Genomic DNA, 61,086 nt, shown 5'->3' with positions numbered 1-61,086 from the left:
CTTTTTAAACACGTTCTTCCCTCCCCAGTGTTAGTGATGTGATATGATATAAACAATGGATACATGTGTTTCTCATAACATTGCCACCAAATTAATGAAAACGATTGTTAATAATATTTCATTGAGACAAAGTAGTTTTTGTTTTCTCAATTTCATTTTTTTATTGTTTTAAAATGTGTTTTTGTATCTATGAGAGTCTTGGATCATTTATGTCTTTGAAGACTTGGTTTCATTAAAATGTTTTTTATTTACTTTGGTAAATAATATCGTAATTTATATTAAAAATGAAAATTTTAAGAATTTCACTATGAAAATCATAAAAGATGATTTTTTTTAGAAGAAAAAAAAAATCATCTTTTAGAAATTCTTTTATGAATTTGATTCTACAAAAGTCTATTATTGAGCATGATTTTTATAGGAGTACTAAGTTCTTTTTGTTGATATTTTTGTACATGCCTAATATCAAATTAGACAACTTTTGTATACTCATTGGAGATTAAAAGTTGATAAGTTCTCCTAAAAATTTATCTCCTAAATATATATATTTGTTAACATTAATAATTTTTTCTACAATAAATTTATAAATTATGACACATATTGTGAATCATAGCATAGTTGTTATTTTAGGCCCAATACTTTCTTTTTCAAATAGATCTTGATTGGGCTTAAGACACCAAATGGGCTATGGTCCTATCAACATTTGGGTTATAGTAAACATTTGGGCTTTGGGACAAGCCTCTTACATTTGAATACTTCTTCTTTTTTCATCCTAAACTCTTAAGGTATACCACAACCTTTAGGTCATCTTTCTAGTTTTAACCTTTTCTTTATATTTGTCTTTGAAATTAAAGGTCATGATCACAAGATACATGGTTGAACAAATAAGAGATATCCAAAAAGGTACCACCTTTAGATAGGATCTAAGATCTGTAGGTCACAAACAATTAGAGGTTTCAAGCTCCAACCTAAGGCCTAAAGGGATCCAAATGGTCCTTTAATAGGCTATCCTATACACACACATGCACTAATCCTATCTTTGCATTCATCTAAACATGGCATATCACATACATATCATCACATCCTATTGTGCATATAAACATAGCATATTATCATGGCATCCTATGTTACTCATCCATCCCATCACATCATCATGGTAAACACATTCATGTCCTAACATACATCTAGTCATTATTCATAACATCATAGGTCACAAGATCACAAACAAATCATCATATCATTATAGCAACAACATCACATGGCATCACATATGTTCATCATCAACCAAGTGCGCTTGCTCTTGCATAATGCATGTTCTTAGCTTCACTTACCTCACTACATCATCACCACAACACCTATGCATCATATGCATGACCATATTCAAATGCATGTTCATATTGTTCATCACACATGTAAACCCTAATCTCTAAAATTGGACTAAACAAACATTAAAACATGTTATGCAACTGACCTTAGACCTAAACATGAATAAACTGACTTAAATAGAACCTAAAACATTCATTTAAACTAGCAAAACAAAAACAACAAAAAAAACAAAAAAACAAAAAACAAAAAAATCAAAGAACAAGTAAATTCTGAGTGTTTGAGCTAAATATGCATGCGCAATAGCATGCGTATGCATGTTTGTGGAGATGCATATGCATGCTTGTGCATGCATACGCATTCTTACCCAAAAACACAACATGTAACACTCAAGAACTACATCCTATCTAACCTATCATCCTTCCAATCTACAAAGCAATAAATCTAATCTACAAAACAAGTTATTAAAACTATAAAAGTAGAAGAACATATAGAAAGCAAGACGAAATGAAGAACAATAGTTCACAATATAGAGCTCTTTAGACCTTGATTTTGACCATTTCCCTCAGTCATTCTACAAAACAAAATACCCAGGGGTTTAGCAAGTTTAACTAAAAGGCTTAGATCCGAATAGATCTTAGCCAAGAAAATTTAACTCTAGAATGCTTTTTGAAGTTAAAAGCTTCTTTTTGAACCCCTTTTTTAGAGTAGATTCAGTGTGTTTTGGGAAAAGCACTATGTGGCCTTTTAATAGTGTTCAAAGAGGGTTGCACGGCTCTTCCCATTCGATGTGAGATGAGCTTTGCCACATTTTTCATCAAAAAATTTATTTAAATAACTTTCTGGAACCATAATGCGTATGCTTGCTCGAGCTTCAACCATTCATGCATAGGTAATGAGTCTATGTACGCATGCATAGGGTTCATATAAGATTTTCCTCTTCCAAAACATCCTTCAAGTTAAAGAATTTCTTTAACTAGGCCTTACACCAGTCATAGACCCTTCTAGTGACATCGTTATTGAGAAACAAAAACTCAAGTCGTAAGGGGTACAAAATGAGGTGCCTACAACTAGGATAGCCTATTAGAGGACATTTTTTTTTTTTTTTTTTATAGAATTAGGATATGGAACATAATGAGTAGAGGTCAACCCATGGGCATGGCAGGGTTGTATATTTAACATCTTCTCATGCTCGTACCTTAAATCTAGACATAGATTCTAGATATAGAAGGCCATCTGCTAGGGTCCCAAGTTTGGTTCCTGGACCTAAACCTGGTGTTTACTCCCACTAAAACCTTTGCCTCTAGAGAGATAAAAGTCTATTTAGAGAGAAAGCATAGCTCAGAATGATAAAGTGAAAAATATTCTTCTATGCCAAAAAATCAAAGATAGCTACTTAGGTAAAATCTAAAGTTTTGTCAATGATTTTCCATTTTTCTTTGCTCCGATATTGCCTAGAATAACAAAGATGGATTGACTTTTTTAATTGGAAAGGTTTATAAGTATGAGGCTTTAATTTAGGAAATTAAAAAAACATGAGACCTAATATGAAACATGATATAAACTCTAGGCATTTTTATATTATTTCTCCTTATTAATTGAAACAGTTTGATAAGTATGGGGGGTTTAATTGAGAAAATTAAAAACATAAGATCTGATATGAAACATGATATAAATTCTAGGTATTTTTATGAAATCTTTCCTTATCAACATGGTTTTCTTTGAGTAAAACTTTTACAAAATTTTGAAAATATCTAAAATATTACTCCAACTAAAACTCAGTTATTGATAAATTCATGAAACTTAAAATGTGTAATTATATATTTTAAATTGTTTTAATAATCTATTGTATTACTGGATTTTGTGTATGTAGGCAAATGGGGTGCGTGAGATAGATCTGAGGCTAGCCGTGTGATGACACGTGGGAACATGTTCATACGTATGATGACACAAGGGGTATGTCACGTGCGGAGATGAATCGCAAAACCTTTGGATGACGTGTGAGTTAACATGTGATGTAATTTTGAGGTGATTCCTTCAGCACTGTGTGTATCAACTGTAAATCCTCAAAACTTTTTTTCTTTTTTTTTGAGAAACTGAAAACAGTATTTGATTGGCTTGAATCTTTGAAGGATTAATATTTGCATGAACGACAATGAAGAGATAGTTGGAGGGCACATTGTTGAGGAAAGAAAGGGACTCATAAAACCCTTATTTTAATACTATGTTAGAATTTATGTTAGGATTGCACCCGAGAGAAAATATAAAAAGGTAGAGAGCAAAAATAGAATTAACTTAGTTTGACGTAACGGCCTACGTTTACAATAAAAAGCCTTGAATGGTTGTACACTACAAAAAAATTGTCCTGTCCCAGCGTTTTTTTCCCGGCACTTTTAAAAACCGTTGTAATAGATAAGCCTGTTAGGGATAAACGTAAAGAAAGAAATATAGGTCTAACGGTAGACTAACTCTAAGGAAGAGTTATAAATTTATAATGTGCAGTACTGATATTGTAGTACAAATGATATAAGTTTAAATGTAAATTACCTATATAATAGGCTCGGTTCTTGGGCTTAATATCTCTATCATTTCCCTGTATTGTTGTTCCCGTTCCAAGAGGTTTAGGTTGAGATAACTCTTGGAAGATTTCATATGAACTGGTACTGGTATAATTTCACTTTAGATTGAATCCATCAAACTTCATCTATGTCACATGAACGTTTTCACAATTAAACCCATCAAGCGAATGAAGATCTCAGAGCTTACATTGCTTCCATGGAGAGAAACTGCCACATGAGGACAAAAACTAATTGTCACTTATTGAATATAATAAAAAGATCATTGAACATTGAAAATGGGTAGAATTTGGACATCAGGCTGAAATGAAATTGTTCAATTGAAACAGCATTTCCCAAATCAGCGATAGATTGAGTCTATTTGGCATCAGCTTTAATTTTTAATTTTTAGTATTAACGTTTATGTACAGCTTTTTAATTATGGGTGACTTTATATAACAACTTCATACATTTACTTTGGTAATTGACTTAGCATGTTAGGATGACTATGCCTCGAAGAAGGCCAAAGAACAAGGTTAAAATTTATTTATTTTTACTAAAAAAAAATAATATAATTTGGATGATTAGGTCCCCCTCTAATAACATGCATATATATGTACTTCAGTGGAATGTTCAATTAAGTAAAATTTACATATAGGGTATAGAAACGTACCTGCCAAACTTTAACATCGTTTCATCAGGGCTATCTTGAAAATAATTACAATAATTAATTTTTACCTGCCTTAAGAAGAATACAATTATAAAGCTCACAAGTATGAAACTCGTTTAGCACATGTAGTGACATATATACAAAGCAATGGAATAAGCCATGAGCATCAACCAAGAGATACCTGTTAGCAAAGAAAATATATTATCACCATCAATGCAATATGTTGAAAAAGAATAAAACACATAGAATGCTTTGATTCGAATCTCTTACCATCAGGATAACGAGTATCTTCAGAATAAAGGAAGCGATGTGTCCAATTTGACAGTGCACGTAAAGGCCACAAAGAATACAGCTGACTCCACCACCAGTTGAGGCCGTTTGTCACGTTTTCAAAGCGAAAGCCATCATGATCATTTGTGTCTTCAAGATCGTTGTTAGAAGTAGTGTCTTGCAATAGCAGTACTTCATGGCGGCAAACAGGACAAGTGTTGTGGATGCTTAGCCAAGGGACAATGCAATCATTATGATAGAAATGCTTGCATGGCATTTCTCTCATCTCCCCACCAAGCTCAAACTCTTCCTTGCATATGGGGCAACTTGGGTCATTATCCAAAAGCCTTCTTGTGACTTTCACCATTGGCAAGGCTTCGATAGCCAAAGAGCGTGCAGGAGGCGGTCCGGGCCAATCATTCAGCAGTGCCATGCCTTCGATGAACTCATTTAGTGTGTTCCCAAATGTGAAATCACTTGTATTATTATCTTGGAGAGACATATCTGGTGGTGGAGAAACGGGTCTTGTTGGACGAGTTGGTGCAACAAATTGGAGGGTGATCCAAGATTGTTGAACTGGATCATTTTCAGTTTCTGACACCCATTCAAGTCTCCTGCCAAAATCGGTATTAGGACGCCTTATAGACGATGACGACGACAATGCAGGGTCCAGCAGACGAGCCAAGGTGTCGAGGGACCGGATAGCGGGGGAGGGTTCGACGGCTGTGAGTCCTGCAGTGACAAGCCTATGCCTGGATATGTCTAGCTCAAGACGTAACTCACTGAAACAATAGGGACATAAGGTTTCATACGGATTTGTGGAGGAATTAATCCTTACAGTACGTCGGCAAATTTGACACCAGAAGTAATGGAAGGTTCTCATTCTTCGGATTCCATTAACCGTGACACGAGAACGACCAGTCAAAGACATTGTTTTCGAGCAAAAAAAGGATTGGTTTTCGTTTAGTTTTAATGTATGATTCTAAGGGTGTGTTATGGAAGAAAGTACATTAGAATTTATAGGCAAGTTTTATGAAGAGAGAGGGATCGAGAGAGAAAGGATGGCTTTTGGGACTGCACAAAGGGATTCTTTTTTCTCTCTTCATACATTGATATTTGTCACCAAGGCTTTCTTTTCGTAGTCGATACTCTTTCCTCTTAATAAAGTGAAGGATAATCCAGAAATTATTCCAAGTTGTTTAGGGGGTGTTTTGGTTTTCTTTGGATTTGATTTATGATAATTGATAATTATGAGTAAAAAACAACACACTCCCTGCCGTTCCAAATTGTTAGCCCTTATTTTGATTTTGGAAGGTTCCAAAATAAAGTCTTTTTTCCAAAATTAATAAATAAAATTCTTATCTTACCTTCTATTTAAAAAGTCATTTTTTTTTTCTCTATAGTTTAAATTAATGATGATAGTTTGAAAATTTGTACATTTTTACCTAATAGACAATGCATTAAATGATGTTCTATTAAAAAGTTGAATTTTCTAAACATGACCAACAATTTGGGATCGAATGAATAATTAAGACACACTAAGGAGGTTTGTTAATGCAAGGCAACAATACGTTGAGTAATCAAAGAGAGTTCAGCTCTTGCCAAGTTACTTGGATTCCATTAAGGATCACCAAATAGCCAACGACACATTGGTTAACCCAATAGTTTGCTAGCCCACTAGGCTGATGAGCTGTCTAGCTTGATATTTGTAGCCAAGTGGGGCAGGCCATGGGTTTTTTTTTTTATTGACCACGGGTGCCCATTGGGCTAGCTTGTTAGCCTGACTTATTAACCCTAAATTTACAATGAAGAATTTAGGTGGGGCGGGGGGGGGGGGGGGGGGGGACTTTAAGACCACCCACTTAGTACTAGAATTCTCAAAATGATTGTACTTGATGTCATCCTATTTTGCAACAAAAATTGTAGTGTAGAAGTTAGGGTTTGTCCACCAATATATATATATATATATATATATATATAATACAATTGTTAGCATCTTCCAAACAAACAGCAGCTATACTAGGTGGAAGATTAACCAAAGTGAAAAAACAAGACATAATAGAATCTAATGCGAACTTCGCTACTATATGAGAAGCAGAGTTACCGCTTCTTTTGACCCAATTAAGAGCATCTCCAGCAGAATCTCCAAATTTTTGTACTATTTGAAGAATGAACAGTGACTTTTACTTTTTAGCTACTCCCTTTTTCAAATACACTTCCAACAGATTCTCTATCTCATTTAAATATTATTTCTTCATTCATTATTTATTTTTTTTTTTTTAACAACTACACATCTTCCAACATTTTTTTATTCAACACCTAATTATTATAATAGGAAAAAAGCATTTGAAGAGTGAACGGTAACTCATCAGACTTGATGAGCTACTGTTCATGAGCCAAAAAAAAATCTAGGAATAGAGAGTCCATTGGAGAGCTTTTTTTGGGTTTCACTCTTTATTATAGAGAGAATTTTGGGTTTACATAGGCCATTGGAGATGCTTTAAAAAAATGATGTAAAAGACAAAGCTAGCCAACTAATATCTGAAATAAAATGTGAGATGGACCAGGTGGAGTTGCCAGTACAAGCAAGGATGGCATCAATGCAGACCTTTGAATCACCTTCAAAAATGACATGGCCCTATTTTTCTAGGGAAGCTAGCTGAACAACCCATAACATTGCCCCAGCCTCCGCCCGTAGAGGGGACCGCTCTTTGGGGTGATCCTAGCCAAAACGTACCAAGCCTTGGGAATTTTTGGCGACAACAGCCAATGCCGTGTTGGAACTAACATTAATCTTGATAGTACCTGGAGGTGGAGATGACCAGTTGGGAAAGGCAGAATCTGGATTGGTATGCTCTGACTTGGAGAAGATGAGATAGCATTCAAGAAGCTTGGAGTGGATATTCTAAATTAAAGCCTGCAGGTCCACTGCTCCTTTATGGTGAAACACAACATTGCGGGTTCGCCAAATCTCCTCAAGGGTGAAAGCCATGTAGAGGGGAACCAGCCATTGGTCTTAGGCTTGACAGAGAGTTGATGGTGGGTTTAGAATCAACTTTATGATATCAGCTGATGTTGTTAAATGCATCTCCTCGGACCTAAATCCCCAGCATACCGAGAAGCAAAGAGCTTTAGCCACAGGGCATTTGATGAAGAGGTGGGATGTGGTTTCACAATCCTGATTACAGAGCATGCAGGCAGAATCTACAACATCCATGCGACACATCAGATTTTCTTTTCCACCAATATTGTTAAACATCTAATATCAATCCAATTTTAGTACACAATTGGAATAAGTAAACACATAGGTTCCGTTTGGATACAACTTATTTTCGCTGAAACTAAAAACTGAAAATTGAAAATACTGTAGCAAAATAATTTTTTAATAGATGAAAAATTACTATTCACTCTTTTTTACTGTTCATAAGCCTAAAATCACTGTTCATGGACAATGAACAGTGACACAGGCGCTGATCTTAAAAAAAAAAAAAGGAGAAAACACGGGTTTGCTGAAACGTAGACGCAGGACGTGGATCCAAACTCCACCATAAACTATCCGATTGGTAGATTTAGAAATTAGTTATTAATAAAACTCTCTTTGGTTGGTTATATTCATCAATTGTTCCAACAATTTATTCTAGAAAATAATAATTTTACTAGAAAAACTCAAGAACATCGCATTTTGCTAGAGAGATTATAAAAACTATATTCTAACAATAAGAAGATTCAAGAATAAACTTATGAAAGAATTAGAAATTAAACATTAATCTAACAAAACAATTAAGAAAAAAAAAACAATTGATTTCAGTAATCAAAACGTGAAAAACATGCTTGAATTGATAAGTGGACAACTTACAACATTGGGAATTCACCCCTAACCCTATCCTAGGTTCTTAAGCTTGCATAGAAAATAAAAATTCTCAAAAATTGATGAAAAATAAGGTTTTCCAACAGCCAAAAAACATGGCTGCCCTTGTTTTCTTTTAATATTTATAACCTCTAAATGTGTACGTTGAACGTGCCAAATTATGATTCTTTATTATTCTTTAAAAGCATAATTAACTTACTTTCATGCTTCACAGTTAATTAAGAAGTAGTAACAACATGAAAGGTATCACTTGGTGCAAGGAATGCATATTTTAGTGCCTCAACACTAAAAGGAAGAGGTTTTGTTTCTCTTTCAGGCAACTCCTCAAAGCATGGTTCCCAACCATTCACTTTCATATCAATTATTCATCAAACAAAGAGCAAACTTCAGTAGCCTCAAAATTAATGGAGAAATCAAGAAAATAAGAATTAACAAGACAAGACTCAAGAAGGTTAGAAAAATATGTCTCATTAAATTCTTCTTCACAAATAGCATTTAGCCAGTTCACAGTTTCACACTCCGTGTGTTCACTTCCAATGTCATGTTATCATTCCTGCAATTTATTAAGGCATTAGCAGTATCTAAAAATGAACGTCCAAGAATGACAGGAATATTAGCATCTACATGCACAACAGATTGTGTATCCAAAATTAGAAAATAAACTGGATAATAACATTTATTAATTTGAACTAACACATCTTCTATCACCCCTCTTGGTCTTTTTACAAATCGGTCAGCTAATTGTAACACCACAGAAGTGGGTTTTATATCACCTAAACCAAGTCATAAGTAAACCGAGTAGAGCCTCAAATTAACACTTGCCCTTAAAAACAACAGTGTGTTCCATGGTCCTCCAATAATACATGAAATAGTGGGACATCTAGGGTCTTTGTATTTGGAAGGGGTCTTGTATTGAATTAAAGCATGTACCTGCTCCGTTAGAAAAGCTATGTTCTTGACATTGTGCCTCCTTTTCATTGTGCACAAATCCTTAATTACATTGGCATGTGATGGTATTTGCTTAATGACATGCAACAATGGAAGATTAATTTTTACTTGCCTGAGGTTTTGCAAAATTTCAAGGCTATAATCCAATTTCCTTGAAGATTTTAAAACTTGAGGAAATGGTATAGCGATTGGTCTCTTAACAATTTCATCAGTGTTGGGAAAGTCGATATCATCACTACTCATGTCTAATTCCCTGGGCTCTTATTAAGTCGATAGCATTGACTTGCTGAAGATGTGACTTAATCTTTATAGAACATTGAACCATATGTTGGCCTTGAAAATTTTGAGGTTGGAATGGAAAATTTCCTTTCTCATTTATAGATAAAGAACTAGTTAACTTTGAAATATGACTCTTTATCTCCCTGTTCACAACAAGAAGTTGGGTGAGCAATTTATCATGCTTCTTATTTGTTTTATTTTTGAGCCTTTATAAATGCATGAATGGTGTTCTCAAGTGAATTAAATGGGTGTGAATGTGATGCATGTGATGTAGGAAGTGGTTGGAAAAAATTTCTTTGTAGTTATGGTGAAGAGTGAGTCTCATTTTTCCAACTAAAGTTAGGATGATTCTCAAGTTGGATTAGGGTGAATAAGTCTTATTATAGTTACTAATAGCCCCCACAATGTTCTTCATACATTCTTTGAGTAACAATGCTCCTTGAATGCCCATAGTTTTTAGCATTCTGCAAAAATGTGTACATTGAATGTGTCGAATTTTAAGTATTCTTCGAAAATTACGTACTTTGAATATACAAATTTTGTAAATTCTTTAAGTGATAATATTCGTCGAATGCCCAGAATTCTCAACATTCTCTAAAATATTGTGTACGTTGAACTTTGAGCATTATTCAAAAAATTCCGTACTTCAAACATAAAAAAAAATAAAAAAATTATGAAAATTATACTAGTAATTGTGTTCGTTGAATATGCAAAATTTTCATCATTTTTTTGAAATATTATGTACTTTGAATCTATGGAATTTTGAGCATTCTTTGAACATTGCATATTTTAAATGTACAAAATTAGGTAAAGTTTTCAAGTAATAGTGTTCATTCATTGTGCAAAATTTTCAACATTTTACTGAAAAATTGTATAGGTTCATCATGCGAAATTTTGTGCAATCTTCGAAAAATTTTGTATTTTGGACGTACAAAATTATGAAAATTCTTTGAGTAATAGTGTTCATTAAAGAATTGTGTACATTGAATGTGTGGAATTTTGAGCGTTTTCCAAAAAATTGTGTACTTCGAACTTAAAAAATAATGGAAATTCTATGAGGGCGCAGAATTTTCAACATTCCTTGAAATATTTTGTATGTCGAACATGTGAAATTTTGAACATTCTTTGATAAATTGAGTACTTCAAATGTACAAAATTATGTAAATTCTTCGAGTAAATAGTGTTTGTAGTTGAATATGTAAAATTTTCTACATTTTATGAAAAAATGTGTATGCTGAACATGCCTAATTTTTAGCATTCTTCGAAAAATTGTGTACTTCGAATGTCTGAAATTATGTAAATTCTGAGTAATAAGGTTCGATAAATGCACAACATTTTCAACATTCTCTGAAAAGTTATATAGTTAGGACATGCAGAACTCTATGCTTTATTTGTAAAATTGTGTACTTGGTACAAAAAAATTTATGAAAATTCTACGAGTAATAGTTTTTTTTTTTTTTTTTTTTTTTTTTTTTTTTTTTTTTTTGAGAATGAGTAATAGTATTAGTTGAATGCACAGAATTTTCAACATTCTTTGAAATATTGTGTATGTCGAATGTTCAGAATTTTAAGCGTTCTTAGAAACATTGCATACTTCGAACGTACAAAATTATGCAAAATTTTCAAGTAATAGTGTTCGTTGAATGTGTTGAATTTTCTACATTCTATGAAAATTTGTGTATTTTGAACGTGCATAATTTTGAATTTTTTTGAAAATTTTGTACTTCGAACGTACAAGATTATGTAAATTCTTTAAGTAATAGTGTTTGTTGAATGCCTAGAAATTTCAACATTCTCTGAAAAATTATGTAAGTTGGACGTGCATATTTTAGTGCTTTCTTCAAAAAATTGTGTATTTTGAACATACTAAATTATGTAAACTCTTTAAGTCATAATGTTCATTAAATGTGCAGAATTTTCTAAGTTTACTAAAAAAATTGTCTACATTGAACATGCGAAATTTTGACCGTTTCTTCAAAAAATTGTGTACTTCAAACGTACAAAATTATTAAAATTCTATGAGTAATAGTTTTCGTTAAATGCGCAAAATTTTCAACATTCTTTAAAATGTTGTATACGTTGAATGTGCAGAATTTTCAACATTATTTGAAAATTTGGATACTTAGAACATACAAAATTATAAAAATTCTTTGAATAATAGTGTTTGTTCAATGAGCATAATTTTCAATATTTTCTCAAAAGTTGTGGGAATATGTGAAATTTTGAGCATTCTTCGAAAAATTGCATACTTAGAACGTGCAAAATTATGGAAAAATCTATGAGTAATAATGTTTGTTGAATGCACAAAATTTTTAACATTTTGGAAAAATTGCATGTCGAATATGCTTTATTTTGAGGGTACTTGGAACGTACAAAATTATGCAAATTTTTTGAGTAATAATGTTCATTGAGCGAGCAGAATTTTCAACATTTTTTGAAATTTAATTACATCGAACGTGTTGCATTTTGAGCATTATTTGAAAATTGCATACTTCAAACATACAAATTTATGTAAATTTTTTGAGTAATAGTGTTTGTTGAATTAGCAAAATTTTCAACTTTTGATGAAAAATTATGTATGTTAAACGTGCCGAATTTTGAACGTTCTTTGAACATACAAAATTATGTAAATTTTTTGAGCAATATTACTCATTAAATGCACAAAATTTTCAACATTCTCTATATAATTTTTCCTTGATGAAATGAGACACTTGTGATGATGATATGTATGAGATACCATGCCTAAATGTACGTTAGGACATGTATGAGAAGTTGTGGCTAGATGTATGTTTAGGATGATACGTGTTGATAATGCCTTGGTAGATGAATGGTTAGGGTTTTGTGATGATGAATATGAGACAATGATATACCATATTTTGGTGCATGTTAGGGTAGGTGTGCGTGCGTATAGAATAGCCTATTAGAGGATCCTTACATCAAATTAGGATATGGAAAGTAAAAGCCAACCCACAAGTTAGGCAGAGTTAAGTGTCTAACACCTTCCCATCTCTGTACCTTAACACTAGACACAAACTTTGAATAGACTAGGCCCTCTGCAGGGCAATACATGGTTCCTAGACCTAATTTAGGTGGTGAATCCATGAACCCTCTATCTGGCTAAGGCTTATTCCCTAGAGTACGACAATCATGCATAGCAAGGTTAGTTAAACAAAAGAAGCACACACCCTTTGGGTGTAGGTGCTTGCGCCCACAAACCCTTAACTCTCTAATCCCTAAATCAGTAACCCCTAAGTCCCTAACCTCTTGATTCTTTATCCCCTAAATCGCTAACCCCAAAATTTAAAAACACATGAATTGCTAACCTCTTAATCTCTAATTGTGAATCGCTAACCCCTAAATCTCTAACTCCTAAATCATCAACCTCCAAATCTCTTAACACCAAAATCGCTAATCGCCCACTCCTAAATTTCTAAACCCTAAATTTATAACCTATTAATCACAAACCCTTGAATCCCTAACCCTTAAATTTCTAATCCTTAAATCTCTAACCCCTAAATTTCAAACCCCTAAATCGCAAACCCCTAAATGTCTAACTCCTGAATCACTAATCCCTAAATCTCTAACCACTGAATCTCTAATCCTTGAATCGCTAATAATTACATCACTTACCACCAAATCTCTAACCCCTCTAAATTTCTAACCCCTAAATCACAAACATCTAAATCTCTATCCCTTGAATTGTTCACCACTAAATCTCTTACACCTAAATCACTAAATCTCTAACCCCTAAATCACTAATCCCTAAATTTAAAAAAATGGACAAAAACAAGTTGTATTATGTGAATTTTTTTTTATTAACATCTAATATTCACAATCCATTTCACATTTTTAATTGAATAGAATATCTACATCTGGTTTACTTTTTTTTCTCAATTTTCATAGGTACGGTTGGTTAAAACAAGTGCCGTTAGGATATTTATTAATGAATTTATGAAAAATATAAAAAACTGCACAAACACACACACACACCTAATAACTTGATGGCAACTTTAAGCTCAATAGCAATTTTTCATAGAATAAAATTAAACTACGATCACCACAATGAAATTTTTAAAATTTTCATTTGCAACATAAATTACCAAATTGACTAAAAAATATTCAATCGAACCAATAAAGCCTTCAAAATCATGATAATCCAAAACTTTAACTAATAAAAGGGCAATTTGGCATTTCTTGAGATCATTCATTTATAACAACCTTAACCATTTATGATCTCATGAACTTGCACAACTTTTCCCAAATTAGGCATCTTTAGGCCCAACAATAAACTTCGCTATGAAAAACCCAATTGTATCGAGTGGAGATGACGGATCAAACCTCTGCACAAGTTCTTCCTCCCCAGGTCTTAACCATTCCCTGTGAGTTCAGCATTGAAGTAGTTATATGGCTTATTATCTACCAAGTAGGAACAATCAACTTCAAAATTTATCATTATCAGGAGACTGGTAGAAGAATTCATAACCAGTACGTAAAATAGGCTGTCATACATTTATATGAAAACCAAAACCAATCTATATAATGTGAAATGATATCAATGAGTTATTCAATGGCATATGACTAGAAAAGAGTACGTACTCGATATATCCATCAGGAAATTCACAATGACCAACAAGGCCAGGACCTCCAATTCTTGGATGCTGAAAGTACCATAAAAATCAAAATTAGATGATAAACAATCATATAATGGCATTTCCCCCTACCCCCTCCGATTAAAAAAAATAAAAATAAAAACATCGACATCGACATGATACCCCTTATTCTAGAAAATGCCACTGCTACCAACGTGATAATGAAATTATGGTTTGTACTGGAAATGATAACACAGTTTTGATTATTATTATTATTATTTTTAATTTAGAAGGGAGGCTGGTTCTGTCTCTTTACTCCAAATATTTTTCCAGTGATCGAATAAGCAGTATCGATCTTCTCTTCAAACTTGAGCAACATCTCTTGAATCCTAACAAACCTATATCTATATAACAATAATATATATGAAAGCCGACATTTAGCATTCTATATTGCTACTCTCTCGTTGTGTCACGTCATCTAACTATTTCCAACTCTACTCCATTTTTAACTACTCTTTTTTCATTCCTCACTTCCTCTAACATTCCCCCCTCTCTTCTACCTTTTTTTCTCTCCATTACTCTCTACCCTTCCATTACTCTTCATTCATTCCTCTTCTTTTTATTTTGACCTCATCTTCTTTACTAAAATATATTATTCTCTTCCATTCAATCCATATTTTTCCCAAAGAAAAATGTGATTACTCTCTCTATTTTTTTCCCCTATTGGTGGATTTATAATTCTTTCTTGCATCTCTACTTTAGGTTTATGATTTTTTTGTTTTGAACTCTTCTCCCACACACAAAAGTTATTACTCCGTGTATGTGTATACATATATAATTTTTTTTTTTCTTTCTTTTGGAATCTTTAATTTAATCTTGCATTTTTACTTTAAGTAGATGAATTTTTGTATTGAACTATACTTTAAGCTATTTTCCTTTGATTATTATAAATATAGTATTTATTCACATAATGTTATTCTATCATATAGTATAACTTGGAAATTTTGGTATTTACAACTATACCTTTTATTTTCGATACTCTCTCTCTCCCTCATAACTTTGGTTTGATTTTTATTTGAGTTAATCCTTAGTTAGTTTGGAAGAGAGAATTTAAGTTCATATCAAAACACAATCTACATGACTATGTATATGACTGTATTTGAATTTGAATGTGTATATCAATTTTTTTTTTTTTTTTTGCTTAAGTGTCTATCAATTGTTTTAGTAATATCAATTGTAATTATGTGATATGTTTTGATTATGATGATAATCTCCTTAAGAAAATGAAAATTTTGAATAACAAATTTAAAACTTAAAATTTTATTTGTACCCAATGAAATTAGAAAAATATAATGCATAATAACAATAGTTAGAAGAATATGGATCACTTCAAAAAACAATAATATCAATAAAGAACACCAAAAATAATAAAATTATCTATTTTTAAAAATATAGAGATAAAAATTAATTTTCAAAATTGTTTAATTTTTTGATAGCAAATTATGTACAATAAATTTAGAGAATAAATTATACATTAAACCACATCACAAACTAATAATATATTCCCACGCATTGCATGAGTCGGCAACTAGTATAGGTAAAATTTTGGTTCTAACCTGTGGTACCAAGGACAGAAAAGTATATCTATCCAATGCATATCGTACCAATGCTTCATTCTCACCAGGATTTATTGTACACCTAACCCAAAAAAAGGAGACAGTATAAGCAGTTCAGTTCAGGGTATGATGATGCACACAATAAACATTATTGCTCCAATAATCAGCAATATACTAACAACAGTGTTCATACAAAAGATCATTAGGCATTACCAAAGTCAATGGGTTAATCTTGATTGTGTGACCTATGTACATAAACAATGGGCTTAGAACAGATCTAGAACAGTAAGCCTGAACCAGAAATTATATACATAGTTATTGATTAGTCTATTATGATAGGAAATATTTACCTCTAAACTGGTTTAGAGAAAAATTCCTCCCACCCATAATGTGGCGATTGATAAAATCATTCCCAGGACCTATTTAATGAATCATGTGACTTACTTAAATAATGCACATGGATGATTTTATTAAACACCGCGTAATGTAATAAGTTGGAGGAGATTTGATACAGGCCAGCCTAGGCTTCACCACCTAGAACAACCCTATAAACCTTAAGATTCACAACCTAAGGATTGCTTGGCTTCACCAACAAACAGAAAAGCAATTTCACCAATGAAAGAATTTTTATAAATAATAATAGTATGACTACAAACCAACCATCTGGAGCCTTTTTGTAGAGCTTCCAATAAATAAAGATTAAGATAACATCCATATAACTCTCACCTAAAAGATAATCTAAAACTAATCCCTATCTAAAAACATGAAATTTAATCCATATCTGAACCCCAAACTAAATAAATGAAAAAATATGATATAATCCAATAAAAATATATTAAAAAATAAATAAAAATTTAAAAAGGTCAATAGATTTCGACTAAGAAATTCCAAAATAATTTCTAGCTGTGCTCCCACATCAAGATTCATTCAAACCAGTTTGGAGGAAAAAATTTGTCCATTATGATATAAGTATTTATGTATTACTGCACCATAACACTTTGATATAGCATGCAATCACACACAAACATGCATAACAATATGAAAAGAGTATCAAGGAAAAATAATTACTATATGAGCTCCTCACTCCTCCACATTCAAACAATTTAAGAAAACTTAGAACATTTACTGGTCCAATCACCCAGTGGACAGTACCAATCAAAAGTCAGTAAATAGAAGAGATAGAAAGATAACAATGATATGAAACTAAGAAATTAAGAATATTATGCCTGTTATTGTTATCATGGTGAGGCACTTGAAATGTCAACATGTGGTAATACAATGAGTAACACAATGCATGCATACTAACGTTGAATACACGATTATTCCACCCGGGCGAGCTAACTGAACAGCCTGATCAAACATTCTCCTCTGATACTTTGCATGGTTTCTTAAGGATTCAATTGTATCCTGCCAACAAAAAAATTAATATCATATTTTCTCAATCAATTGATAATAGAAAACCAAACATTAAAACATAAACTATGTCTATAATACTAGCATGAATTAAAAGAAAAAATATATAATGATTGGCATATGCTCAAACAAGCAATCCTAATTTTTGAATAAGACCTCAATCTCTACATACATTCCCAGCCAAATGGAGAAGCATAAGATGTGGCTGGGAGTGTTTTCTGGCTTTTTAAGAACACGTTTGGTAGGCTATTTTGAACAAAATTTTTTATTTTTATGCTCTGTTTGTTTTGAACTAAAATATTTTTTCTAGAAAATGTTTTCTCAGTTTCAGGTGTTTATTTGCATATAAAATATAGTCAAAATAGTAAAATATTTTCCATTGACCGTAAAATCCTTTATAAAAAGTTGTAAAATGTTTTACCCTTAAAAATTGGTAAAACATTTTACAAAAACACACAGTTGCTTCCTCTCACCCCATTTGGTGGCTAGGTCACCAGAGGTTGATAGTGCCAGCAATTTGGTGGTTGGAGCTGCTGCTCCTTCAACTAGTGCCAGTGGTCTGGTCACCGATGCTGCCACTCTAGCGATCGGTGAAGGTGTCCGATTATCCGAGCTATTGTTCCGATGACTGATGCCAAAGGTCTGATAACCGAAACAGTCATTCTGGCCAGCGGTGCTGGCTGTCTGGTAGTTGAAGACACCATTCTGGCCATCGTTGTTGATAGTTTAGTCACTGGAGACACCATTTCAACTATGGTGGCTAGAGCTACTATTCCTGCAGCTGGTTTCAGAGGCACAGTCACTGGATCTCCGCCACCGGCGGTCCCGGTGGCTGAGCCCTCAGTTTTGGTAGTTTGTTTGAAAAATTTTACTTGTCATACCAAACACTTGATTTTTTACAAGGAAAATTAGTGTAAACCCACCTATGGTTAGACCTACTTTAATAGTGCCTATTCATGATTTGGAATTTATCATTTTACCCACCTTAGCTACCCTCCTCTATAAAGGCATCACCTCTTTATTGTCAACTTCTTTAGGACATTCTCCCATTTCTTCCTTCATCACAAGTTCTTCTACAAAATTAGGTGGCAAAAACTCCTTGAGAGTTATTGGAAACTTAGACACGAAAAATCCATACACTCTATGTGAGTTTGAATTCCTTTACTCTTTCTCTCGTATTTGCCCCCCTGCCTACTCTATTCAAATTTTTCTGACAATGCTTATTCTTTTCTTTTTTATATAACCTTGTCTCAAGGGCCACTTGCATAGCAACCAATCGTCCTTGGCACTTGCTATTCCTTAGGCTAACACAAGTGCTCCATTCTCCTTGAATATATCTTTCATCATATTTTGAGATTTTTTTTCTTCCTCCGAAATTGCTCTTCAAGTGCTAGAACTAAGAATAGGCTATGCTTGCGAGATCTCAGCTATCAGGAAAAGAAAATCTCCCAACTATTACAAATACTGGATTTGAGGTGACCACAGGTTGCTTAGTAGGGTCTATTTTGATGACACCATCATTTAATCACTTTTGGATCTGATTTTTAGGAACTCAACAATATTCTATCGGATGAAAAAAAATACGATAGAATTTGAAGTGAGCTAATCTAAAGAAAAAACAAGGTAACCAATAAAATGCAATACATTTAAACTAGTACGAAATTGAATGATTTCAAATGCAAAGAATTACATCGAATTTGGTGGCTGAGGATTCATCACTTCTCAAGTTTTGTGGAGATGCCACGCAAGCAAAAATAACCTTTCTTTGCTCCTTCCTTTGCTTATAACAAAACGAATTAATCCTCTTTCCACTGACACTGCAACTCTAGCAAATTGAGAAGCCCCAAAACTTTTTTGAAGAGATCAAGTTATGAATAATGAAAATTTGCAAACTTTGAAGCAGACCCAAATCTAAAATTCAACCAAAAATGCCATCGGAAGCCAATTCAAGATCTAGGAAGTGGAAATTTTAGATTTTGAAGCAGACCTAGATGGATTCTTGTGCAAAAACCACATTGGAAGAAATTATTTCTCTCATCCACGCAAACCCAGATTTCACACCAACACACAGAAGTTCAGATTTCACATACCCAGAGCAACACCGTCACAACCCTCTAAACCCATGAGCGTCTTGACCTCCATTGCAGAAAAATGTGACCCACGTGCTGCCTAGAGCTCCTAATGGTACCGTATTGAAGAGAGAAAGAGTGAGAGTGTGGGTGAGTTGACTCAGCTGAGTCGAGTTAGAGAGTGAGAGAAAGAGAGAGATGAAGACAAAGAGAACTTATATGGAATTCAAAGCTAATCGTGTGCTATTACTGTGATACCTGAAAAATATCAAATTCACGTGCAGGGATCTTGTCATCAAAGTTCTTCATATCTTCCCAAGGGTCCCTCACCAACTCCAACAAGAACAATTGAGAGTGGATATGAACTGGAAGTTAAAAGTATAAAGTAAATTTGTTTAACTCAACACCACTACTTTTACGTTATTGATAAAAAGATATGATTTTACTGACTTATTAGATTTCGAAAGAGAGAATAAGAAGAGATAACCTTTAAACTTTAAAAGAAAAAAGTACAAAATTTATATGTGGGACATATATACAATAAGAGGGAATAGAGTGAGAAGGTCCTGCAGAAGAAAGATTAAAAAGACAAAAAGAAATACCAGACTAGTCAAAATAAATAAATAAATAAAAATAGTTTGAAGACCACTTTATGAATTTTTATTAATTATTCTTTTCATAATTGTTTTATGTTATGATTTTTTTTATTGATTAATGAGATTATGGAATATGTAATACACACACACACACCCCAGTACAGGTACCAAAATATTCCATTCTAGTAGCCAATCTAGAACAGAATTCAAAACCTTGATATATAGGCCTGCATAGTGATAAAGCCCTAGCAGCTACTAGGGTTAGCTGTAGCTGGGGTTTACAATATAATTAGGCCTCTTGGGCCACTACATAATTAACTCATAAACCCAACATCTTTATCATGAAGAGAAAATGGGGGAAAAAAAAACCTTAACTACTTATCAACAAAAATACAGAAGAATCAGCATAAAAATTAAATAAATAATAGAAGAAGGCAATCTAAATTGGATTGTCCTACCTCTCCAGCAAACAACCGGGGTCTCAAACCAAGGGCAGAGCAGGGAGCATCAAGAAGGACTCTATCAAAGCTGTTAGGAGAAAAACCTTTCGAATTCTGAACCCTACCACCGTTACACTGATTTCGTCCAGAGCCATTCCGTATTCTTCGTATATTCTTCCTGATGTCAGCTTTGCTAACATAAGTTCTCTCATTCGCTTTTTCATTGCTAACTAATATATGACTTAATTAGAGATGAATTCGTAACCATAGACAAAAATATTATACAAACATCAAAGAGGAAACAGATGTGAAAAAAATACAAAAAGAAAATCAAATACAGAACATACATTCTGGTAACATGCAGAATAGAAAATTCTTAAATTCACAAATCTAACCAACATTATAATGCTTATATATTCTATTTTTTCAACATTTCAGTAGCCTGTTTTTGGCCCTCTTTAATAATTCATTATGTTGAGTATGTACAACAGAACAGGAATAAATCAAGAAACACTCTGTCCTGACTAACTGGTCACAGCCCCACTCCCCGCTATGGACTTGAATGGAAAGATGGTCTTCTATGTGCATCAGCCTGAAATTTACTGTGTACTAGATTCAATTGGACCATAAATACATGATAAGCAGTGGCCAGAATGATCTTAGCCAATTGTTAAGAATAATAAATTGACTCAAAAGTACATCTTGTCATCTTTCTAAAAGTTTAAGAACATCATATCTCCGGTACATTTCCCCCCGTGCGGTTTCAAAAAAAAAAGAACATGATATTAATATATCAAGATTTACAGGTTAGATAAGCAAAGAAAAATTTGATGATTACTTCAGAATATTTATCAAAATGTGGAGCCAAAATTTCTTTAGTGCTTTTCTACTTGGGTTAAAGTTCAGTAGATCAAAGTATTCACCTACCACTTTCCTTGCCACTCTTCTCAGCACTCATCCCTTCCATAATGATGGATGAGTTTCTATCCACAAGTGAACCCAGTAAGTCAGAACTTTGAATAGTTACACCATCTATCTCCTCACTGCAACATAGATCGGTAGTAATATTGGAGTCATTCCTTTGCCAAACAGCTTTAAGAGCATCCAACTTAAATGCAGTTATACAATTCAAACCCATTTCAGCAGCCAGTTTCTGAATGACAAGCACCTAGAAATAAGTCGATCAAAAAGAAGCAAGAAGTTAGGACTCAAAAAACAATGAAACTGAAAAAGATGATCAGATTACTACATGGTGTAAATTTCCATTTACAAAAGGGAAAAAATTTCAACACTCTCAATATCAAGAAGGAACATAAATTCATCTATGAGAAAGAATTGGATAGAAATTAATTTACTTTTTCAAAAGCAGAAAACCTGATTATATTAAAAAGCATTTTTCTTCTGCAGCAAGGACCCATGTATCTATTACAACATACCAAAGCCTCAGAAAACCAGTTACTATGGAATGTAAATCAAATGCAAGTGAACTGTTGAGTATTACTTTCCATCATATCACAATGCAAGCATAACATTACCGCTCCTTTCAGCATGCTTTATTCTGGGCATCAACCCACACCAATCTTTTTTACCTCTACAGCATATCATATGTAGAAAATGGAAGGTTCTTACCAAGAAACTTTTGTTGTTCATTTGCCGGTTCATATGTAGTAACCATTCTTAATCTTTTTCTTTTTTTATATTTTTCCATGTTTGGCTGAGAAGTTTTGAGGTGAGATTTCACCAAAAGTGGTAATTTGAGAATTCCAAATGTTGGTTTCTCTTGTCTGAGTAAACAAAGTTAGATCAAAATTGGAATTTTGAGCTTAAGATTTTCAAGAATCCAACTCTCAAATTTGAATTCTCTGGGACCCCGAAGGGTAGCAAAATTGGTTGGGGACCAAGCCATATGGAGCAGAGGTCACTAGTTTAAATCTTTCCTTCCCTCTCCCCTTGGGACCTAAAAACACTTTAAAAAAAAAAAAGTCAAATTCTATGGGAAGGTTGCCATTGTACAAATTCTACCAACATTAAGGTGCTGCTTGGTCAGTGTTGGGTGTTTATTCATTTTCTGACTCATTTTTATATCTCAAATCTTGTACTCATTTTCTATACCTAACTCACTTTATGTTTGGCTCAAATTTTCTGGTCTAGTTTTTGTTTGTTTTCACCTCATATCTTTCAATTAAAAATTCACAACACACACACCAACAGTAAAACCAATACCAGATCCATCAGCATCCACCACCATCATCACCACAGCTGATCAAAACCCACCTCCAACACCACCACCAAATCCAAATCCACAGCCCAGAGAGAGAGAGAGAGAAACAGCCACAGCCACACCCACCACCATTTCCCCCTACCAATACACCCAATTACAACTAAATCCACACCCACAACCACAGCCACAGCTAAAACTAAGCCCAAACCCAAATCAAAACCCACACCCACCACCAAGCCCACAGTCACAGCCACAACCTGGTCGGCTTAGTGCCAAAAGAAAAAAAACCAAACCAATGTTGAACTCAACCAAGAGAGAGAAATTGATCATGCCGAGGAGAGAGAGAGGACGTTTCTTTCCGAGTACAAAGAGAGAAATCGCTGGTGTGGTTGTGGTTTTGATACCAAAGAAGAGGGAGTGAAGAGACTATGGAGAGAGAGAAAGCTCTGTTAACTGGTATGTGGGGAGAGAGAGAGAGACAGAGATATTTGGTCAAGGAAGATATAGGCATAAAGTTGAGTGTGTAGGCCCACATATTTCTGGTTTTTTTACAAAAATGCCATTGTGTTCATTTTTGCTAAAAATGAATATGGCCAAACTTGTTTTCATTTTCTGTATTCAAAACACTTTCTTGGGTACTAAAAATGAAAACTGAGTACAAGTAACAAAACCAAACAAGTTTTTTAGTGGTAGGTCCCACAAAAAACTGCAAATGAATATATAATACACACATTTTTTTTCCCAAACCAAACATCCTCTAACATTTTCAGACCACCCGCCACTATTCTTGACGGTGTCACCATCATCTTTAATGTACACAGTGGGATTTGTACTCTTCTAAGGAGGATTGGCTGTAGGCAGTGGAATTGGGGATGTAACTAGTTCAGTTCTAAGCAAAACCTAAAGTCAAATCTGATCAATTTTGAATTGGTTTAAATAGTGTTTGTTTAAACCCAAGTTTGAAACAGTTTAGATTTTGTTTTATATGCAGTTTCAACAGAAAAACATTAAGTTTAGAATTAGTTTGTTTTAGCCCATGCAATTTATCATAAAGAAATAATAATAAAAAAAAATTTTAAGTGTATTTTAGCTAAAAAATCTACTAAACCAAGAATGAAACCAATTGAACTAGTCATTGCTGGCCAAGTTTTACTACTTGCCAAACGCCCTATAGGGTGTGCACAAATAAATTCAGCAAACATTTACCAGAAAGAGTACAAAGTATTAAGAAGAAAGAAATAAGAGGGAGTACATTCCATACATAACAAGCAAAAAATATACCATTCAAATCATGATTCGAGAAGAAGATGAGTAGGAAAGCCTGTGGCCCAAAAAGATTGTGAATACCCTATAAATTTGCAGTGAAAGACTCCCTTGAGGCATCAAAATCTTTTCCAAGGGAAGCTATTAGCAGAAGGACCCTTAAGGCATCATAAAAAGAAAGCATATCAACATCTACACTCTATTTCAATCGCCAAAACAATCGATCACTACCCTCTCAATGAGGGATATAGTAATAAAGAATATCATAGAAGGAGGTTACCACCCCGTCCACCTCTATCTCCCAAACATTAAAGTCATGCTCAAATCTGACACCCCGAATCCTTTGTTCCCCGTCACTTTGTCTCCTCAACAAGGAACCAACGGAAGCATCTCTAACTAATGAACAATCATACAAATCAAGAAAAACCATCCTCAATGGTTGGTCGCCACACCACCCATTATGCCAAAACCGAACATGAACCCTTCCCACCCCATGATAATGCTTTCCTATAAGCTGCAACCTTGAGTTCATCAAAACAGTCTTTGTGGACCAACCTCCCCGACTCCTCTCCTGATTTCACAGCTACATGTCTCCATAGCTGCCCTTCATCCAACCCAAAATGCCATAACCATTTACACAAAAAGACCGAGTTAAAGTTCACTAACTTCCTAAAGCCCAATCCACCAATCGTAATTGGGTACACACCGTACCCCATACCACCCTCCCAAAAAAAAAAAATCTCTACAACTTCTCAATCCTATTCGCCACACTAACAGGGCTAGTGAACAACGAGAGATAATAAGTATACTCAAAAACATACTCTTCAATAAAGTTAACCTCCCTCCTTTTGACAAACACAGTTTCTTTCAATCTGATAATCTGCGTTCAATCTTCTCTAAAATAGGATTCCACACAAAATTTTCCTTGAAGGATGCCCCCAAAGGCATACCAAGATAGGTCATAGGCAAACCCCCGATCTTGCAATGGAGGAGATCTGCAAGCACTGAAATATTTGAAACCTCTCCAACAAAAACCATTTCACTTACTATGATTTACCTCAAGCCTTGTCACAGCTTCAAAAAAATTCAACACCATTCTAATATATAGAATTTGCTCAGAATTATCATCACATAATTTTTTTTAATAAATAAAATAATAAGACTGCATCATTAGCAAATAATAAATGAGAGACACACACAAACCAAGGTCAGCAGTATAGCCCACCCTGAAACCCAGAATGAAACCACCCCCCCCAGTTCTCCTCAACAGTCCTACTCAAAACCTCCATCATCAAAATAACATAGGGGATAACAAATCACCTTGTGGTAACCCCCTTGAATTGCTGAAGCAACCATATGGGGATCGTTCACTGAGGCTAAAAAATGGACTAGAAATGCACGCTCTCATTAATAATCTCCATTTTCCACCAAACCCCATCCTTTCCATAAGGTAGTGTCTCCCAAAATATATGATCATAAGCTTTTTCAATTCCAAGTTTGCAAATGACACCAAGTATATGACTTTTAACCCTGCTATCCAAGCACTCATTCTCAATCAGAACTAAATCCAAAATTTTCCTACATCCCACAAACGCGTTCTCTGACTCAAAGATAAGCTAATGAAATACCACTTTCAACCTATTGGACAACACCTTAGCCAGCAAATTAGACACTTCCCAATAGACTGATGGAGGAGTGTCTACAACCCTATATATAGCCCAAACAGACAAGAATACCCAAAAACTTTTCAAAGACAGACAATTTGTTTCAGTTACAAAATTTCAATCTTTTCTATGCCAACATAACACACTATTGGCTAACTTTTTTCATTGGAAAAAAGAGTGGGAAGTGGGAAGAATGATATCCTCCTAAAGTTGCGGAGCCCCCCCCCCCCCCACAAACAACACACATACGCAATGGTAGAGTGGTGTCCCATCAAAAGATTCAAAACTAATGGATCTTACCCATTTTTACATACAACAGTGGACTGTTTAATAATTTGAATCATTCAATATAATAAGGCCTTTTTATATGATACACAACAAAATGAAAATTATAAACTACATGCTTATTTCAATAAACAAAATAACAACTAATAAATAAATAACATTTTTTTGGGCTTACACACTGAGTTTTCTTGAAAAATGATAGTTTTAAGTTTTTGGAGAGAGCAAAAAACTTAGTTTTTGGTCAAGTGGGTGGTCAACTATGAGGGGGTCCACCGCGCCTAGAGAGATGGTGGAATTTTTTTTTTATGTAAATAACGTAAGAACTTTTTATTAAAGAATAGCCAACCCAAGTACACTGAAAATGTACTACAATGGTAGAAATTAGTAACCCAAATTACAATGATCAAGAAGAACAAGTAGGGACAAAGAAGTGCATAAAGATAAAACTAAGCTCCATTTAAGGAGAGTATGGAAGAAAAAGGACTTTATATCAAGGATCGACCCTTCCAAGTCCTCAAAGCATCTAGCATTCCATTTCTGCCATAAACACCAAAACAGACAATGTGGCACAAACCTCCAAAAATCTATGTCTTCCAAACTTGCCCTGCAATAAAGCCAACAATTCAATAACTTTATATGGCATACCCAGTATATACCAAACAAACAAAATACCATAGACCACAACTCATATGCTATCAAACAGTGAAGAAGAAGATGATCTACTGATTCTCCACACCTTTTGCACATACAGCACCAATCAAGCACTGCAATATGCCTATTCCAAAAATTATCTGTAGTTAGAATCTTACCTAGAGCAGCAGTCCAAGAAAAGAATTCTACTCTAGGAGGAATCTTCAATTGCCACACCATTTTCCAAGGAAACGAAATGTCAGAAGAAAGGGATAGAGCATGGTAAAAACCTCTAACCTCAAAACCTTTACTAATTACTGGTTTCCAACAAACCTTATTAGCACCAAACCCTGTACATTTGTGGAATAAAGAATACCCCAACACAAATCCAACGCTTCCTCCTCCCAATAGAGAAACGCATGACCTCCGACACAGAAGCCTCCCTTGCCCGACTAATACTATACAACTCTGGAAATACTTCTTTAAGAGAACAATCCCCACATCATACATCCTCCCAAAACTTCACATTAGTACCATCACCCATGTCATACTGAAGAAATTTAGAAAAAGCTAACCAACCACTTCTAATTAATTTCCACACACTAACACCATATGTCCTTGATACCAGTTTTGTGCACCAACCACCCCAACTATCCCCATATTTCACCTCAATGACCCTCCTTCAGAGGGCATCTCTCTTTATTCCATATCTCCACAACCATTTACCTAACAAGGCAAAATTAAATCTTCTCAAATGCCTGATGCCTAACCCACCATTTTGCACCGGCGTACAAACTTGAGATCGTTTCACTAGAGGCACCTTCAGAGCATCAATACCACTCCAAAGAAAATCTCTCTATAACTTCTCAATACAATTAGCCACTTTCACAAGAAGGAAAAGAGAGAGAAAATAGGTAGGCAAACTGGAAATGGTGCTCTTAATAAGAACTTACCCCCCTTAGATAAATACATCTTTTTCCATCTAGCTAAACGCCGCTCCATCTTCTCCAAAACAGGATTCCAAATTAGCTCCTCTTTATATGTAGCACCCAACGGAAGACTCAAATATTTCAAAGGAAGAGAGGATTGCCTACAACCCAACATCTCCACTAATTCCTCCATGTTAGGCACATTGCCAATTGAAACCAATTCTGACTTTCCCAAGTTAATTTTAATCCTGAAACCACTTCAAATCTGGCTAAAATCCCATGCAAAACATCTATATGGTTAGAATCAGCATCACAAAAAATAAGTGTATCATCTACAAACAACAGATGGGACACTGTCAACGACGCACTAGCTAAATTGACTACTGGAAAAACCTGAAATTTGACCCAAATTGACAGCTGCATCCAACAAACGAATAAATGCCTCCATGACAATATCAAAAAGAAGTGGGGATAATAGATCACCTTGACAAACACCCCTAGTACTACCAAAGAAATCAGAGGGGGTACCATTGATCAAAACTGAGAATTTAACTGTTGAAAGTCAACACTACAAGTTCAATAGAAGAAGATGATACAGTATGTTAGGATTTGGATTATTTGGTGGTGAAATGAAATAGATTTTTTAGTTCACCACATTAAAATAATAATTTGATTGGGTTAAAATTAAAGTGGAAGAAGAGGAAAAATGGTGTAATATGTGTGTGTGTGTGTGTGCATATAGAGGGAGATCAATAAAAGCAAAATAGAAGAGGAAACTCTTTCTACAAAAAACTAATAAGTTCCAACCATCTTTAGACCAGATGGCATCAGGAAATGCAACAGGAGCACCTAGGGTTACACAAGCAAATGCAACAAATGTATATGTACACATTATAAATATGGAGGTGAACACCAAGTACAATAAGAAGATAATGCAGAATGTTAGGTTTTGGTTTATTTTGTGCTGAAATGAAATAGGTTTTTTAGTTCACCACATTAAAAGAATACTTGGGTTGGGTTAAATTAAAGAGGTTTGCTATTAGGTGAAGAAGAGGATAAAAGCATAATAAGAACTAAGAAGTTCCAATCTTCTTCAGAACCAAATGGCATTAAGAAATGCAATAGAAGAGCACCTAGGGTTATACAGGTGAAGTTTGCTTGATTATGTGTCAAAGAAAAGCTTTTTTAAGCACATACAATGAGTCCATATGTACCAATTCCACAAAGTAACAAAATCATCCTGCAATTTCTTGGGATCAGACACAGCTTTAGTTGCCATGTTGCATCATCTACAGCAAAATAAAGTTAATTTTCTTGGCCTATACGTGCCTTAGGAGGAAAATGACCCTCTCCAATTGCTTTTGAAATGAGGAGTGTCCATTCCAAGTTGAAAGATTTAGTATTTCATGAATTTAAAGGTGAATATACCATGTCATTTAAATCAGTTACCATTCCATATTTGGTAGAATGGGATTTTAAATGAAATGAAGTGACACCATTTACACCTTTAGATACATAAAAAAATTAAATCTTCACCATGAATTGGACCCTCTCCATTTCCTTTGGAATGGAGAGGATCCCAATTGGATTTAAGAACCATATGAAAAGGAAAAAATGGATAACATTCTATCACACTTCAAGTTCAGAAATTGTACCTTATTGTGAGATCTATCAACTGCAACAACCTCTCCTTCATCCTTCATAAGCATTGCAATCGCAGTTGTTTTCCCTCCCGGTGCTGCACACATGTCTAGTATTCGCTCACCCTTTTGTGGATCTAAGGCATAAAAGGCACAATTAAAATAATGCCATGCATCCATTAAATCCTGTTGTGAGTGTTAAGCAATAGCTAAATCCTACGCAAGGGACAGTAGTTGATGATCATAATGAAAACACTATGCATGATAATAAAGAAAAATAATAAGAACCAAGGACTATTATAATGCTATGTTCACTACTATTAAAGCACATACAACTTGCAATGAAATTAGAAAATAGAGAAATATAACTTCCAGGATTATTTTCATGCAACAGAACACTTTCTTTTCTTTTTCTTTTTGTTAGGTAATAAAAACTTTATTGATAAGAAAAGTACAATGAGTTTACGATAGTAAACTCACTGCAAAAAAACAGATACAAACAGATCAAAGGGAAAAACTAACAGAATTAATGAAATCAAGCAAAGAAGTACAATGTGTAAAACCCTAAATATGAGACCACTCAAACAAAGTCCTAGTTAGTAAAGACTTCAATAGGTCTACAGTTTTTCATGCAACAGAACACATTTATTCAAGTACTATGTTCTACTGCTATTCAAATGACATGAGAGTTCTTACAAAAAATAAGTAACATATGAGAAGAAAGAGAAAAAGAAGAAAAAACAAAGATCATCCTGCTCTTCTGAAGAACCGTCCTATAAAACAAAGTCTCATTTGGATATAATAAGGTTGTTTCTTTATTAGTAAAACTTGAATATAATAAGTCGATGTAGGAATATCCAAGTCAAGCAAAGTAGGCCCATTAGTACACTCAGGGCCAGTATGAAGATACTTTAGCTGTGAAGGAATTGCTGTGCAAGAATTGCCCTAGCTTTTCTTTTTTATGGAATCAGATTTATGCACTTAAAAAGCTTAGCTGAGTGTTTGGTAAATACTGTATTGAAAATGTCATGGACATCTAAAATGACAAAGATGGATAACGTAGATAACTGAAGAAATATAAAAGGTGGTCATGAGAATTCAAGAAAAATAAATAAATAAATAATAATAATAATAATTCATGAAAAAAGAAATGTGTTGCCTGCACAGAAGCTTGAAAAGCAGCCCCCTGGCTGTTTATCAAAACTTCTGCAGGGCCCACTGCAGCCATTGATTCCTGAGAAGCAGCCTGACGAGATTTCACTAAACATGTCAGCAGCTTTTCTACGGAAAAAGCAGCTTTAAAGCTGCAAAACGTTTTACCAAAAGGGCCCATATCAGCATAGTAGTTAGCATATGTCCAGCCTCTTGTTTTTGGTTTACGTGTTTCCTAGCTATATCTTGTGTTTATATTATTTATACAGGACACGGTGTTTTCCTTAAGAGTTTCGTAGATATGTAAATATCATTAATAATAAGCAGAATGGATGGTACAGATTAGTTTGTTATATGTACAGTCAAGGACTGAAGTTTCAGGTTTGCTATGGACAAGTACATACCCTAAGGTAGCAGAATTTTCTAATCAAATACAAGAAAAATCAGATCTCAAAATTTTCTTAGGTCCCTTTTTTTATATCAGCAATTTAAAAACTTTATTGAAAACTGGAATAAAAGAACAACCAAAAAAAACTTCCCTGGTACACGGAGCGTACAAGGGAAGCAAAAATCTACCCAAAACAACATAAATCTAGGAAATCTAAAACAGAGGGCATGGCAAGACCACTCAAAGCAGTCCTCTAACCAAATAAAGAAAGAAGGAAAATTTTCTTAGATCCTTGTGCATAAAATCTCTTTGTTTACCATTCCCAATTCAATCTCTTTCTTTATTTTGCCAGAATCTATTGTGTTTTTTTAATTGCTAAGTTACACACTCACACCCAATGGATATTGAACCCACAACCTCACCCTCCACCTAGCACTTACAAGTGGAGGAGGTGCCAATTGAGCTAGAGCTCATTGGCGTTACAATCTATTGTGTTATTACTGAAATCTATTCTTGGCATTACAATCTACTAGCAAGAAATTCGGCTCTTTGCTATATAGAATCAGTTGAAAGAAAATAATAAAATAAGAGAAATGATTTGCTGCAAACTAAGTTGCGACAACTCCTGCAAAATGCATACATGTCAAGTGGCCACTTGGTGAAAAATTCAATCTTGACAAGGAAGTTTTCATTTAAATATAAGCCTAGACAGGTGTCAATTTGAGGCATTGACATGTGTGTATTTTTGCAAGAGTTGCCACAACTTAGTTTGCAACAAATCCTTTCTCATAAAATAATTCAGCAAAGCAAAAGCAAGAAAGAGAGAACACAAGAGTTATGTGGTTCGGCCTACATCCATAGGATAAAGCCCTAGTGGCTACATCTTTATTGTATTTTTCAATTGTTGATTACAATGAACCAGTAGGGCATGTATAAGTGCTAGGGTTAGCCCTACATGTACTTACAATATATTAGGCCTCTTGAGCCATTACATTAAATCAACCCAATATCTTCGACACTCCCCCTCAAGCTTGAAAGCTTGAGCATATGGTCATATAGGTCCAGCTTGGAACATATACACTAAGCAACTTCTACACAGTGCCAAGTTGCTTGAAGAGGCTGAAAAATGATGTGAACCAGCCAAAACTTGAGGAAACCAGCCGAAATTGAAGCTGAACCAGACAAACAGAAGCGAAACCGACCAAAAAACCGAGATGAACCAGCTGAAACTATTCAATACCAAATAAGGAACCAACAACCACATTGGCGGCCTTAGAACTCACCGACGACCACTATGCCAGCAACCAACAACTCTGACGACAACCACTACCAAGAAAAATCACCTAGGGACCACATGTAACGACCAAGAGATCGAGGAAAGCCACTGCAAACTCCGGTAGGCAATCTCCATAACTGGAAAACCACCAGGACAAGCTGAAAACCCAAGAAGGGTACCATATTTGTTGAGAACACGCCGGAATATGCCAAAAAATAAACCTAGATCTACCTAGTTAGGTTGCAGTCAGATTTGGATCTCGGGTTAAAGGACCCAGCGACACCCATGAGACAACAATGATAACCACAGCGACAACCACAACCACCACCAGTGATAACAACAATGACAACTGCCGAGAACAACAATAACAACAACCAACAGCAACAACAACAAGCAATCTGCCGAGAACAACAACCAACAACAACTACAATCACCAACAACAACCATCAACAACTACAACCACCTAGACCACACCAACAACAACCAACAATAGAGGCCAACAAAAACTACTGAGAAAGCCACCAACACTCACCATCAAGAGCAATAACAACACCCAAAAGAAAACATCAACTAAATTATAAGTTTTAATGCAAGCTAAAACAGTGACAATGGGAGGTGTTGATCATTTAATTGAAATAGAATAGAGATGGCTCTGATATCAAGTTGAAAGATAAAAATAAAATAATGTAGAGAAGCGGAAGCAAGAAAGAGAGGAGAACACAAAAGTTATGTGGTTTGCGGGATAAAGCCCCAGTGACTACAGCTTTACTGTATTTTCAATTTGTTGATTACAATGAACCCTAGTAGGTTATATATAACAGCTATGGTTGGCCCTACATGGGCTTACAATAAATTGGACCTCTTGGGCCGTTACATTAACATAAACCCAATATCTTCAACAAAATGACCTAAATTCTTGCTGCTTCAGTTATCATAATGTTTCTTCAGCAACTAATTTTTGAATCATGCAAGGACTATGGAGCAATCATTACATTACTTCCCCCATTGAAATGCTAAAAGACCTCAAAATATGATAATAGATGAAGGGAACAAAATTAACACCAACAATAAAGGGGAAAAAAAAAATCTCACTTTAGAGAAATTTGACAATGTAATAGGTACCTAACGCATGAGCAGTGACAATGCTTGGCAGGTTTTGAAGAAAAATCTCACCCTCGAGAACATCTGAGAAAAAAAAAAAAAAAAAACCATAAGGGCAATTTACAGACACCGTGTCAATATTTAACAACATAAAACATACCCAAATAAGAAAGATTAAATCAGGAAAGTATCAACAACTACTAGATATATAGGAACAGAGCAACGAATAGAAAAAGACAGATCACTTCATGGTCCACATGGAAATGCTCAATTTTTGACAATGATAAATAAATATATTAAAAAAATCATACAAAAGCATGCTTTTCCTAAAAGTATAGTTTGACATGCTCCTAAAGGATTTTGTGATCAACCCTAACCCAAGACCTGTGTCTAAGGGACTATAGTGTAAGTCCTAAAATATTTCTTGTTGTTACCTTCTTTAATTTAATTTAATTTCCATCAATGCTATACTAGCTTTAGAACCCAATACAAACATGTTTTAATCTTCCAAACCTAACCCTACTTATCATTGTGCAAACCCTCTTATTTGCAAAGTCTTGGCCCACCATCAACTTAATATAACAGTACGATTGCTGACCAGATCAAAGTTGAGAAGAAAGGAAATATTGGACCCCTAAATTAACTCAAATTATACATAGACGTGAAGAAAAAAAAAATCAAAATCTGAAAATAAAAATAAAAGAAAAGAAAAAAGAAAAAAATGCTGTCTCAATATGAAGCTTTATTGCTGATGTTTACAAGGGAATGAAATCAATACTTCTCTTATCACTTTTATTAGGCACATTTTCACAACACCTAGATTAGAGTGGGAATAAAGTAGGAGAAACCCTTAATAGTGATGGTAGTAGTGGAATGACTGTTGCAATGATATGCAAGTTAACTGCCTTAATTTTCCAACCAAATCATATCCCTAAACACACAAGGTAAGTGGGACAAATAGTACTTCCATTTCGCGGGGTTCTCTTTGGTTTGACATGATCCATACAAATGTCACAGGTTCTTTTTTGACAAACCTCCGTAGTACTATTTGTTTTGACATGATTAACGCATATATCACAGGTTCTTTTATCAAAGAGGTGACTGAAGTTGATGTGAACAAGATATTTTGCTGAAAAGAGAAGCTTGAATAGATGAAATCTTCAGTGGTTGACATCACCAAGAATAACAAAGAAGGAATAGAAGAAAGGTTGTGAAAAGTGAAGAACAGACTGCTTCCAAAAAAAAAGGTTTTTTAGAAAATGAAAAAATAGTTATTGGAAATTTTTTTCTATTGGTGAATTACGACACACCTACCAGGTCTTGACCTTATATTCCATCCCATTATTATGGTGGGAAGAAGTGCCAATTGAGCTATAGCTCACTTGCCAAAAATGCTACTGAAAAGTGAAGAATGCTAAACACTGACCATGAACACCTATTAGGAGCAAAATTCAACTGAACTAATAAAAATTGCTATGAGGGATATTGGTCAATTATATTTTCTTCAGTTTTGTTCATTGTGTTGAAGTTCATTCATTTACGCAAAAGAAAAAGTTGTCTTTTAGAATGACTCCTGCGCTGCCTCCCCCACCCCACCCCCCTCCTCTGTCCCACCCATTCCTCCACCCCCAATCAACCTTTCCATCTTCTCTTATTCCTCCCACCTCTCCTTTCTGTTTCCCACCACAATTTCCATCACCCTTTTAGTTTTCTCCCTCATCCCCAATTTTTTCCCCCTCCTTCCCTTTCCCACCACCTCAATTGCCTAATTTTCCACAACATTCCATTGTACCCAAAGCTCTTTCTCCACCTGCTGCCCCACTACCCTCACCAACTTTATCCACCAAACGACCCTCCCTAACTATCTCATCCTCATATCATGGGGGCAGCAAGGCTTCTATTCGCATTGATGCAAAACTGTTTTCTTTTTCTTTTTCTTTTTCTTTTTCTTTTGACTGCGGGCGGTCTGACTCACATGCTATCCATTTTCAGGTATTTGTTTGCATATAAAATGTAGTAAAAATTTTAAAATCATTTCAGTCACCGAAGACACCATTCTAATTATAGATGCCAGCGGTCCGGTCACCGGAGACACTGCTCCAACAACCGTCACCAAAGCCACCATTCCGGCTACCGGTTTCGGTGGTCCAATTACAAGACCTCCGGCATCAGTGGCTCCGGTGACTAAGCCACCAACTTAGGTAGTTTGCTTGAAAAAATTTACATATCATACCAAACACCTGAAAATATTTTACATCAAAACAAACAAAGTATATATATTTCCAATACAAGATAAAAGAACAAAAGAATCTAGAAAAAAATTAATCAATGATCCTGCTTCTTAACCAATATAGATAGAGAAATTATGTGGCTAACTGCAACAAAATTAGATGACTTGACATTATGCCACTGGACATCAGGGTATTGAGTCATCAATTTAAATGTTCTTTAATGAAAATCCTAAAAAGCAATTCTTCAATGAAGTCATATTATGAGGTTGAAATGGCATTTGTTATCCATAAAATCTCAAGCCTCATGATCGGATCTCAATTTAACAATTCTGAGAAACTACCCAGACCATGAATAACAATCGATTATCTAATTTAGTACCTAATTTTAGCTATAGAAACATCAACCACAACAACAATATTAATATTTTAAAAATAAAAAATAAAAAGATAACTTTTTAATAGCATATCATATCCAACTAGGGGAAAAGCGTTTAATTTTTAGCAAAAGTTTGTGAAAAACATTCTGCTAAAGGATGTCCATCAGCAACACCTTTGACAACATGCTATTAAAAAAGAAACAGAATGCCACATTGTATTATCCATGCTAAAAACATATTATGAAATGTATCAAAATTTATACAGAATTAACTATACCATGAAAGGAAGGGAGTTTGTATACTCTATTACTCATATCCACTGCAATTCCTTCTAAAACGCGAAACATCCCAGCCCTTGACATCATTGCTTTTCCTTGGCCAATATAGAGTCCATTCCTTTCAAAATAATACGGATCTATAACAATGAAAATAAAATCCATCAACCCTTACATCCAATAAGGTTTCGCAAAATAACTTCAGCAGAAATTTTGAAGTTTTCAAACCCAGACCATCAAATAATCAGCATCAGAAACTAAAATGGAAGGCTTGTAATATGTGTACGTGTGTGTGAGCCATAGGAAACACCTTTTAACCAAAGTTTTAAATTCCATACCATACTATGTCACAACCCAAATCCTTGAAGCATAAATTTAGATGCATGACTAACTTGCTGATCTTGCATATCTCTAACTAATTTCAAAATTAAATAAAACTCCAATTAAATAATGATCTTAAAAACTTCTTACAATCTCCAAACATCCACAAATTCGAAATAATCTCCACTAGTTAAAACCTGAATCAAAATAAAGATAACTAAAATCCTATAAGGCTTCAAGCATTATTGAAGTTGCCTAAAAACTCTCAAGCTCTACCTTGCACCTTACAAAGCAACCCAAAAGTTCTGTTTCCCACCTAAACTTTAATTTGAAAATTGTAATTGATAGGGTGAGCCACACATCTAGTAAATAATTATATACAATACAGAAAAAGAGTAGAGCAAAGCACGAGTATTTTGAATTCCAAACATAGTTTTTCAAAACATATAATGAACCACTAAACACAAAAGTAATTAAATACCAAAATCAGTTGAAAGCACATACAGATAATTGATTAGAGCACAGTGTCACAAACGCATATCACATATTCTCACATACAATCCTGTGAGTGGATACCAACATTTAACCCCTACTAGTGAGGGTTCAACACTTATTCTCACATACAACCCTGTGAGCGGGCTTACACATATATCTGATCAATTTTAAAAACATTCAATGAGTCATATATCACAAAAGCAAAGTTTATACAAAAGTAGAATAATTTACTTATTAGTAACAATCATTCCAAATACGAAGGCATATTGAAGATCACAATATATCAAATTGAACATAAATCAAATGATGCTTGACTCTCTTAGGGAATGAATAGGAACTGAGGAGTTTTTGTAAATATTTTACAAGTCCTGAGTAAGTCTAAAAATTCAATTTCTAAAAGAAAAGTTTTAAATACCATTTGGAAAATAGGAATATGAATTTGAAATCACTTGGTTTTAAACAAATTCAAAGAACAATAAACTTTTTAGAAAACTTATATTTAAACTCAATTATTTTTTGAAAATAGTGTAGTTTAGAAATCATATGAGATTCGGACGTTCAAAACGTTATTTAAAATTCGAAATTTCTCTTTAAAACATTATTTAAAAGTCAAAGTTTCTCTTTTAATGATGTAAAAATGCTTTTGATAAACTTCAAAAAACGTAATCTTAAAAACATAACTTTTGAAAACTATTGACTTCTAAGAACCTAATGAACAAAACGTGTGCATATCATGCATTACTTCCCTCTCTTGCTAATATATCTAAACACAGCCGAACACTTTAATCTTCCGTAAGCTCTAAATAGAAAGCATGAAATCTAATCATTAGAAACCTTTTCTTCCCTACTGTCCTACAAAAATTAGTTATGGAAACTACTTTTGTATACACCATTGGATTAATCAATTTAATATTCCTTATTAAGGTCCCACCGCAACAATATTACCCCAAAAGCTAATATGTACTACTAGAGTTCAAACAAACTACTATAGCCACAATTGATATTCTAGGCCACCACTTGATATTTAGGTGTTCAACCAATCATAGAATAAATAAGCTTCTCATACATGTTGCGGTTTAGAATCTATAAATTGATCCCAAGTTCACCAATTAAAAGGTATACATAAGTAACAGCCAAATTCATAATATCGTGAAACCCAACATCAATACTCTTAAACTGTACACTACCAGTAATCCATGTTACTACAACATAAGTACCATGAACAGGCCTAGTTGTATATATAAACCCCACAAGTGGTGATCAAGGCTTAATATTAAAAAAAAAAAAAAAAAAAAAAAAAAAAAAACCCATAGAGGACTCTAAGCGAAAGACAAATTACCTTGTTACAAACAAGTTTGCCTCTAATCCTTTTGTCGTAGCCTGTAGCCTCTAGCATCCAGCGCCTTACTCTTTCTTAAATTTTTTTTTTTTTTTTTTTGATTCACTCGTATAAAGAAGAGACCCAATGGCTTAAATATGTTTCCAAGACTTTTATTTCCAATTAACCTCAAATTAAGGTTTATTTGTTTAGATAGGCTGGAACTCCAAAGGATTCCAATAACTCTTAAACTTCTAATCCAAATAGATTTTAATCTCTTATCCTTTTTCATAATTAATAAGACTGAAGACTAAAGGTTTTATATGAATAACCCACAAAGTAACTCTCTACGTTACATCTTCCTTTTTATTTTAAAAAACAACACAAAATTGTATGCACTAAAACTTTACTTTTCTTACTATGCACACATATAGTATCTCAACTCTACAATAATAATAATGACGATGACGGTGATTATCATAAAAATAAAAAATAAAAAATCAGGGTATTACATACTAGCCTGTATAGCAAGTATTTACCATACCAAATTACCAATACCAAAAATAGTACAAGAAACTCTTAGGGTAGGTTTGGTTTGCACGTCCACGTCCAGATTATTTGCGTTTTCAGCCCTTTTTTTTTTTTTTTTTAACCAGCGCCTATCAGGCATATGAACAGTACTTTCAAGCATGAACAGTAATTTTTTATTATTTTTTTATTGTTTTCAGTTTTCAACAAAATAAGCAGTATCCAAACGCACACTTAATTTTATACCAGTTCAAAAACCAGTCAATACCAGGCATTTCGGCTATACCAGCCGGATTGCGTATTTTGGACCAGTTTGTAATTTTAATAAAAAAATTTTAAAAAAAATCTCTTTTTTAAAAGAGCTTTCATATCTTATATATAAAAGAATATGTATTATGGACAGGTGTTCAACTAACTATAAAAAAAATTATATACAACACAGTTGTGAACTCTAGACAGTAGAGGTTGAGAGATCAGAATCTACAGTTTGAAACACTCAATATCAATGGTTTTCTCAAAGAGGAAGATATACCTCTTCTATGGAAATTTTCATTTTTCTATTTTTGGATAAGTACAACTCTTCTTGGGTGAATGAAGCAAAAGCAGCAAATTGAATCTAGTTTGGAGACTTATTTGGAATGGACGCCTATTACCAAAAACATAAGGTACTGTTGGTGAATATGAAGTTGAAGGGGACAGCACTTCAATGGTGTAAAAAGCTAAAGAATTATCGAGATTGGTAAGGGAAGCCAAGGTTTACAATAAGAATTGATGAAGGCGAAGCTGGAAGAGATTTTTCCCAGGTATAAAAGTGTGCTTAAGGGTTGTAGTCAAGTTGTTATTCCTTTTATATCAGCTTGTTGCTATTTTCTATTAAAGTGTATTCTTATTCCTTTTAGATAGTGGCTATTACACTCCCTGAACTTTTTATTTTAGCCAATTTACTCCATGAACTTTACACGTGTCAAATTGATACTTTTGCTTAACCACTATTAAAATTAACTAAAGATACTCACATGACACGCATGTGGACTCTTCAAAAAGCAAAATTTCAACTCTTCAAAAAAATATGAACCCATTCAGCCTTTTTCCTATCCCCTCCCCCACGTTATTAAACTGCTTTTTTACTCTTAAAATTAAAACCCAAAAAAAAAAAAAAAAACTTATCTATTCCCCTTATTTTAAAATTAGCCCAACCTGTTACTCCTCATCTCAGGGTTACTCCACAATAACTCTAACTCTCTCTTTTTTTTCTTTTATCTTTTTACAAACAATCCCTCAAAACAAAATTCAATCCTATGTTCACCATAACTTATTCAATAACAACCCAAATGAAAATATTGTTTTAATTCTAATACACGTAACAAGACCTTTAAAACCATAAAACATTTGCTTTAATTGGACTTCATACGCCCCCAATAAATAAGTCTTGAATACGCGAATTTGCAAGGTAGTAACAAATAAATCTTCCATGGCTACATCAATAGTATTATTACCTGTAGCTGACATTTAATCACTCATTAAATTAAACACTCAAAATGGAATCAATACTTGTCATGCAAACAAAACATGAAGTATGTGTCAACCAAGCAAGGAACGGCATGCAAACAATAAATGAAGTATGCGGTAAATTCATCAAAGATATATTTAAAATAAAAGAAGGAAGAACAAAAAAGTTAGAATGTAATGATAAACAACTAAAGAATACAAAGTTAATTTCAAGAGGGATTTATAGAACTACCTGTCTTCAAGCCCAGAAGAATAGTACCACGTGTTATGCCAATACCCCATCCTCCACCATCCAGAGCAGGTTGCTCCACACCAACTGAAACTGCAACTACATCCCCTTTCTCAACATGAGCACTGCAAGCGATTACACCAGGAACATATACCTAAAGAAGGAAGGGAAAGTGGCATGAGATCTTCGAAATGAAAAGTATTAGTAGGAAAAGACTATGCTATGCTAACCTGAGCACCTCGAAGAACAGCCTCAGCACATTTACGGCTCACAATTATCTCCTTAGGTGGTCTGGCATAATCAATCACGTGTGGTCCTGAACCCCTAAAAAAAACCACATAGTCTTCTAACCCAGGAAACTGACACTTAGAAATGCGACCAATTTCTGATTCTGACTCGCTACCATCTACATTACCACCTTCTTCTTCTTCTTCTTTTATAATTGTGAGTAGCTTCTGAATAACAGCGTCACTCGTTGACTTGAGTGTGTTCACACGTATACAAGAGTAGCAAGATGGACGCCTAACCAAAAAGCAATTTTTTGAAATTTTTAAAACACAAAAAAGAGGAACGATTTTTTATTTTATAATAATAAAAATAAAAATTTAAAACTAATCGGTGCGAGCGAGCGTACGTACGTTAGGGCTTTGGAAATGCGAGAGAAATGGTCGGATCCGTAGGCTTTGATGAAGTAGTCCTCCACCTGAGGGTTCCATCGCAGAATCGGATTGTAACAGTATCTCTCTGAAGAAGAAGAAGAAGATGAAGATGAAGATGAAGATGAATCCTCCATCGCTCTTTTTCTTTTTGTAGTGTTTGGGTTTTTCTTTGGGAGACTGAAGAAGCAGCGAAGACAAGACAATGTTCGTACTAAATCCCTCCTTCTCTTCATTCAATTCAAAGAGGCGGCGGAGGGCTCAACTCTACCCTCCTCTAGGCTCCTTTGTTTTCTTTTTCTTTTTCTTTTTTTTTTATGAATGAATTGGGTTTGGGCTTGGGTTTGGGTTTGAGGTTATTTACGGATATGGACAGGTCCGGCCCTAGGACGAGTAGGCTTTTTTTTTTTTTTTTTTTTTTTTTTGGTCAGAAAGAGTTTAAGTCTGCTTTTGATGATAGTTTTTTATTATCAAACTAAGACACCAATCAGTTTTTGATATAAGTGAAAATTGAATCACAGATCTCTTATACAACTTCACTTATAAAATTTGTAAGATCCCAAATATTATTTATTCAAATATTCGTTTATTATTTTTTTGAGATTCCACCAATTACATTCATTGTCATATTAATGTATAAGTTTTTTTTTAATTAAAATGATTATAACTTTGCATTTTCCCACAAAAAAAAAAAAAAGTCTTTTAAAAGTAAGAGTATGGGATTTTTTTTTTAAATAAAAAATATAAAGTACTACTTATATTTTTATTTTTTTTATAAAAAAACCCAATTAAATTTTTTGCCTTAGCCCTCAAAATGCAGGCATAAATATGGTATCTTTCTATATAATTATTCATATATATATATATATATAGTATTGAAAATGAAAAGCATCATGGATGATTTCAAATTTCAAAAGCGAGCAATAGCGGCGATGGTGGAGGTGGTGGTGGTGGCGACGGTGGAAAAGTTGGTGGCGACGGCAGCAGTAGTGGCAGTGGTAGCGGTTGCAGTGGTTATGATTTTTGTTTATTGTAATGGATATATTATATTATTATAGTGATATATAATTTATTGTAATAGATATATTATTTTATTGGGATGTTTATATTATTTTATTGTGTTGAAAGCTAAAATAGATCCACTGTTGCTGGATGTTTTGTAAAATTAGTAAGTAAAATAAATAAAATAACTTTTTGTAGTGCCAAATAACTAAAAAAACAACACCACTATTGTGGATGCTCTAACAAACTTAGTTTTATTGTTTTGAAGTGAACATATTAAAGCAGATAAGCATGCATCTATCACAGTGAAGGATAATACCCTCTCTTTCTTGTCTCGCATGAACATGTGTAAGGATTTCCATGATTTTGATTGGGTAATCAAGCATTTAGGCTGATATTTGTGATATATTATATGTTCTTTTAATGAATAATAATGAATATTATTTCATGGGATGGGATGGAATGGATGGAAATGCTCTTTTTATTATGTTATTTTTCATGTAAAGAAGGTTTAGTAAATGTTAAAGCAGATCTTGACACGTTTCAGTATCTCCTAGGAGGTAGTCAACAAGAAATATAACTGCTAGAACAAATGCCTGCGATTGGAATCAACAACGCACTTTCTGAGGCCTTTAGTTGTTGAAGAAGATAAAAATCTAGGTTGACAGATCTCCAGGGTCGATAGAGGGCAAGCCCAAATGTGCAGAGGTCTGTTATGGACATATCCTGCATAAACCGATGCAAGAGGAACGGATCAAGCACCCACGTGGCAGCCAGAAGCCCTAGATGGAAATACTTGCGACACACAGTTAACCACCGCAAGATCCCAAGGCAAATAGGAATTCTAGCATAAAAAGAATTCTAGAAGATACGCGCATTAATGAATATCTTCTCTATAAGGAAATGTCTTGTCCATCACGTTTAGGGCTATTTAAGAGGATTCCTATGAGGAAAAGACTTCTATACCAAGGAGGAGAGGTTAACCTTCTACTACTATAAAAGCCCCAATATCCTCACAAATCAAGGTACGCATAATTTTCCCTACTCTAGCACTCTAAAGTTGTGAGAATAGTTCTAACTTGACCTTCGGAGGGTATTCAGCTGGCACCACACCGATGCTCTTTGTTAGGTCTTCTCTCTTTTCTGTGCAGGTCGTTATGAGCGTGCAAAAATCGTGTAGCTCACTAGTGATATTTACGGCATCATCAGTTGGTGCCGTCTGTGGGAATCAGCGCGAGACATATAAGCCATAACAAACGCTTCCCGGACTAAGAGTTGCATGGTTCTTACTCGTTCAATGGCGACCACCACCAATAACATTCAAGGAGACGAGCCACGCCCAACCGCTCTCGAGAGACAAGTACAGACCCAGACCACAGCCGTGAAGTGCCTCACCAGACAAAACCAAACCCTAGAAGAATAGCTGCGACAGAAGAACGCGATGATGGGAAACCAAGAGGAAGATCAAAAAGGGGCCAGTGCTGACCACAGGAACCAGGAGGGACCAGAGGGTAGCAACGCCCCGAATAGACCAGATGTGAGCCGGTCATTCCTCATCAATACGACCCCGCCCCACATTGTCGAGGAGATGTAGATGATGAAAGAACGGATGGAGTGCATGATGAGCGCGCTCAAGGGAAGAGTCTCTAGTGATTTCGACGACTTGGTCAACCAAACCGATTCACCCTTCACCACATCCATCAATTCCTTTCCCCTACAGCCGAAGTTTCGAATGCCGCAGGTGGAGAACTATGACGGAAACAAGGACCCTTTTGATCACCTGGAGTCTTTCAAGACCCTGATACACCTTCAGGGGATACCAGATGAGATCATGTGTAGGGCCTTCTCCACATGTTAAAGGGCCCCGTGAGGATATGGTTCAGCAAGCTGACACCCAACTCCATTAGTTCCTTCAAGGAGCTAAGCGCCAAATTCGTATCGCACTTCATCGGGGGACACAGGTATAAAAAGTCTACAACATGTCTGATGAACATAAAGCAGCAGGAGGACGAGATGCTAAGGTCCTACATAACTCGATTCAACAAGGAGGCCCTCTCAATTAATGAAGCGGATGACAAAATACTAGTGGCAGCATTCACTAATGGGTTACGGAAGGGTAAGTTCCTGTTTTCTCTATACAAGAACAACCCAAAGACCATCTCGGATGTGCTTTACAGGGCCACCAAATATATGAACGCAGAAGACGCATTGCTGGCCCGCGAGGAGAAGCCTAGAAAGAAGGTGCGACAGGAGGACACACGGCAGGATAGGGGGCGAAAGATGGCTAGAATAGGAGAATGACGGGATGATAGATGCTCCAAACCCCCCACTGGGAGGTTCACAAGCTTCACCCCTTTAACTACCCCAATAGATCAGGTTTTAATGCAGATCAAAGGCGAAGGAACCCTGACGTTCCCCAGCAAGCTGAAGGGAGATCCCAGTAAGAGGCCAAAGGACAAGTACTGCTGTTTCCATCGAGACCACAGGCACGACATAGCTGACTGCTACGATCTGAAACAGCAAATAGAGGCTTTTATAAGACAGGGGAAGCTACAAAGGTTTGTTAACAAGGAGAGAACGGATCCACCTTAAGAGCAGGCCCTATAACTATAGAATGAGCGCCCAAGGCCGCCCATTGGAGACATAAAGATGATCGTAGGGGGCACGGCAACTTCTGGGTCGACCAAAAAAGCCTGGAAAACCTACCTGAGAATGGTCCAGAACGTCCAGCTTACGGGCGTCATACCCAAAATGGCACGGATCAACAACCCGTCATAGGATTCTCAGAAGAAGATGCTCGAAGGCTGCACCACCCGTATGATGACGCGCTTGTCGTCAGCTTGCTGGCAGGAGACTATAACATGCACCGGGTTCTAGTCGACATCGGCAGTTCGGGGGACATCTTGTATTACTCGGTTTTCCAATAGATGAGGATTGATAAAGAACAGTTGATCCTGATAAATGCCCCTCTTGTTGGTTTCGAGGGGACGAGAGTTTTCCCCATTGGTGTCGTCACGTTGTCAGTAACGATAGGTGATTACCCACAACAAATCACGAAGGACGTGACATTCCTAGTGGTCGACTACTCGTCCGCTTACAATGTCATTCTCGGACGACCTACTCTCAACTCGTGGAAGGCTGTAACTTCGACCTACCATTTAATGATCAAGTTCTCTACAGATTATGGAGTTGGAGAACTACGCAGGAAATAGGTGGCAACGCAAGAATGCTATATTGCTATGTTAGAGATGGACGAGCATCAGCAAACAATGTGTATAGGAGAACAACAGGCAATAGTAGAGCCGGTTGAAGAATTAGAAGAAGTGATCCTTGACGACTCAAGGCCAAAATGGACGACTAGAGTGGGTATGTTGGCAAGTTGGCCAATACGCCAAGCGCTCACGGCATTCCTAAGAGACAATTAAGACATGTTCGCCTAGAGTCAAAAGGACATGCCAGGAATCGACCCCGCAATCATAGTTCACAGGTTGAATGTATTGCCCTCATTTCCCCCAATCCGGCAAAAGAAACGAGTATTTGCTCAAGAGCGGGACAAAGCCATTGCCGAGGAAGTTCGAAAATTGCTTGAGGTAGATTTCATCTGAGAAGTATACTACCCCAATTGGTTGGCAATCATGGTCATGGTTAAAAAATTCAATGGAAAATGGAGGATGTGCGTGGATTTCACGGACCTCAATAAGGCCTGCCCAAAAGACAGCTATCCACTCCTTCGGATAGATACTCTGGTGGACTCAACCGCAAGACACCAGCTATTAAGCTTCATGGACACTTTCTTGGGCTATAACCAGATCAAAATGGAAGAAACCGATCAAGAGAAGACCTCTTTTGTCACTAGCCATAAACTGTTTTGCTACAAGGTGATGTCATTCGAACTCAAAAATGCTGGGGCAACATACCAGAGATTGATGAACAAAATATTCGAACATCAGATTGGGAGGAAAGTACAGGTTTATGTTAATGACATGCTAGTGAAAAGCCTGCACGAAGATGACCACCTAGGCGACCTCCGTGAGACCTTTGACATACTCCGATCATATAACATGAAGCTGAATCTAAACAAGTGCGCGTTCAAAGTGACGGCAGGGAAATTCTTGGGCTTCATGGTATCCCAAAGAGGTATAGAGGTTAACCTGGAGAAGATACGGGCCATAATGGAGTAGAACCACCAAGGACGGTCAAAGAGGTGCAAAGCTTAAATGGCAAAATCGTAGCCCTGAATAGGTTCGTCTCAAAAGCGACGGACAAATGTCTACCTTTCTTTCGCACTCTGAGAAAATCGTTTGAGTGGACGGACAAATGCCAGATAGCGTTTGACAACTTAAAGACGTATCTTTCATCTCCTCCGTTGCTCAGTCCATCCAAGCCTAGAGAAGAGCTCTACCTATACTTAGCTGTTTCATAAGCCACTGTTAGCGCAGCTTTGGTAAGAGAGGAAGACGGATCTCAGAGACCAGTCTACTTTACAAGCCAAGCGCTCTGAGGAGTAGAAGAAAGGTACCCTCAGATGGAGAAGTTGGCCTTCGCGTTGATAACTACAGCACGAAAACTCAAGCCGTACTTCCAAGCACGAAAACTCATTGTTTTGACGGACAAGCCCCGGAGAAGAGCCATGAGTAGGCCTGAGGTGGCAAGACGGATGGCTTTGTGGGTAATGGAGCTCAGCGAGTTTGATATATAGTATCATCCGTGAATAGCTATAAAAAGGCAAGTAGTGACTGACTTCATTGCTAAATTCACCCTCGGGGATGGCTAGGGGGCAAAGGGGACACGACAATGGAATATTTATACGGACGGATCTTCCAATAGACAAGCAGGAGGGGCCGGTGTGGTTATCCAAACCCCAGAGGGGGATAAGGTCGAGTGCATGATCCGATTGGATTTCCCCATGACTAACAACGAGGCCGAATATGAAGCCTTGGTGGCGGGGCTAGACCTCGCAAAGGCTGCAGGTGCTGAAAACGTGGTCGTACATTGCGACTTACAGGTAGTAACAAGTCAAATTAATGGCGACTACGAAAGAGGTATCTGGAAGAGGTGAAAAATCAGATCGGCAGCCTCGAAGTCAGATTCGTTCAAATCCCAAGGGGGGAAAATGAATGTGCCAACCGTCTAGCAAAAGTGACCTCAGCAGAATTTATGCTTGTCCCAGAACAGGTATTGTCATTTGTTCAAGTCTCCTCACTAATTGATGACAGAATAAATGTGCAGGAAGTAGGTTCTGAAAGGAATTGGACTACGCCATTGATATCATACCTGAAGACTGGCATATTACCAGACGAGAATGATGCCACCAGGAAATTGAAAGTCCAAGTGTCAAGGTTTGTGCTGATAAAAGATGTCTTATACAAAAGAGGATTCTCTTAACCGTACCTGAGGTGTTTAAGCCATAAGGAAGTAGATTACGTAATGAGAGAAGTCCACGAGGGTATCTGTGGAAACCACTGGGGGGCATGATCATTAATACACAAGTTGATCCGAGCAGGATACTATTCACCTATAATGCTGAAGGACACACAAGCTTATGTCATGGCCTGCAACAAATGTCAAAGGTTCAGTAATCTCATCAGGTAACCGTCCAAAGAGCTGACCCCCATGATGGCCCCTTGGCCCTTCGCTCAATAGGGACTAGATATCATGGGCCCCTTCCCAACAGCAGTTAGGCAGCTAAAGTTTCTGGTGGTTAGTATCGACTACTTCACTAAGTGGGTGGAAGCAGAAGCCCTAGCCACTATCACGGAGAAGAACATTAGAAGTTTTGTTTAGAGGAATATCATTTGCAGGTACGGGATACCCAGAGTGCTTGTCTCCAACAACAGAAAGCAATTCGACAACAGCATATTTAGGGACTTCTGTTCAAAGCTAGGTATCAAGAATCACGAACCGGTCCTTACTCAAGATCATCAAGACTCGGCTCGAGGGGGCAAAGGGTATCTGGCCGGATGAGCTACCAAGTGTTTTGTGGGCGTACCGAACTACAGCAAGAACACCCACTGGAGAAATGCCTTTCCGACTAACATACGGAAGTGACGCTGTCATTCTAGCAGAAGTAGGACTTACAAGCTATTGGGTGGAAAACTACCATGAGGATAAGAACGAAGAAGCCATACGCCTACAGCTCGACCTGGTGGACGAAGTACGAGTGACAGCGGAGCAAAGGATGGTGCAGTATTAGAATCTCATGGCGAAACGCTATAACTCCAATATCAGGCATAGAGACTTTCAGGTTGGAGATCTTGTACTACAGAAGGTAATGGGCGCTACTAGAGATCCTTCGCAAGGAAAACTCAACCCCAACTAGGAAGGACCCTACAGGATCACATCATGGCAGAGGAAGGGCATCTATCACCTCGAGATGCTGGACGGACGAAAGCTTTAGCACATATGGAACATGGAGCACTTACGGAAATACTACCAGTAGAGACAACATGAAGAGCAACGACGCTTTTTCCCAGTTTATTTAGTTTTTACTACAATTACTAGTTTTACTTTAGACAATTTTTTTGCTACAATACTTTAGGTATCTTTTTAAGCCCAAGGGGGCAGGTACTTTTCTACGAACACATGTTTTTTTTTTAAGAAGAATATTCAGACACATCTATGTCTTTTCTACCTGTATTCTAACAAAGTTCTCAAGCTGGACGGATCATCCCAAGAGGATGAAAATCCTAAATCCACAAAAGTGGACGGATATAAACTAAAGTCCTCAAGCTGGACAGATCATCCTAGGAGGATGAAAATCCTAAATCCACAAAAGTGGACAGATATAAACTAAAGTCCACAGACTGGACAGATCATCCCTGGAGGATGAAAATCCTAAATCCACAAAAGTGGACAGATATAAACTAAAGTCAACAGACTGGACGGATCATCCCTGGAGGATGAAAATCCTAAATCCACAAGATATAAACTAAAGTCCACAAATTGGACGGATCATTCCAGGAGGATGAAAATTCTTAAGTCCACAAAGGTAGACACCTAAAGTCTATAGATTGGACAAATCATCCAATGAGGATAAAAATTCTAAGTCCACAAAAGTGGACGAGTATAAACTAAAGTCCATAGACTAGACAGATCATCCCAAGATGAAAATTCTAAGTCCACAAAAGTGGACGGGTATAACCTAAAGTCCACAGACTGGACGGATCATCCCAGGAGGAATAAAATTCTAAGTCCACAAAAGTGGACGGGTGTAAACTAAAGTCCACAGACTGGACAGATCATCCCAAGGGGATGAAAATTTCAAGTCTAAGAAAGAGATGGTATAAACTAAAGTCCACGAAGTGGACGGTTCTACCTAGGAGAATGAAAATTTTAGTCCATAAAGTGGACAGATTGTCCATAGAGGAAGGAAGCGTAAACAGTCCATAAGGAGGATGGTTCCTCTAGATATTGACAAACACAGCTTAAATTCCAAAACACAATGTGGACGGACTCATTTTGAAAGATGGGTTTTTAACTCAATGGCCGTAAAATTAAAGGCCTTTAAAGCATATAGTGGACGGATCGAATAAAAACGGACCCACTACATTCATAGCATCCATAAAACAAGCAATTAAACCAAAATGGGCAGATTGAAATATACAACCCTTGAAAGGAAATTGTTCGACATAGATAATGTAATGACGAATAAAATTAAAGATTTTTCTCCCAATTTACAAAAAAAAAAAAAAAAAAAAAAAAAAAAAAAAAAACACTACTCCTGAGGGTCTGCATCCTTCTCCTGACAGGTATCATCAGCCACAATTTGGACTTGACCTTGGGCATTCTGTACTTGGGCTAACTCTCCGTCGCCTTGAGTTGCATCCTCAGCAAAAAGATCGTCAGTTTCCTTTGAGGCAACAGGCATGACGGAGGTTTGAGCTTGATCTTCAACTTTAATGTTTGAAACATCCAGGTCAGGGTAGGCCTTCTTAACCTAACAGAGGGCGTCGTCAAAACCCTGCAGATAAGAATCTCCGAGCTCAGACAACAAGGCGTCAGAGTCACGGTACTCGCGTATCGCCACCTCCTTAGCCTGACGGAGCTGATCCTTCAGGTCCCGAACCTCCTTATCCTTATCCTCAAGGGCCTTCTTCGCTTCCTTCGTCTTCTGCTCAAACTTTTTCTCCATTTTGGATTTCCAGTTTTGGAGATGATTCAGTTCATCCTCCGTTAGCTCTACCTTTGCCCGTACGCGCTCCAAGACTGTCTCGTGGGTAAGACACCGTCCCATCAGCCCTTTCATCATAATCATGGCCTGAAACACAAGAAAAAAGGGAGGTTAGATGGAAAACCAAGTGGAAAGGACGGACTGAAAGTTGATGGGCAGGATTACCTGAGTGATTGCAAAAAGACCCGTCTCCCCCATGGCTTCCGTGGAGTGATTGCCTAAGTCCTCATAATCCTCCGACGACATGATGGACGAGAGCTACTCCAAGGCATATTTAGAGTCTTCACGGAGGAGGACGGGCGGCTTCTCTTGATTGGTGGACGGAGCCTTCATAGGGCCTTTTCTAACCCCGTGCTTCACTGGGGTGACTGTCTTTGCACCTTCAGCCATTAGCCCTACAACGGGCTCCAAAAGGACTTTGGGTTTCTTGGCAGGACGGTCCCCTTTGGGCAGCTGCTTCCTTTTTGTGGACCGGTTGCTTGAGCCCGTCCCCTTAGGAGCCACATCGCCAGTCTCCTTTTTCTTGGCAGCCTGCACCTTGATCATTGCCCTCCTCTTAGCATCATCCATTTCTTTACAGGTGGACGGATGAAGTTAATTACTAAAGATAAAAAAAAAAGAAAATCGTTCAAATAGAATGAGAACGACGGACTTACGTCTGTGAATTTTGGTGTCGTGCTTGATGGTTGCTGGTGTTGGTTCAAATCCGTCACAATACCAATGGATCGTATTAAGTGTAACTAATTTCGCCCACGTCCTTTCTTCCGGCTTGGTCTTAGCAAAAAATTCTCTCAAGGAAGCTGAACTCCTTAAGTTCAACTTGTGGACGACATATAACTGCAAAGAAGAAGACAGTTAAAAATGTTGTAATAAACTGAACGGTAATAAAGAATTCACACACTAGGACGGGTGCACACTAGGACGAGTGCATACTAGACGGAGGCAATATGCTCCAAGTCGTGTCGACGGGCATGTGTTTCGTATCCCCTGGACAACACATCCACTCATCACCTTCTAGGAAGAAATAACGGCTTTTCCAATCCCTATTAGAGTCTGGGGTTTCAAATATAACCTTCAACAATGGACTCCTAGGCGCAAAACTATACATCCCCCTTGATTTGTCTATTTCATCTAGACGGTAGCAGTGAAGGAATTCCCGCACCGTCAACCTTCTCTTACCATTTGACATAGCACCGTATAGGACCTCCATTGCTATGAAGACCCTCCAGGCGTTTGAGAAAACTTGGTTGACGAACAGGCCCAGGTATTTGAGAAGCTCATAGTGAAGGGAGTTTAATGGAAACCTAAGTCCTGCCTTCAGCATTTGTTCGTACACCCCGACACCTTCTACCCCTTCATAGTAGCATTTCTCCGACTTTTAGGGCAGACGGATGGGGATGTTATCTGGAATTTGAAAATTATCCCTAAGAGTGTTGAAGTGTTTTTGCTTTATGGTGGATCTAAAATTATTTACCGTCCACTCCGGTAGTATGATGAACTCCCTAAGTCCATCAACACCTATAACGGATTTTATTGGTTCCTCGACTTCATCAAAAACCTCTGGGTCAACCATCTCCATATCCTCATTTGTTGAGGATGAGGAAATGGCGGATGGACTCCTCTCTTCGCTTGGACTCTCTTGGTCTTTGTGACCTGACGGGTATACTTTCTCATAATCCGCCCCATCACGGACAACTGACTGGTTACTTGACACACCTACACGTGATAACAAAACCTAAGACTCTGACGGGTCTAAAAGGAGTGATGGGTGTATAAAGTATCGAAAAATAAAAAGAGTATGTCCGAGGATAAGAGAAACTTGTGAAAAAGAGAGTACTTACCAAGTTAGCAAGAGAACAGATGAAGGTTGATGATGACAGATGCAGAAACTAAACGGAGTGTTCTCTGACAAGTATGACGGAAGTGCTTTGACAATGCGTTTCAGCGGAAAGTAGAGAAATGAGAGGAGAAGGAGTGTGATATTTATAGAGGAAGTGCATGGAAGACGAAACGACACTTCGATCCGAGATAAGATCCAATGAAAGGGCGACACGTGTCACACGTCATAAATGGCTTCCGGATAGCTTGTCAGGGGTTGGCACAATTCACGACATCCGTATTAAAACCGTCGACCCACAAACCTTTGAACTGTCACCCCACAGGTCCTTCCACTCAAAGATGACAAACCCATAGGGTGAGGGGGCAACTGAAGAGGGTAAAAATCTAGGTTGATGGATCTCCATAAAGTGGGCTTGACGAATCCACGTCCGAGGGTCAATAGAGGGCGAGCCCAAATGTGCAGAGGTCTGTTATGGACATATCCTACATAAACCGATGCAACAGGAACGGATCAAGCGCCCACGTAAGCACCCACGTGGCAGCCAGAAGCCCTAGATGGAAATACTTGCGACACACACTTAACCACCGCAGGATCCCAAGGCAAATAGGAATTCTAGCACAAAAAGGATTCTGGAAGATACGCGCATTAATGAATATCTTCTCTATAAGGAAATGTCTTGTCCATCACGTTTAGGGTTATTCAAGAGGATTTCTATGAGGAAAAGACTTCTACCTAAGGAGGAGAGGTCAACCTTCTACTACTATAAAAGCCCCAATACCCTCACAAATAAAAGTAGGCATAGTTTACCCTTCTCTAGCACTCTAGAGTTGTAATAATAGTTCTAACTTGACCTTCGAAGGGTATTCAGTTGGCACCACACTGGTGCTCTTTGTTAGGTCTTCTCTCTTTTCTGTGCAGGTATCGTTACGAGCGTGCAAAGATCGTGTAGCTCACTAGTGATATTTACGGCATCATCAATTGTACTTTTCCATTTGCTAACATTAAAAGCTGTTCTTCTTTGAGCTAATATGCTTCCTCTACTTCTGCTATTCGTAACTATTAGAGGTTTCATTGGTAGGGTCTTTTCTTTTTCTTTTTTTTCTTTTTTTTCTTTTTTTTTTTAATAACAGTGCTTTGGACCCTTCTAGTGGAGAATCTGCAGCTATTACAGATGGAAGTGACACTCCCTTTGATCAAGCTTAAGGATTCTTTGCCAGATTATAATATCCTTTCCTGAAGTACATTTCAGGGGGGAAAAGGACCTGTACTGGGAAAGGAAAAATTTTACTTGTAGCTAAAGAAGTTATTATTCGGACTTTTTCTTTTGGGATCTGCATTAATCAGAGTATATTGTTACAAAAATTAGCCCTTTAATTTATTTTTAATAACATTCAATTTTAGCATGGCATCGGCACTTCCTTATCAAGTTCTTATGAATGCCGCAACACATTCACATAACTATTGACTAGATCAAGTAGAGTAAGCACTGAATTCATCAGCTAAGCCACTTTTCGATGGCAACAATTTCTGTTTAATGCAAATGCCAACTACAGTGAGCTTGGTAGATGTCATGTAAAATACGTTCATTAAATTATCTAACTGATTATACAAGCTAATCTGCAATTTTGTAAGAACGTGACATTTTCTTATATATTCTTGACCCCCTTTTCTTGGGGGTTGAAAAATGTTTCATATGCTTACTTTCAGAATGTCAAGCAGCTGAGGATTGGCAATCAAAGTTTTATTCGTTCTGCTGATTGATTTCCTTCCAGACTTATTTGCAAGATACCAAATAGCAAACAGTATGAGGTCATCTGTGTGTATTTCCATATTTATGAAAGTATGAAACGATAATTCTTCTAGAAATGAGTTCACAAGGAGCTCATAAGACACAAAATTCAGCCATCTGATATAGCATATCCAAAGGCCAGGCAATCTGATACAGCATACCCCAAGCATCTGAACCTGTATTTCTCTTACTAGTATCTAGCTGTAGGTTCTACTAATCCCAGAAATAGTTAGGGAAATCATTGGTCCAATGAATGCCAAATAGTGGGAACTTCGAGGCAGATCAACAGTTGAGGTGAACACATTTAACATATACAGAAAGTCTGAAAGTATAACTTATTAATAATATTTAATTCCCACTATTTTACAAGCAGAAAGTAATTAAACAAGGTTTTCCAAAACACAATGAAAAGGAGAAAAAACAAAACCGACTAGAACCTTTTTAAAACACATTCAAAGTGAAGTTGTTCGTACACAAAGTTGTATAACTACAACTACTGCTGGTGCTGATGCTGCCCTATAAGATAAACGAAGGGAAAGACCAACTCTCTCCAGGTGTCCACCAGGATTTCTTTGGGGAATGCTGTCGTTGAGACCTTACATTCACCTTAATTTTGTCCTCTTGGGAAGGTGGCCACCAGGATTCCTCTTGTCAGGTGCCCGAGCCTTCCCAAAAGCTTTCATCTTCCTTCTTGTCCTCTCCTCCTCGCTATCCGAGTCATCCCCTTTCTCTCTATCTGCATAGGTTGCTTCCCTCTCCAACTCTTCCCATGTCTTTCCTTCCTCCTCTGAGTCTTCTTCAGAGTCTTCGTCCTCATCATCCTCTGACTCAACCAATGACTCACTGTTGGCATCCTCATCCTCCGATCCTGAATCTGACTGTACATCTGAAGGCTCATACCCTTGGTCTGACTCCTCTGTCCCAGAATCTGAATCACTGACCTCCATGTTCAAGAACTCCCATCCACCATCCTCTATGAACTTCTCTGGATCATCAGTGATAGTTTTCAATATAGGTCGCCAGTTGAGATTCAACCTGCTTTCATAGTACTTCAGGTCAGTAGTGTCTAACCACTCCTTGATGCCATCTAGTGATGTTGAAGGGATAGAGTCTATTCGGAAAACATCCCTTTTAAAGTCCTTGAATACAATAGTCATATCAAAATTCTTCTGCCCAAGACCAACTCTCTCCAGGTTAACAATCTCAATCTCATTTAAAGTTATTACCACAAATGGTGTCTCTATCAGTTCAACCAGGCAGCTTGAAGTAGGGACAATGAAAGCTGAGGCTTTGTGAGGTACCCCATGGAAGCCTAGCTCTCTTAAGGGCTGATCAAACTCAAGGTCAAGCGCTTTGAATTGAGGTTGACCCCACAGATCATTTACTCGGTTCACAAAGTTTTGGAAGTCCATATTGATTTTATTTTTTCGATCCCTCTCACGCTGCTCTTCCTCAATCTCATCCGGGTCATAGGCAGATCTTTTTCCACCACCTAGTGTCTGGACCACATCCATTACCTCAATATAAAATTGCACATCCTTGGTCTTCTTGTTTCCCACCATAATGTGATTGTGCAGATGAAAGTGTAACACAGTGATCATTTCTTTCTCTGATGGCTGGAAAAATGCATGTTTGATGTTTCTATACATAACATCCACACGTTCGTCAGGCCTTGAAGTAGAGTATCGAAACCCATTTGTGTGGCCTTCTAGTGAACCAGTCAACTTTCTTCCCCGACCACCAAATGCAGGACGAATCCATAGATCAGACAATCTTATAGGCTTGAATTTGGCTCCTGAAACTTGCAGCTTTTCCTGAGTAACTAAAGTGGCCCTCTCAGCTCTTTCGGACTCCCTGGAGGCTACCTGTCGGCGAAGGGTTTTGATCAGCTGTACTGCTTCACTGATATGCCTTGGGTCCTTAGAGCGGAATGAAACTTCCTTGAGATAAATTGACCCTTGAAACTTCTGGGTGGTAGAGTCATGAGGACTAAAAGGGGTGCCAGGTACGTTGAAGATTATACGGATATAGCAATTACGGTTACTGTCCTGCTGGCTGGACACACTCTTCACAGTGGCTACATGGAAAGGAACCATGGTTCCATAAATTGGCAATAGGATGGCTTCATTCTTCTGATCAATTTGAATCATCAAACCCCTTGGAGGGGGCAGATCATTAACATTCTTATATGCAATCACATCACCTATTGTCTTCCCAGCACCACGATTATCCGTTGAAATGGAACCGCCTCCGGCAAGCCTCCTAGCAGTTTCTTCATTTTTCTGGCGGGCAAGTTCAGCCTGGTGCTGCCTTCGTAGCTCCTCCTTTGACATCTCCTGGTTGTCTGATCTAAGTGTTGCCTTAGATAAGGTAGTCCCTCTGCTTCTAGTCTCAGATTTGACTTTTGGCCGCTCATCTTCTTCTTCATCATCCTCATTGAATGAATAAGCTACATCCTTCACAGCTTTAGAACTTGATACAGTCACTATCTCTGGAACCTCTTCACCAACAATAACTGTATCGGCTAGCAGCACTGAGAATTTCTGGGTCTTTGGGTTTTTGGTCTCTGCCTGCAAATTCTGAAATCCAAGGGAGACATTGAAAACCATGCCTGGTTTAAATTCGCGGTCATTCTTGGCATTAAGACTAAGCCCTGACTCACGAAACTCAAGGCCAATTCCAGTTCCTGCAGTTTTAGTCAAGTTTGCAGCCAATTCAGGAGCATCCTTCTCAACTACAGAAAGCGCTGCTTGATATGCAGCACTGACCTTGTTGCCAGATTTCAAAGTACTAATGGCTGCTTCTTGTGCCTTGAGGAGAACCTCATAAGCCTTGCTCTGATTTGCATTGGCATCAATCAGAAAAGTTCGAGCAACATTTGAGCAGTAGCTGTTGTATCGGGATCCGATTGCACATATAATCACACTGGTAGAATCATAGTAAAGGTTGTCATCATTGCTGGAAGCACTTGGTTTCAGGTCAAAATCTCCTCCACTCTGAAATATTGGAGGGTAACAAATATCAACATTCTCAGCCTTCAGCTTGACTTTAATTCTTGCAGGTTCCAAGATGGTCTTCTCCGTGTCATCCATCAATGAAGAATGGGAAACCTTCTTTTCCTCATCAATAATCTTTTCAAGTTTTGGGACCACAAAACTTCTCATCACTGATGAAGCCAAGAATGCAGCTTTCTTTACATTTGTAAGCTCTGTATTGTCTTTGACAGCAAACAAACTTGAGAACCCATTTGTTACATCACTTAGCTCAAAATTCGCATTTTTCAACTTTTCAGCCCATGTCTCCAAAAGCTTTCCTTCAGGAGCCTCTCTTGCTATATGTCCAACAACAGGAGCATGACCATTGGAGTTTGGCTGAGCACTGACAGCTTCAAATATATTATCCATTAGTCCAACCCCATCATCATTTTTAGGTTTCACATGCATCACAACTTCAACACCCACAGCCTCTTTTGCAGACTTCTTCACAGCATCGAGGAGAGAAGCTTTTTTCTGGCTACACAAGAAATGGATCTGCTTCTTCGTGAAGACCATAATTGTTTCTGGGAATTCATAACCAACCAACCAGATGTTCAAAGCTGACGATTTCAGGTAACGTAGATCTTCAGAAGTTGGAGGTGTTGCTATAGCCAGGGCATCTGAAGCACCCCATAAATCACCATTGTATTCATTCCAATGAGAATAGAACATTTTCAACCGCTTACTGAAGTTTTCCAGATTGATCGTATATGTATTGGTGGCTGCTGATGCCTTGCCATTTGTATTTTTGACATTACCATTCCGATGTTCTGCCATTGATATACTTCTGATATGTTTTGACTATTGAGCCAGCATTCTAATCAGCATAAACTGTTAAGAAATAATAAATCTCTGTCAGTATGCTCCACTCTGAAAATTTATTCTATTAGGCTTTCTGCCATATATAGAATGAATTTTTTTTTTTTTAAATGGCACATAACAAGATAAAGCTAGAACGAGTATCAAATTTGTTGTCATTTAAGTAACTAAGAATTGAATTATAGAACCACTATGGAAATTAAAGCTAAGGAGCAATTAGAAATTACATCATCGAATTTGCTTCCTTTGGTAGTACCTGCATGGAAATTAAAGTTAAGGAGCAATTAGAAATCATTTCACATATAACCCTCCTTTAGGTTTATGGTAATAACTAAGAAACACAACAATATTCCTGGCATCATGTTCTTCTAATTCCAAGGAAAAACAAAGTCAACCATCGTCAAAGTTCTGAAGTAAAGTAGTACCTTCAAATTTTTGTCTTCCCCAACAATCAAAAACTCTTAAAACTTAAAGTTTTACATTTTTTTTTTCATTCCTTTCCACCATTTATAGGGAACCAAACATAGCAATTAAACATATGCAGAGGACAGGGAGAGAACAAAGTAAGAACTTACACAGTTACACTGGTTTGCCTGCTCTGTGGCAAAAGCCCTGCATCCCCTCCTCCTGATCAAACAAATCCCATATTAGATCAACTTCTACGGATCAAAACCTACATGATAATAAATAATAAGAATAATTTAAGAAATAAAAATAGCTACCAACTTTTTTTTTTTTTTGAAAAAATAATTAATAATTGAATTTTTTTAGAGCATCTCTCTTATATTTTCAGATAATAGATCAGATTTTAAAAATCTCAACTTTGAGTGAGAGGGATTGCAATACCATATGTAAATCAGCAAAGTAACTCACAATTAAATCTTTAATTTTCCAGATGAAGCCCCTGATCCTCCATTTCTGCTACCTAAGGAGAGAAACACCAAAACACCCATGAAGCTCAAAGTCTGAAAAATCTGATCAAAACTAGCGAAACCCAGATAGAGAATTGGTTGAATTTCACAAAAAATATTACATTTTGTTGAAGAACCCATATGCAGATCATCGATTTGACTGGGGAAAGTGGTCAATTGGGCCTCTGAAACTGATCCAAAATGTGAAAATATGAACGCTGAGTGTGGCTTTTCGTTGCATATTATTTGGATCAAAGAGATTAGTAAAGATTGAAGAGTGAGAGAAACTAGCTAAAGATTAAGAAAATGAAGATGATAAACGTTGAAGGTTGAGTAAAAAAGGTAAAAAGTTGACGTTTGGAAGCTTTTGGAAATGGGTTTATATATGGTAGGGGTCTGGTTTTTCTGCAGTCACTGGTTCTGCAGTTTTTTTTTTTTTTTTTTTTTTTTTTTGGTTTTGCTAGACTCCAATGTCATTAAAAAGACTCGATACAGAGGGAGATTATGCTTATTGAAACAAAAGTACTGACTGGCATACTCACCTGTGATCGTGACTTGGCCCTGACCTTTTGATTTGTGCCTTTCCTCTTGGATGGAGTGTTTCAAGCTTGACTTGAGGAATGATCGTGACGGTCTCGGGGTCAGAGGAAACTGCTTCAGGGGCGTCAAATGTTTCCTTTAATCTCTTTGCAAATAGAGCAAATTCTTTTTCGGTGACTTTTCTCTTTTGTGGGAGGATAGGTTTTGTAAGGATTTGAGGAAGGAGTCGTTAATTGAAGGGATTGGGGATGCCTGGATCATGTGAAGGGGTTGGGCAAAATTTGCTCAATAGTAGAATTTAAGGAAAATTTTAGGTAGATGGCACGATGGTGAAGTTATTTAGCTACTAAAGTTTGCCAAACACAAGTTTTAACCTAAAATTGAGATTATAAAAATAAAATAAAATAAACTCAAATTTCAATTAGTTTAGGTTTCATAACACACTGATGTTGTATAACAAATTAAAACTCAAGTTTGCTAAACTTAATTTTGAGTTGAAACTTAAATTTGACAAATTCAAGTTTCAAAAAGAGTCTTTGTAACTAAATAACTTCATTCACATACTTTCTCCTAAAATTTTCCATAAAAAGTATTATTTAGCAAGTTTTGCCCAAGGGGTTGAGATTGGAGAAGGGTTTGTGATATGTTTATGGGAGGAAGGGTAAAGTTGTTGAGCGTATATGTCTGACTTAGTTAAGTTACTTGGATTTGGGCTTATTTGATGTGTTTCGAATCCGGGTGGAATGGTTGGGCTTAGACTTTCATTTTTATATTCTTTTGATGTACGGGTCGGAAGGTATTGGATTGTTGGCTAGTGTGGGCTATTTGTTGGGCTCAAAGAGATAAGAGGGGAGAGGTTGACGTGTTAGGATAAGCTAACAGGCTGTTCACAAAGGGTCCCTTGTTCAATAGCACTACTACGGGTCTTGGGGTGGTACTGCACTGACTCGTCAAGGCTGGTTGTTTGTACGTCCTTAAATGAGTGATCTTGGGAAGGACATTTTGTCGTGGATAGGACATGGTTGGGGCGGTTTGCTGATTTACTGATCGAGCTTGATCCTAGGGAAGCGTCGGTGTTAGACAAAGTGGGTGATATTTCAACTGCTTCCAATGGGTGGGGGTAGCAATTAGGTACAACGAAAGCCTTTGTAGAGATATCGTTGTTTTCTGCCCTCGACCAAGGGCCCGAGGCTCTAAACTCATAATCAAATGACATAAACATATTAATGGATTTTATTATTTATTTGTGAGACCCAAAATATTGGTTCCTAGAACCACAAGACCTTTAAATCCCAAGTTCCACGGGCTTCAATAGACCCTTTAGGATCCATAAGACTTGTGAGACTTGGAAGCCTAGATCAATGTGGTTTTCAAAAATACAAGTTCTATAAGTATAGGTTTTACTTTCTACAATGCTTCTTTTTTGTAGAAAGTCTAGATAAAAAGTTGTTGAGGTCTAAAAATGATCATAGTGAGGGAGGCCCAAAAGAATGAGTCAGGCCCAGAAGGAAAAGATCAAGCCAAGTCCAAAGTAGCAAATGCAGGGGAACCACGAAAGAATAAAAAGGCCCAGGAGACTTGAAGCCCAAACAAAGAAGCATCCAGAAGAAAAAAAAAGAAAACCACGGCAAGGGATAAGAAGTCAGGATCCTCAGCAACCATCAAGAGGCGCGGATCCTTTCAGGCACAAAGTCAAAGGAAGACTAGGACAGCTCGAAAGAAAAAGACAGAAGAAGAAAATAAGAAACAAAGTAAAAGAGCACAAGCGCCAGTAAAATCCAGCGACCTCTCATGGCACAGACAGAAAGAACCTCGGGGAACCAGAACAGAGAAACACAAAAAAAAGAATGATAACAAGC

The 61,086-nt window shown here is 36.6% G+C and overlaps 3 protein-coding genes across 15 annotated transcripts; all 3 read right to left on the bottom strand.

The window, feature by feature from the left end:
• Positions 1 to 4,573: 4,573 nt before the first annotated feature.
• LOC115967376 (probable E3 ubiquitin-protein ligase RHC1A) lies at positions 4,574 to 5,772 on the bottom strand. Its single transcript, XM_031086457.1, has 2 exons — positions 4,816 to 5,772; positions 4,574 to 4,726 (listed from the first exon to the last, which is right to left on the bottom strand). The coding sequence occupies exons 1-2, from the start codon at positions 5,744 to 5,746 to the stop codon at positions 4,662 to 4,664; spliced, it is 996 nt and encodes a 331-aa protein (XP_030942317.1). The 5' UTR covers positions 5,747 to 5,772; the 3' UTR covers positions 4,574 to 4,661.
• Positions 5,773 to 14,056: 8,284 nt separating this feature from the next.
• LOC115968319 (putative methyltransferase NSUN6) lies at positions 14,057 to 41,419 on the bottom strand. 6 transcript variants are annotated; one of them, XM_031087679.1, is made up of 12 exons: positions 41,104 to 41,418; positions 40,696 to 40,987; positions 40,469 to 40,619; positions 36,068 to 36,205; positions 33,204 to 33,266; positions 29,281 to 29,402; positions 21,557 to 21,801; positions 20,652 to 20,859; positions 17,422 to 17,522; positions 16,116 to 16,197; positions 14,507 to 14,568; positions 14,057 to 14,287 (listed from the first exon to the last, which is right to left on the bottom strand). In XM_031087679.1, exons 1-12 carry the CDS (start codon positions 41,355 to 41,357, stop codon positions 14,173 to 14,175), a joined length of 1,833 nt encoding a protein of 610 aa, XP_030943539.1. In that variant the 5' UTR covers positions 41,358 to 41,418; the 3' UTR covers positions 14,057 to 14,172. The 6 variants fall into 6 exon arrangements, 5 of the variants coding, with proteins under 5 accessions (XP_030943539.1, XP_030943540.1, XP_030943538.1 ...); XM_031087680.1 differs by having other exon boundaries at positions 20,652 to 20,811; XM_031087678.1 differs by having other exon boundaries at positions 20,652 to 20,863; positions 21,561 to 21,801.
• Positions 41,420 to 54,232: 12,813 nt separating this feature from the next.
• On the bottom strand, positions 54,233 to 59,552 carry LOC115968871 (FACT complex subunit SPT16-like). Of its 8 annotated transcripts, none has more exons than XM_031088394.1 (6): positions 59,230 to 59,552; positions 58,810 to 58,915; positions 58,650 to 58,701; positions 58,352 to 58,403; positions 58,004 to 58,032; positions 54,233 to 57,788 (listed from the first exon to the last, which is right to left on the bottom strand). In XM_031088394.1, exon 6 carries the CDS (start codon positions 57,732 to 57,734, stop codon positions 54,525 to 54,527), a length of 3,210 nt encoding a protein of 1,069 aa, XP_030944254.1. In that variant the 5' UTR covers positions 57,735 to 57,788; positions 58,004 to 58,032; positions 58,352 to 58,403; positions 58,650 to 58,701; positions 58,810 to 58,915; positions 59,230 to 59,552; the 3' UTR covers positions 54,233 to 54,524. The 8 variants fall into 8 exon arrangements, with proteins under 8 accessions (XP_030944254.1, XP_030944252.1, XP_030944257.1 ...); XM_031088392.1 differs by having other exon boundaries at positions 58,810 to 58,878; XM_031088397.1 differs by lacking the exon at positions 58,810 to 58,915 and having other exon boundaries at positions 58,352 to 58,449.
• Between the last annotated feature and the right edge of the window lie 1,534 nt (positions 59,553 to 61,086).

Source organism: Quercus lobata, chromosome 11 (assembly GCF_001633185.2).
Source record: "Quercus lobata isolate SW786 chromosome 11, ValleyOak3.0 Primary Assembly, whole genome shotgun sequence".
Classification (NCBI taxonomy): Eukaryota; Viridiplantae; Streptophyta; class Magnoliopsida; order Fagales; family Fagaceae; genus Quercus; species Quercus lobata.
The sequence above is the reverse complement of the archived record's forward strand: the minus strand, read 5'-3'. Positions and strand labels throughout refer to the sequence as shown.

Excerpts from the sequence above, each read along its gene's own strand:
- LOC115967376 (XM_031086457.1), bottom strand. The coding sequence starts at position 5,746 with ATGTCTTTGACTGGTCGTTCTCGTGTCACGGTTAATGGAATCCGAAGA. Across the intron at positions 4,727-4,815 it reads AGATACTCGTTATCCTGATG|GTATCTCTTGGTTGATGCTC; the intron begins GTAAGAGATTCG and ends CTTTGCTAACAG.
- LOC115968871 (XM_031088394.1), bottom strand. The coding sequence starts at position 57,734 with ATGGCAGAACATCGGAATGGTAATGTCAAAAATACAAATGGCAAGGCA.
- LOC115968319 (XM_031087679.1), bottom strand. The coding sequence starts at position 41,357 with ATGAAGAGAAGGAGGGATTTAGTACGAACATTGTCTTGTCTTCGCTGC. Across the intron at positions 36,206-40,468 it reads TCTTCTGGGCTTGAAGACAG|ATCCGTATTATTTTGAAAGG; the intron begins GTAGTTCTATAA and ends TCATTGTTATAG. Across the intron at positions 17,523-20,651 it reads CCCGGTTGTTTGCTGGAGAG|GATACAATTGAATCCTTAAG; the intron begins GTAGGACAATCC and ends TTTTGTTGGCAG.